This window comes from Dryobates pubescens, chromosome 3 (genome assembly GCF_014839835.1).
Source record: "Dryobates pubescens isolate bDryPub1 chromosome 3, bDryPub1.pri, whole genome shotgun sequence".
Classification (NCBI taxonomy): Eukaryota; Metazoa; Chordata; class Aves; order Piciformes; family Picidae; genus Dryobates; species Dryobates pubescens.
The window spans coordinates 44,571,261-44,643,349 of NC_071614.1; positions in this window are offsets into that span (position 1 = coordinate 44,571,261).

Genomic DNA, 72,089 nt, shown 5'->3' on the forward strand with positions numbered 1-72,089 from the left:
CAAAGCACTGTTGAAAGAGTTCATGATCTCCAGTGACTGGGCCATAACATGACTGATGTAGCGTAGTATCAACAAAAGCAGAGCACATGCAGAAAACTCACCCTAGCTGTACTTCAGCATAGATTAGGCCTAAATGTAACATTCAGCAAAGAGAGCTTGGAGGCCTCTGCAAATTTCATGTAAAGTCCATTAAAGAGGCAACTAACACATTAAGCATAAATTGCCAAAGCAGCAGGAAGAAATCTAAGGCATTGGTACAGCGCTCCTCAATGAAACTACAACTCCATGGTAGTGTGTTTTCCAGCCACCTAATTCCAAAAGGATTGAGCTGAACTAGAAAGCATGCTTAAGATGAGGAAAGATGGGAAACAGCTTCCACAGAAGTGGGAAAATGAGCAGATGGGAAGTTTTCAGGGTGGAAAGGGATGACAGCAGCAGGAGGTACAGTAAAAGTCTGTCAGATCATGATTGACATAACACAAATAGAAAGTGGTCATTCACTACTTCTTGCAAAAATTGGAGGGGACTCAATGACACTGTCACAAAGAAGGTTTAAAGCAGCACAAGAAAGTACTTTTTCATACAAAGCATAATGAATTTGTGGAACAGGATGTTGTGAAGGCCAGAACTTATAAATGGCCTGAGAAAGGGATCAAAAACATTTTAGCAGAATAGACCCATGGGTGGCTACTAAACACACTGATCTGGAGGCAGTCTGCTTTGGGAAGTCCATAAAACACAGATTACAAGAAGTGAGGAGGGTACAGCAGGGGAGAGATCATGCTGAACCTCCTCCTTGAGTTTCCTCCACCCGCTTCTCCTCCTGCCTATGCTGGCAGATGGGATATTGGCCCCTATGGCCATTTGGTGTGGCACTGGTCAGGTCCTAGCTCTGCTGGGTCTGCTTGGGGTATGTCTGTTCTTACTCCCCTTTAATTAAAAAGAAAACCAGCAACAAAATACAACCTTAAACAGAAGAGGGGGAAGAAAGAACCCCAGCTCTCTACACACTGTTAGTAGGTATCCTGGTAGTTGTTTTACTTTCTTTAGAGAGGACTTTGTGTTGCAAGTGGCAGGAAGCCATGAACCACAAAAATAAAATAATTCTAACCCTGGTGCTAAGTAAGGAAAACAAAGATGGCTCAGCAATTAGCAGCATTATATATGTTAGTACTAAGTAGCAACAGATGTCAGGACTCAAGCCCTTTGCATTCCTCACAATCCTTTGGAAACCAAAGCCTTTTGACGTTGCTATACATTATTACAGTTATTTTGGGACTGAGAGAACAGCAAGGGCTCTTTTGACTGTTGAAATATGTAGGTTGATAGGACTGGCTGGGTCTTACCTGTGTCTACCTCACCATCCTGCATACTTCTGCTGACTTAACAGGCTAGTGTGTGCTGTAAAAGCCTGCTCTGTAAAGACATGTGCTGGCCATGAGTCATTAGCAAGCATGCAAAGCTAATTGGCAAAATACTCATAAAAGGTTTTGAAGGTGGGTTAATTCATTACACTGTAAACTGTCCCCAGGCTATTGTTAAAAAATGCAGGAGTTTCAAGGGCCAGTATTTTATGATTCATTTTGCCATGCAGTGAAAAACAGACTCTATATCAAACTACATTCATTATAGTTAAGACCACAAAATCTTTATTGGTTTTCCCAACATTCCCTCCTTGTTATATGAATTCATATGGACTGCACATTTCTAACAATTGGCAAGAAGGCATGAAATAAAATTTATTATATTTTCTTACCTTCTTCTCAGTGCACCCTTAAAAACTGCCTGTTCTGGTTGCTTTACCTTCTCCCACCTTGATGCGTTTGAGCTGATAGCATAGGAAATGGAAAACAGATAAATGAAGGGGAACAACTTCATAATCTAAGGTTTGGTTGTTGAATGAATCTGGCTGCTGCATGTGTGCAGGAACTTCAGCTCCAGAAGGATTCTGGTAATGAAACAGTAATTAAGAAGAATTTCCCCTTGTAGCAATGTAGGTAATTTTTTTCTAAATTCAGAGCAGACACATTTTCACTGATTGCTTGTATTTGCAGCTAAGACCAAGGTGCAGCTTCAGGCATCTGCTTAGGCAACTCTTGCAGGCTCATGCATCAGTTTGCTCACACAAGTGATACTCCCCATATGCTTTGCTGGGACCTTTTTCTACTCCTAGCCAAATTCTCCAGCTTATAAAAGAAGATAACAGAGCCTTTGACTGTCTTTGCTTATGCCAGCAATGTCAAATACTTCTATTTTCTTGTAAAAGGTCTGTGGGAGGGAGGCATTACTATCAAGTAGCTTGGTATAATTCTCAATAATGCTGTGTTGAGAAAAAGCTAATAGAGAACCCAGCTGTGACCTCTGTGGGAGCAAAGCCAAGCACTGCTCATCACTGCTACCTTTGTACCCTTCTCTGGGGGTACTCCTTATCTCCTTGTGCTGGCTGGCACTTGGGCTCTCCTTTGAGGCTTAAATGGTACCATTCAGCTGTGTTTTCTCTCTGTTCTAGTATGCTCAGCTCTGCTTGCTTTTGCAAATCAAGAGACTTTCTTCTGTGCTGCACCACGCTCTACTCGGCAAGTTCATATATATATATATATATCTCTAAGAGAACAGTTGTTGGCACTTCCAGCTCAGTTGAGCTAATTTTGGGGTTAAACAGGTTCTAACAGGCTCTAAGCCTATTGCTGTTACTGTGATTAATACACAGCACTGAGCTGCAATGGTCTGCTTGGAGTTTGAGCTCAACTCGGAGTCCAGCCCTGCCTGGCATTGGGACGCTGCTGTCCTGGGCAGAGTCTAAGCATAAGGAGAGAAATGATTCAAGTTGCCAGTGTCTATTGTGCTCCCCCATTAAAACTGTTGGTGACTTTTGCTCTTTCAGTTACTATTTTGCATTTGTGGGGTTTTGAGGTGATGGGCAGAGGAGGAATACTGAACTAATCTCTCACTTAGGCAATAACTGAATTGCCAGTCTTAGTTTTTTCTTACTGAACTCTAAATCTTTCAATGAAACTGAACAATTCTGGAGGCAAATTTTTTTTTTCTTTAATTGAAAAATATCTTCTCTGTCACCAAGAATACCCCAACCATTAACACCAAATCTAGATTCTTGCAGCTAGAAATTAGTCAGTTTGTTCTAGTAGGATTCAGCAATGGATTTATCATAGCATCCTTTGGTTTTGTTTGCATTAACATAAGGTAAAGGGATAAATATCTCAGATCAGATGTTTTGCCTGAGGTTTTCTCTGGGAAAGTGGATTTCTTACATGAGTGTCAAAACTATCATATTTGTTAGGACCAAGAATCTTTCTTAGATTGGTTTTCAACAGAGGCATGCATAGAAGAGGAAAAACTAACCTAGGTGTTTATGGTGCTTGCCTCGGGTAGTTTGCCAGCCTCCACATTTGCTCTATCACACTGGGAACTGACCCCTTCCTACTGATGTGGCTGCAGGCTATGACAATGGGAACGAAGCTAAAAGATGTCACTTGCACCTATGATTTACAATGGGGGCATTTTCCTACCAGGTCACCCACCACACAGGATGTGCCTCTTGCTTTCACTCCTGAAATGATCATCTAATTGCACTGATGGGGACCTCTCATCATTATGCCAGAGTGCATCTGGGTTTTCACAGCTGGTTGGCATTTAGAACAAAGAACTTGGAAATCAGAGTTCAATGATAGTGTTGGAACTGGGTGATCTTTAAAGTCCCTTCCAACCTAAACCATTCTAAGAATTCACTCCATGGTATGTACGGGTAATATAGCTACTTTGTGCCTGAGACCTAACAACTACATTCAAGAGTTTTGGAAAGTAATTTTGTCTTCTTTGGTTTTATTTTATTTTGAATAAGAGCTGTTCCTGTGGCCACTTCACCTGGAAATAGTAGATGAAGAAACTTCATCGACTATCCTTTGTGGCATTTAGCAGTGTCAGTGTTACTAGACGGATGTACCAGCGAGTGAAATGCAAGCAAAGGAGTTGAAAATGAGTGATCAAAATTTTCTAAACTCTCACAGCTATTTGCTTCTAGTGGTGGAGAGATTTTGGAAGTGACAGTGTTAAGTACCAAATTCTTTGTTTTCCCTCTGGTCTTATTATAAACAGGGATATTTGTTTTTAAAAATGGGAATTTATCATCACTTCTTTTTTGGGGTCTTGCCTCTGTAAGGCACACAGATTCTGAGATTGGACAGGACCTTTTAGCCATAATATATGAAGCTCCATTAAGAATATTTTGCATAAATTGAGATTTTTTGCCATTGGCTTGACTGGTGCCAAGATTACACCTTTGCTGCTCCTTGAAGTCATATTTATGTGGCAGTCATCTTGACAAATTCTGCGATACATTGCTCTCCAAGGGGACTCCTGCTACTTCAGCCTGTTGACAAGGCTGTAAATAATCAAAGGGCCTTACTCATCAAGTGTTACTAAGGAAACCTGTCTGTGCAAGTATCACAGTATAACCAAGGTTGGAAGAGACCCCAAGGATCATCAAGTCCAACCTGTCCCAACAGACCTCACAACTAGACCATGGCACCAAGTGCCACGTCCAATCTCCCCTTGAACACCTCCAGGGACGGTGACTCCACCACCTCCCTGGGCAGCCCATTCCAATGACGAATGACTCGCTCGGTGAAGAACTTTTTCCTCACCTCGAGTCTAAACCTCCCCTGGCACAGCTTGAGATTGTGTCCCCTTGTTCTGGTGCTGGTTGCCTGGGAGAAGAGACCAACCCCTTCCTGGCTACAACCACCTTTCAGGTAGTTGTAGAGGGCAATGAGGTCACCCCTGATCCTTCTCTTCTCCAGGCTAAACAATCCCAGCTCCAGTGTTCCTCTAGTCCCGACTCAATTCAGAGCAGTCAGGAATGGGCAACAGCAAAACATTAATCAAACTCCTGTGACTCTTCTTCACTGAGCGAGTCATTCGTCATTGGAATGGGCTGCCCAGGGAGGTGGTGGAGTCACCGTCCCTGGAGGTGTTCAAGGGTCTCTTCCAACCTTAGTTATACTGTGATACTGTGATACTGTGACTCTCAAAAGAAATGTTGAGTAGAGACTGCAGAAATATCTCCATGGGAAACTGTCAACATTTCTATTTAACATATTGTGTCAACATTTGGCATCTGGGAGTCAACTGGTGAAATGTTTGGAAAAAAAAACAGGAAAATGCAATTTTTTGGGGTGTTGGGAAGATACATCTATGTGGATATATGCATATGAAATATATACACAGCTTTCTGTCTAAAATATGCATAGCCAGCTATGTGTGTATGTGTGTAAGTTTTCAGCTAGCACCACTTTGGGGCCAGTCACTTTGGGGGGCAGATTTCTTTCTTTGTTTAATAAAACTCTTTTTGAAAAATGCCCTCACCTAGCTAGAAGCTGGATATCCAAAAGCTGTTCTGGACTGGCTATGGGATGGGACATCACTGTTGGTTGTTTCAGATGACAGCATCATTACCTGAGCTACTTGAATTCACCAGTGCGCTACCCCCCCACTTCAGCAGCTGCTGAGTCCCGTGCAAGTGTTTAGGCATAGAGCTTGGCACCATGGCCATCCATGGTAAATTCTGTTGAAGTCCATTGACATCAACGAACCTGGATTTCACCCCCAGTCCTTGGAGGCTTTTTAAAGCTGTGCAAATACACTGTATATCTCGTAATCAAAACCTCCCCTACTGAGTTTGTTTACTTTTACACTGTGCATGATATTAAAACACAAACTCTTTATATTCCTGCTTCTGTCCTGAGCCCAGTGGAAAGATCTCCCTTCTCCTGTTTTCACTGAAATTCATCAAGCTTGGTGGAAGTACCCTGCTGAAAGTTACTCATGTAGATTTTTTCCTACAGTAAACTCAAAGGGATAAGACATCTCACAATTGGATTTTATAACCTTATGGAATAACAAAGCCTGGCTGAAAAGCCGCTGACTTTTTTTCTAGGGGAGGCTGAGTTGCTAGGAGATCTGTAGCACTCCCCTCTGACAGCCAAACCCTGCAACTCAAAGCAGGGAAAACTGTCATAAATCGCTGCAATCAAGAGACACTGCTATCTAGCTGCGTGCTGATGGCCCAGCCATCACCTGTGGAGCCAACAGATCACCAGCAAAGGTGACATAATCACTACTATGAAGGCAACCTACAATGAATCCAGGTGCCCTGTGTGACCTTGGACAAGGTGCCTACTTTCTTTGCCTTTGCTTCCACATCTAGAAGATGAAGCTAGTAACACTGGTTTGCTCATTGTGCTTATTTAAATGATGAACACCTCCAGGCAGAGGCAATCTCTTATGGCATGCCTACACAATGTCTAATAGAAGGCCCTTGTCTCAGCTCTACCTCTGGTACTACATAAAGGCAAACAGTAGAGCTTGGCAGAGTGCAGATTTCAAACAAGAAATCTAGTACCGAATAGTTCCCATTCTCTCCTGCTTTTGGCACTCGGCCTTATTTAAGATGACTTTGGTTTGGTTTTAAAGAAGATACAAGACCAAATACTGAGGGCCCTCTATCTCCATTTCCCATTACAGTTTACATTACATTCACTGGCAGTCTGTCTCAGAAGTGTCCCAGGATTTCCACTTAAAATTTCTAAATGGCCATGTGGCAGAAAGGAAGAAAGCATGAACTCTATCTGCTCCTGGAGCTGCAGCTGCAATCAGAAGCTTTATGATGAAGTTCAGCTGGAGAGCAAAGAGAGGAGGAAAAGAACCAACACAAAACAAAACAAGGGAATGCCATCAAAGTCTTTCAAAGACACAAATTCATTTTACCTTTGTCAATGACTGTGGTTTTCAAGGATCAAGATCAAAGTGATGACCGTGGGCAGAGCTATGACAAATGCCGAGATGAGTCTGTTAAACCCTAGCATTAGTGCTACAGTTAGACTGGTGTCTAGACTAGCAGTGGGTACTCATGCCAGGTTTGGTAAACACGGCAGCACAGTGCTTGCATCAGAGCTGTAGCAAGGAGAGTGAGGCATCCAAATTGCAGAGGGGAGGGAACAATCGTAATTCAGCAGAGTGGAACTGGGAAAAGGAAGTTTAGGGAAAAATAAAGCAACTAATTAAACAAACCACACCCCAAAAAAAACCCCTAAAAACAAACAAACAAAACCACAAAAAACCCCCAAACAAACAAAACAAAACAAACACACAAACAACCAGGAAAAAACCAAACGAACCAGCAAATAAACCCAACCCCAAACCCCCCACTGCCGTATTATTGCAGTACAGGGAGTACAGGGAAGGCAGCTGAGAAGATGCATCCCCCTCTTCTGGTTTTTGCATCGTGATTAATGTGAGCAAGAAAGCTTAGATAACTGGCAGAAAGTAGTGCCAAATTCTTATCAATATAGATGAGATGGCTTCATATTCCTCCAGCCCTTTCATGTGGAAATCAGACTGCATTTGATGAGGCCAAGCCCACGTTTGAAATAGCTCAGCTGGGATGTGTGTGTGGTTAAGGTTCAGGTGTCTGCACAGAGAATCACTACAGCTGGATGGAAAAGGGGAGACCTTTCCTGAGGGCAGAGAGAGGCTTCAGCTTCCTCACTTTTCCCCTTCCTCATGAGTAGGACGGAAAGCCCTTGCTCTGCAGGATAAATGCGTGCTGAAGTCTGAGCTGATGGACTGTGCAAGGAGGCAAGGTGGTTTTTGGCTGGTGAGGGGCTCTGGCCTGCAGGGTCTCCACATTCATCTAGCCACCTCTTGAATGGACCCTTAGAAATAACACCCTGTCATGTCGCAAAGGAGGGGGGTGGATAAATGAGGAGAGTGCACATACACTTAGAGCAGTTCATGTTAGCACACTTGAAGCCAGCCCTGCTCTCACACTGTTGCCCTGGGGTACATGCTTGCTCCAGGGCTGCAGGCTTGGACAGAAGAGAAAGGAGCCATGGCATCACTCTGTGCATATGGCATTCTGTGCCTGGCTGAGTCTGGGCACTCCTGGCATGAGAATGTCGCACAGAATGGTCACAAAGATAACAAACTCTAGGAAAATTTTGTGCTGCTGGACAGCCACCATCGCCAGAGTCTCTAGGAAAAAAACCTAGCTGGTTTCAGATACACGCAGGGGCTTGCATTGCCCATTGCCAGGAATACAGCATAGTACTTGCTAGAAGCAATTAGCCAAGATTCAGACTGGTCATACGCTATTCTCAGCTCTGCTACTGACTCACCTGCATGGCCTCGGGCAAGCTTGCATATTTGAGCCTTAGTTTACCCAGTGGTAATAGCAGAGATAGTAACAGTCTCTCAGAGTGGTACGAGAATTAAATTAAGTATTTGGAAAACTGTTTGTGCCTTGACGTCTTTGTGCCTTTATTTACCCATCAGTAATATCAGAGATAATAACTGTCTCATGGAGAGGTGCAAGGAATAATTAATTGTTTGAAAAGCAGTTTGAGATCTTTGGATGAAAGGTTCTGTGTGAGTAAAACATATCATTAGAAACATCTTCTGGGCCTCTGTGAAGTTAAAATAAATCTGGAGTTCCTTAGTCATTCAAATAATTAAACCATAAATACTGTTTATTTTAAACATCCCTTTAAAAACTAATCTAATCTAGGCAGTGGTACCAGCCAAAGAATGAAAAATACTTCAGATTCAGGAGGCCTATCAATTTGAAGAGCTTGATTCATAATTGCTTTTTGATGTCTATCGATGGAAAGTGAGAGCAATTGTATTTACAAACGCCTGCAAAAGCATGGGGCAGCTGGGAGGACACCCACAGTTCCTCTGCAGGGTTTCAGCCTGCACATTCACACGGATGCACCAGCTGTACACTGCACCACACAGGGTTTCTCACACTAGCCAAGCAGATGATCCTATTTGACTTGTTAACCAACAGGGAGGTGTAGACTAGCCCATCCTAAAGGCATGTCAAAGCCAGCCTTGCCCCCTCCAAAACATGGGTGCAATGAAACAGAATTACAAGAGCAAGTTCTCCCAGGAATGATGATGAAGGGATGACTTGACCAAAGTCATCAGCCATTGATCCATTCTACCCTTTGCATCTTAGGCAGCGTGTGCTACTTTGCTCTCTTAAAACTCAGCAGCAACTGTGTATCATGAACATGCCCTGCCTGCTTTGCCCAGGTCCAGAGAGACAGAAGCTCCACAGCAGTACTGACACTGGATAGGAACAGTAGGAGAATCGATGGAGTCTACATTTAAAATCATCTGTTATTCAGCGGTCTATATGCCAAAGGTGGAAAGCCCTCTCAGTGACTTTCCTGGGGACTTACTCTGTATCGGAGCACAAAATAAAAGCTGGTGGCCTGTGTTTTTGTCTCCTTTCCCTGTTTTTTGTACATGCTTTTGTTTTAGCAAGCACACAAGAGTAAAAAAGAGGTTTGCAGAATCAAGGTCCTGGTTTTTAATTCAGCAGGACCTCTTTAAACTCTACCTGCTGCTGGGAACATGTTAACATAACTATTTGCTGTGCTGAACACCTAAACCAACATTCCATCTGAGCCTTCCACTGGCTCAAAGGGCCTCGTCTCAGCCTTTTCGTGGCCTCCCATTCCTCTCTGTGCATAGATTTTGCAGCAACCTGTGTGGGAACATGAGGAGGAAGAAAGGATGTAATTGCCCTCCTGAGCTCCAGTGCTTTCATTAGTTAAATGTCCATGCTAGTCCAGCTTCTACTGAATTTTCATCAGACAAAAAGAGGCCTTTAGGGCCATTTGAAAGTAACCATCAGATAAAAGCAATTGTCATCCTCTTTATGCAGCAGGCAAGGAAGCAGACACAGGTAGACTGGTCACACAGGAAGGAGAGGAGGGACCTGGTGACTCAGAGCGTTTGACTCCCAGCTGTCAGCTTTAGACGCCATTCCAGCCAAGTATAAAAGCACGTGGTTATCTCTGAACTCATGAATAATCCCATTGACTTAAGCCATAAACTTCGGCATCAGGGCCTTAACCACCTGACTATGCTCGCCAAGAGTGGATAAACAGGACTGTAGGTCTGGATGGGCTCCAGATATTCTTTTTAACAGAGGAACAGCAGCAAATGGTAGTTTCCCTGGTGCAGGTTTCTGTCTGAGAGAACCACCAATGTGAAAGAAAAGGTGGCTTGGTCCTCAAAATGAAGAGTCCCTTGGGAATGATGAAACCCCTGTGCCCAGCCCCAGAAGCCTTCTGCTGGACATGAGTGGACTCAGTGACCTCCCTCATAATCACTCTGCTGGATGCATGTGAGGGGCTACTTATCTAACTTCAGTGGTGTTGACCTTGATGGTGATTCCCCAGAGCACTATGTTCAGATGTTGTGATCCCAGTCTCTATGCTTTGCTGGAGGGTAACCAGGTGCCCCTGGGAGGAGAAAGGGGCATTTACATATATGATGATACCAACTGCCCTCTCCTGACTGGGATTTATTGAGTTCTTTATCCGTTTGCATATATAGAATCGGGAAATGACCTGGTTGTGAAGGAGTCTCACCCACAAGCAGAGATGTCCCTCAAAACTTTGTGCTCCAGATCAGAGTACAATTTATTGCCCCACAGCTACTTTTGACCTTACATTTCTAGCAAAGGGATAAGAGACCAAGAGAAAAAAAGAAAGAAGCTATGTTCCTGTTGTTGATGGGAGAATGAATGATGCAACCTGAATTATACATGGGGTTACCTACCAGATGGTCGGAGCAGCATCTCTCCCTTCTATTATGCAAAGTAACAGTTTCACAAACAAAGTAGAAGGGACTAGAGATACCAGAGCATTTGGGAAACACCTCCTGTAGCTGATTGAAAAGCATGTTTTACTTCTAGCTGGTAACATGGGATTTTAGCTGGATGCCTGTCATCTGGTGTCACCACTGCCTCTGTAAGGGAGCAAAAAGACTGTGAACCCATCCAGAAGAAGAGCAGTAATTTATTAACAGCAGGGTTTAGCTTTTGCAAACTGAGACAGAAGGTGGTGGTTGACATAAACTTGGACAAAACCCTTTTTGCTTCTCTTCACTTAAGAGAAGCTTTCAGTTTGGCCCTTTGTAGCTCTCAGATGGCATAAAGGTAGACGTGTGTGAGCTAAACGAACTGATCGCTCTTGCCTAATATGTCCAAATATTCTTACCAGTCTACATCCATTTGCTGCCTCATGTCATTATGCCATGTTGATATGAAAACTGAAGGTGTGAATGGAAAGCTAGTTCTGCTGGTTTTAATTTATGACAGTCCAGATATTGACACAATGCTCCCTCGCGAGTCTGGGGCTCAGTGTGTGCTGAAGCAATGCTGGGCCAGGTTTCTGGGACTGAGGCTTCCATGAAGCCTCCACTACTGGCTATCTGGAAGTCTCTCAATCTGGAGTCTGCTTGCAGCTCAGATTATCCATCCTGAGGGTGAGGATAAGAATACTTTCTCCGCTTTGTGAGTGTACAGTAATTTTGCACAATAGTCCTGGTCCATGAGCAGAGCTCCTCAGCACAGCATTGACACCTATTAAGATCATGTACATTAACATTTCTCCTGCTACACTGGCCCCCTTCATGGCCACTGTGCAAACCCACTGACAGTTGGGTTTCATGGGCTTAATTCCACTGATGATGGCATTGATCCATGCATAAAATAACCAGGCCACTCATGGCTTTGATTTGTGCATTATGTGATCATCCACAGCCTGTAGAAAGGCTCTCATACCCCCACGTAATTACTTATCAGAAATATGAAAGATACAACTTCCACTGGAGTAGTGGAAGATATAAAAATATGTCAGACTTCCCTTATGGCTTTTTGATAATTGAAATGTAACTGATAAGATCACAGGTGGCTCTTGTCACTCAGACGGGGTGGGCTATCAGCTCTTGGGCTGGTTTCTGAAGCAGTTCACTCTGTGATAAGTTCTTTAAGAATAAGTGGCCAATACTGGGTCAAATTCAGCCATCTTTCACTTGGCTGCACATTCTCCTAGCACAGATGCTGAACCTTAGAATCCACATTTCATTTTCCCCTCTTTCATTTTTCTCTAGGAACACAAGGAGAGACAAATCCAGGAGAGGGCAGAAGGGATGGAGGGCCCTGGAACACTGCTCAGGGACTTAGCAGTCTGACTCCTGCTCCAAGCCTTTCCTTCAGTCTACTGCCTGACACAATTATGTCATAGCTTACCCGTCATTCTAATATAGGTAAATACAACATTCATTCTATAGCATTTACAAACCAACAGGTAGAAAGTGTTATGTTGGAGCTAGGCAATATTGCTTCTTGTAACAGGCTACAGCAAATTTGAATTCAATCCATAACACTTCTCAGGACATATTCCAAAATTCAAGGCATGGGAAAACGAAGGGTTTCCAAACAAAGCATGGAAAAACCCCAATAAATATTGGATCAAACCCTCTCTTTCAGGCTACACCCAAAGAGCAAGTGAGACTATAATGGACAAATCCTGCTCTGGCAGCAGGCTGATCAGCCAGGGCACTGTTTGCCACATCGCAGCGTGCTTGACACCACACATAATAACTGCAGAAAAAGGCTGAGGAGGATAAGACAGTTCCTAGCACTGTACCTTTGCCCATGACAGTAATGCCAGCCAATTGCTAGCATCTTGCTCTCTGGCCAAAGCAGATGGAGACAGCTGTCTGAAGCTGGGACCTGGGAAAATGGGGATAACATCAGGAAAAAATAAAAACATCTTACATACCTACTACTCCCATCTCATCTCACTCTGAGGAGATGCCTGCTTGCATGGACTGAGTCAGTGCCTGGTATTGTGGTCCTTGGGCACTCTGCAGAGCTACTGCATGTTTGCAGACTTGGGGCTGTCGGCACATCTTGTCCTACCTTCTTCATGCTAGGACTTCACAGCCAATGCTGCCAACCAGCAGCATAGCTATTTCCACCCTGTTTTGGTCTACCTGCATGTGTAAACAAATATGCAGCCTCCCCTGTGGGTCAGCAGGTCAGGATGGAGCAACAGCACCTACTGGGGAATATTTGCTAGCTCCTTCCTGGATTTTTATTGGATCTGAGGTTACCACAAAGTTTCTGCTTGGATCTGGGCTTTGATTCTCTGCTCCACAGTTCTATCCCAGGCTGGCTAGGGTAGAACCATTCCCTCAGAGACCACAACTGACAGCTCTCAGAGAGAGGGAGAAATGGGACAATGGTTGTGTTCTGAGGGTGGGGAGAGGGAAAGGCTCTTTGGGACCACTGTCTGCACCAGGGTGTTTCTGGGCCGCTGAGGGTGATCAGGAATCATCTTATATCCTCCTTCCCAAGATTGCTAACTCCATCTGGGGAGACTGCCACTCTTGGTTCTTCCATTGCTTTCTTCCACAACTTTCACATTCCTAGTTCTTCCCAACCAGCTGTGCCATCTCAGCTCTACCCCAACCTCCACACCACTCCCCAGGCAAGTCTTGGCCCTTTAGCTATGGTGTGGCAAAACTCAGATTTGCCTATGTGGCTGAGAAATGTTGTCTCTTCATAAAAATGCCAGCCCATCTGCAGCGAATGAGCGGCAGCTAGACCACACTGAGGCCTTTGTTTTCCTTCAAGATACTCATGGAAAGTCCTATGCAGATGAGTGACACTGTGAGAGACAGGGCTGGCTCCCCAGGAGGAGGAAAATCAAATAGGTCAAATAGTCACTCTGATTTCCATCAGCTGTGAGGCTGGCCAGGTGACAGTTAGGTAGGCCTGCCATTTTCCACAGATGGCTTACCTGCTTGTAACTGTAATAAACATGGATGCTTGATGCCTGCAGTGCCAGAACAGATACGTTCTCTTCCTTGCCTGCTTCACTGGTGTGATGGCCTCATCTCTGCAAAGTAAGCACATGAAGAGAAGCTGAAGTTGCCAACTAGGAATCTGGTTTGTATTCATGCTGAGAGCTGGCCAAAGGAGAAAACATCCATCTCAATTTTTTTATTTTGTTTAAATTTTTTTAATATATTTTTTAGATGTCAACATTTGGCTTCATCTCTGACTATGTTCAAACACAATCTGTCAGCTCCCATCAAGAAAAACAAGAGGGAGAATAGCCTAGTCTTTAAAAGTCAGTGCTGCCATGGCTAGGAAATGAATGAAGAACATGTTAAAAACAAGTTTAATCTGAACCCATGGCTTGAACACTAATCTACACCCTGTAACCAAATGTTGTGGGGTTCCTTTTCCTCTTCATGTACATAGAAATTCTGGACAGATGATCAGAAACTGAAATGCACTTACAAGTAATAATAATCTTCCTGCCATAATTAAAGCTTAATTGTAGAACTTCCACATTCAGATGTGTGTGTTTTTTGCTTGGGGAAATTCATGGCAGGGTGTAAAGATTTTACCTATCTCAGCTTTGGATGGTTTCATTATTAGCAGGCTACAAACTAATTTAGTGGATGATGCAAAAATGACTGCCAATAAAATATTTACACAGATTCTTCATTCTGTGTGAAACATCTTTTTTATACATGTATACACTATAAATAATAGGAATGATGGTCATATTTTATACTATAGGGATGTAAACACTGGTCCCAACAGCAGTGGCAAATGAACCACTCGCATTTTTTCTGATTGCATAATTTGCCTAGAGGATGGATACATAATTACACTATAATTAAGTGTAATAAAGAGAGAAAATGATTTGAGAAGGAAAAATTATCACAGCCTCAACCACATCATCCAGAAGCTCTCTTCTAATTAAGTTATTTTATTAAACAAAATGTTTTCAAGGTGGGTTCCCTTTGAAAATGTATATTATAGCCCATGTAAAGCAATTTACTCTATAAGTAAAACATGGCTTGTGTATGGACAGATGGTATCTGATGGGACTCATGAAATACACAGCCACTGGTGCTGGGTCCCTCACACCCCTGATCCAAGAAGGAGATCCTGAATGCTGCTCCAGGAAATTGCAGTAGCAAATAGAGCAACCTGCACTGCACTGAAGCTTTTTATGTGTTACTTGGGGGTTTGTTTGTTTGTTTGTTTGTTTTCTAGTTTAAAAGGATAAATTCTCCCTTTAAATTACCTGACAGGTAATTCTGATGTTGTCATTCTCTAATGATAGAGGCAAAGGGGGAAAAAAGAAGTAGCTCCAGCTAGCCGAAACAGCTCATGCTATTTGGGGTTGAGAGAGTCTTAAAATATTATTCCATCTCAAATGCTTTTACCCTCACTAATTGTGCTCAGTGCTTGGTAGGATGTGGACATGGAGTTATCATTGATGTTACTGTGGCTGGAGAAATCCAAAACACTGGTTCACAAACTATAGGATTCAGGAAGACCATGTAACATGGCAAAGGCCATCGGGCATGCTCCAGTTCACCCCTCTTAGAAGTACAGTTTAATTTTTAAATGCCTGCTGCCAGTTACTAAGGGACCACAAGAGCTATTAGAGAAGCCTTGAAAAACATGATTCTGAAGTTAGCTATAGCTCCTGCTTCCCTTCCCCATAAAAAGCCAAAAACATTCAACCTTATGTTTCAGCCATAAGATTTCTGTGTATGTCTGCCTCATTTCCACATTTCTCTTCCTCTTGTATCTTTAGGTCTGTCTATTGTGTGCACAGCTTATTGGGTAACAGAGACAGCAGTGTAGTGGTCTAGAGGAGTTTTCTCTTGTTTAGACTTTTATGTTCTCAAATATTTGCAGATCTTTGAACCACAAAATGTTGTAGGTTTTTGATGAACTTATTGATGTGTGTGGTTACTGCTTGCAGGGTGCCCCAGGCAGGACACTACATAATCATGGATCCATACACAGCTGATGATTACTTCAGTTTCTCTCCTAATCCCATGCATTTTCAGTCATATAGTGACCTGATTTCAACTGGGAGCTTCCATGAAAAATCACATGGCCATCACAGACACTGTAAACTCAAGCCAAAGAGTAATTTTCAAATGCTTGGCAAATGCTAGACCACAGAAACTCAGCGTGTCGTTAGGATTCCACTTGGTCCCATCATCATGGGTGGGAAAGAGGAAGGAGGATTATCCGTAGACCTCAAAGTGTTTTACAAAGGGAGGCAAATGCTTCTGTTCCCATTTATTGGATGGGGCAACAGCAAGTTGAGACTTGCCAAAGTCACCCAATTAATCAGCCAGAAAACTGCCATTGAAACCCATATTCTGGTCTAAACAGGTTCTCAGATTTCCCTCATCGCTGTAATATCTGAGTACCCTCCAGTAGTGCATGAGGAGAATTTGGGCATGTCTACACTGGTTGAGGCAAACAGCTTTCTGTCAATCCAGCCCCCTTCTCAGCCAGCTGGACAAAAGCCACCTCCAGGTGGAAGCTGTGTAGCCATGTTTACGCTGTCCTAGGCCCCAGATGTATGAACCTCATCACAAGTTGAGGTGAAAGCTTAACCCATCACCACTCTAAGTCAGTTCTGTGGCTTCCAGGGCATAGTTTGCTGATGTGGCATGAACAAAGAAGGTGCAAGACTGTCTCTGAGAAAAATAAACCTACCTTTACTCTGAACCCAGTTTCATCATCTGTAGTGCCCCTCAGAATATTTCCTTATGTTTCAGTTCTTACAGAGACAGGGCACAAGCATGTTTGTTATCTGGTTACAGCCTCATGGCTCCTTTGAGCAAAGATCTGGAAGATGACAATCTGAATAGGGATATTTGAATACACTGTCATAAAGAAATAACATTTCCAAAACATATTTCATAAATCAGGGAAAATGAAAGAGAAGGCATTTATTTCAACTCAATTTCTACTTGTCATGAGAAAGAGCGCTGAAATTTGGTAACTTAACGACCTGAAGGAAGAGCAGCTGTTATTACAGGGCATTGTACTGGCAAAGCTCCTATATATCACAATAGTTCTCTCCAGACTTCTCTTCCCATCCAAGGGATGAGGAAACATCAGTGCATTTAGCCCAAACTTCTTGGCAGGCAGCATCACTTCCTCATGAGAGGCAGGGAGCTGACAGAGTGATGGGAAGGCTGTCCTTTGTAGCAGCTACAAAAGCCCTGTGTGACCCAGTAAGTATGACACAGAGGTGAAGAAAAGAATCCTGCTCCAAGGAAGCTAAAAGTCACAAGATGCCCTCAGAGCTTGTCCTGGACTACTCACACTCCTGGGTTTAGAAATCCTTTGAGCATTGCTAAGTTCATATGAACCACTCCTAGCTCTGGAAGTCCCCATGCTTTGAATGGTTAAAGGCTGGAAAAGTACAGTGTGGTTGTGTCCAGCTCTACTCACACTGCGTTCCTCCCCAGGTGCCTACTCCCACCGTCTGACAGCAGCAGGCCATTGGGCAAGATGGGCTTTGATCCAGAGCAGCACAGTTGCTCTGGTGCTCTTGCTTGTTTCTGGATCCCAATCCTTGCTGGCAGAGATCTAGCAGCTTCACCACATCGTCACCCTTTGCCTGTGGAAAACAGGGCAGTGCATAGGCAGCAGCATTTCTTTGTAGCTTTTCACTTCCTGGACTTTTGGCAAAGCTCTGACCAGTGAACATAAGCCTCATGCTTATGCAGGAAGGACACAGGCACTGCTTGGAAAAAAATGGACCTGGTTAACTTGGCTATGATCATCCAGGAAGTTTGTGGCAGAGCTGCAAATAAAATCCAGACATTTTTCTTTTGGGCCTGTTGTCTTCATAACAACACTGTTCTTCCTCTGGGCATCTGGGCTTGTTGTAGTATCGGGATGTGCTGCTCAGCATGACTTCTTAAAGGAAAAGAGTGAGGGGAAAGCCACACTTTAATTCTTTGGAGAAAATGACACCACCTACATAGGAAAACCCCATGGCTTTTTGCAATTATTGCCATGCGTGTGCGTCGTTCCCTCCCTCTGTGATCTTTACCACTTCCTCACCATATGTAAAAGGCCTGATCCTGCTGAAAATAGTCAGGGCTCCAGAAATGCCACTCAGATGATGTTGATTTACCTCCACAAAGGATGTGGCCCAATGCTTTTGGCCAGATTTCTCTGCAATCAACTAGTCACATCCCTCTCTCCTCCCCCCAGAAAGCTGGGGTAAGTTGTACGTGACAATAACGTTGCTCTACTTTACCTGGCCCACCCAGGGAACAGCTATTTCTGGGCAGACATGGAAAACCCAAGCCTTGTCCCTTTAATCTAACATCTTCTGCGTGTTGCTAAGGCTAATGTTTAATTTGGAAAAAACAACCTGGAAATAGCATTAAAGGAAGCAGAGGATTTGAACAGCACTATATATTTAAGATAGTCCTTCTGGAAGACACTGTATTTAAAAAGTGACCCTTTAACCATGAGGTTTATGAAAACTCTAGAGCCATCCCAAGCTTCCTGTGAGATAAGGCTTGTAATTTGGAGCTGAGTAATGGAGTATAAACTCAATTGGCTTTGTATTAAGAGGCAATGTGTAATCATCTGGCTGTATCACATTGCCCCCACTCCAGAGAAGTTTGGGGCTATTTGTGCTGGAATTAAGATTAAAAGCAACATGATGAGGTAGCTCATCCTCTGTACCTGACACAAGAGTGATGTCTCAGGTTGAAAATCCCCCTGGGGCTTTGGAATAAAAAAAAGAGAGCATTGATGGACCTCTGTCTCCTACACTTGCGCAACTGTTGATTTAAGATGTAAGCCTAAAGCTTGGAAGTGTTTAGAAGGGCAGCTGTTGAGCTGTGTAGGGCGGAGGTGGACATCACAACCTCTTCTTGACTGAAGTGACATAAACTCAGGACTATTTTAACAAGGAAATCTCATTCCGTCATATTCACTCAACATATTTCTACTAAAGGGATGGCAAAAACAGAGGGAGAAGCACCGGAGTTCCTGTCGTGTTTCTAATGCCAGGCATAAATATCTGTGTAGGAGCCTTTCAGGCCTCTTTGCACTCCCAGAGCAAGGACCAGATCCAGATCTGGCCTGGGTTTTTTAATTTTCTTCCAATTTGTTGGCGAGAAATCTGACAGGCAGGCAGATGTGTCTGCCTTGATCTTTGGTGTGGATCTCCTGTTGCACTCTCCTCTGTTTTTCCAAGCCTCAATAGGGGAAAGTGAAATGCTGTCCAGAAACATTAATCACAGCATCTCAGATCTGTAAATTCTCAAGAGTTTGCCTCCTGGAGCACTGGAAGGCTTTGACCCATTTTCAAAAGTGGGTATAAAGCATATATACATAAGGAGAGCACACATACTTGGAGCATCTGCAAAAACATATGGTAGTTTCACATCCCACTAACCAGCTTCCTGGATTGAATATATATAAGTGCAGGCTTTGTGAGAGCTAGCAGTTTTTGAATGCTGGGTTTCTGACTCTCATCCCTTAACCGCAGTCCTTCCTTGACTTTGTGAAAGATACCATTTCCCTCTTAATTTGGCAAGCTATTGCACAGAGTCTTTCTGGATAATTATTCTTGTATTGCCTTTTTTTTTTTTCTTTTGGTGAATCTTCTGTCAGGCTTCCCTGGAAATCTCTTACCCAGCTTTCCATTGCACACAGAGGTGTTGTGTTATCTCCGCTTAATTCTGAATGGCAAAGAGCAACTGTTTCCAGAATCAGTGACGACACTTCAGACGTCCTGGGATTTTGCTGAGATGCTGATCTACAGTGCTCATTGCATATTTTTCTATCTAAATCTTTTGTTTAATGAAAGGCTCTTTTGACAAAGTACTCATTTTCCTTAAATATGCCCTTTTGAAGTAGAACATCTAAAGCTTTTGGCTGTTGGTTCTGACACAGATATATTTTTTCCTGTGTTATCTACATTTTCCTTGCAAACATACCCACCTATCTGTATGGTTTCCACTTCAGCAACCACACATGATTCCAACACGCCTTCTGCTACTGCCTCCAAAGCAAGAAAGCCTGAAGCATGGGTTTAAGCAAAGGCATGTATATATGGAGAGATCCTCCTGCATCTTTATGTGCCCATGTCTACATCACTCATGTTGTAGAATACATAGAATACATACATAGAATAAACCAGGTTGGAAGAGACCTTCAAGATCATCGCGTCCAACCCAACAACCAATCCAACACCACCCAAACAACTAACCCATGGCACCAAGCACCCCATCAAGTCTTCTCCTGAAAACCTCCAGTGATGGCGACTCCACCACCTCCCCAGGCAGCCCATTCCAATGGGCAATCACTCTCTCTGTATAGAACTTTTTCCTAACATCCAACCTGAACCTCCCCTGGCACAGCCTGAGACTGTGTCCTCTTGTTCTGGTACTGGCCGCCTGGGAGAAGAGACCAACATCCGTCTGTCTACAACCTCCCTTCAGCTAGTTGTAGAGAGTAATAAGGTCACCCCTGAGTCTCCTCTTCTCCAGGCTAAGCAACCCCAGCTCCCTCAGCCTCTCCTCGTAGGGCTTATGTTCCAAGCCCCTCACCAACTTTGTTGCCCTTCTCTGGACTCGTTCCAGCAAGTCAACCTCCTTCCTAAACTGAGGGGCCCAGAACTGGACACAGGACTCGAGGTGCAGCCTAACCAGTGCAGTGTACAGGGGCAGAATGACCTCCCTGCTCCTGCTGGCCACACTGTTCCTGATGCAGGCCAGGATGCCATTGGCCCTCTTAGCTGCCTGGGCACACTGCAGGCTCATGTTCAGTCTACCATCAACCAGCACCCCCAGGTCCCTCTCTGCCTGGCTGCTCTCCAGCCACTCTGACCCCAGCCTGTAGCTCTGCATGGGGTTGTTGTGGCCAATGTGCATTATTTTAAACCCTTGGAAACTCTCAGAGATGGGGATCCCAAAGCCTCTCTTTGCCACCAGTTCCAGCATCTGCCTCTTTTTTATGGACAGAGCTTTACTACTCTTACCTCCTCCATTTCACTAAAAAAAAACAAACAAGAAGCCAACATTTCTATTCCCTATGGAAAAAGACCCAATGACCACTCTACCCTTTTACCATAACCCTTTCAGGTACTGTCTTTACATGTGAAGTTTCTCATAGCTGTCCTCAGTCTTTTCTAGACTAAACAAATCCAATAAAAAATATATATTCCTTACAGAGTGTGTTTTCTGAAACCTCTTATCAGTCCTGTTGCTCTCCTGCAGACTCCCTCCTATGTTTACAGTCTTGCAGTACAGCGTGCAGACTTGGGACTGTCTAGCACCAGACTGACCTCCACACAGTGTTCTTAATGCCTCTTCCAACAGCAAGTCACAGCATGACATGGTACACTAGGATTTGAGCTTCTCCTCTCCTAGCTCCTATACCACATTGCCAGTGCTTGGTTCCTTATGTATATTTTAATTATGCACTCTCTTTTCCATATAAGATTATTTCTAAAGATCCTCTTCCCCTGTAGAACTGAGGGTCTCACAGCCTATTTTGTTGTTTTAATCTATTGTAAGAGCCTTGTCTGCTCTACCATACAAACTATTAACAGAGATTTAAATGAACTGTGAGCAGCAGTCTTCTGTTGATGGTCCTCTCACTCTGACAGTAAATCACACATGCCTAATCGTCAGGAATATTCTTCCAATCAATGGTTGAAAAATAGCAATTATGAGGGCATTGAGTCCATCATCAGTAAATTTGCAGATGACACCAAGCTGGGGGCAGGAGTTGATCTGCTGGAGGGTAGAGAGGCTTTGCAGAGGGGCCCTGACAGGCTGGACAGATGGGCAGAGTCCAACGGCATGAGATTGAACACATCCAAGTGCCGGGTTCTGCACATTGGCCACAACAACCCCATGCAGAGCTACAGGCTGGGGTCAGAGTGGCTGGAGAGCAGCCGGGTGGAGAGGGACCTGGGGGGTACCGGTCGATGGTAGGCTGAACATGAGCCTGCAGTGTGCCCAGGCAGCCAGGAGGGCCAATGGCATCATGGCCTGCATCAGGAACAGTGTGGCCAGCAGGAGCAGGGAGGTCATTCTGCCCCTGTACACTGCACTGGCCAGGCCACACCTTGAGTACTGTGTCCATTTCTGGGCTCCTCAGTTTAGGAAAGATGTTGACTTGCTGGAACGAGTCCAGAGAAGGGCAACAAAGTTGGTGAGGGGCTTGGAACACAAGCCCTGTGAGGAGAGACTGAGGGAGCTGGGGTTGCTCAGCCTGGAAAAGAGGAGACTCAGGGGTGACCTTATTGCTCTCTACAACTACCTGAAGGGAGATTGTAGACAGGCAGAGGTTGGTCTGCGCCAGGGGAGGTTTAGGCTGGAGGTTAGGAGGAAGTTTTACACAGAGAGAGTGATTGCCCATTGGAATGGGCTCCCTGAGTAGGTGGTGGAGTCACCATCACTGGAGGTGTTCAGGAGGAGACTTGATGGTGTGCTTGGTTGCATGGTTTAGTTGATTAGGTGGTGTTGGATGATAGGTTGGACACGATGATCTTGAAGGTCTCTTCCAACCTGATCTATTCTATTCTATTCTATTCTATTCTATTCTATTCTATTCTATTCTATTCTATTCTATTCTATTCTATTCCATTCCATTCCATTCCATTCCATTCCATTCCATTCCATTCCATTCCATTCCTGTCAGATAGGTGTAATTTCTGATACTGACAGCTGTCCAAAGAAATTGAAGCCAAGAGTGATACCAGTGAATAATAAGAAAATACCTACTCATAACCTGTAGTGAGAAACAGGTTTGAGTACCAAGCCCTGAAACTACTCTCTCTCTCTCTTTTTTTTTTTTTAGGACAGTAGTGAAGCTGGATTATTCATAGCTCTGAAAGCAGGATGGGCACATCAGTATGCCCCTACAGCCAAGATGATGAGCTAATCAACTTCATATTGTTAGAAGAGTCCCCACCCACGCTTTCACACAAAGGACTGATTAGCTCACAAGTATGCAAAACTCTGGGAGGATGCCATCTTTCATCGCTACCAGAAGATGTTTAATATACGTTCAGTTGCCAACAACTAAGTGTTTGTGTGTGTGTGTACACACACGCGCAGCCACTTGCTCTGCTCACGGGAGCTGCACGCTGCGCTGCGCCATTCGCCCTGCCAGGGCAGAGCCCAGCACTAGGCACGGCCTCGCCGCGTGCGAACAGCTGCTCTGTGAGGCCCTGCCCTCCTGGGTGACAGCAGCACAGCAGCTACCACCATCGCAGCCCAAAGGGAGTAGATTTTAATGTGCTTGTTCTGCTTCCAGTGGCAGCAGCTGTGACAGAAACAGTTACAGAAGGTATCTGCATGGAGAGCGAGGGGGTGAGCCTACAGTGAATGGCGTACTTCCACCACTCTTCAATGCCTGGTACAAGAAAGCCACTCCACCATCCATGTCACTGATGTAAATAGCGAGTCTGACTGAGTGCACCAAAACATGCTCTTCCCATGTGCCAAAGGTGCTCCATAGAGGAAGATCAAATAAAAAGCAGATCTGTCAGTGCTCTTACTGCTTAGACTGGTTGGTGTGATTCCAGCTCCAAACCAGGAGTGACGATGTGAACTAGGAGCTTAGCACCTCCTCTCATCACCACCCCGTAAGATGCATATGGGCACAGCACTTTCCTCAGTGAATGCTGGGTTTACATTGCTTTCAATGTAACCTCTATGAAAAGTGCTGCATGGCCAAAAAGGAAACAAGCAGGGTGGGAGGAACTGGGAAGAAAAGTCCTTTGAAGGAACTCTCTCTTCCTCTGGTAGTGAAGCTGTGCCATTCAGAGGAATACACGTACCTCATGAGGCTGTACGTTGTTTGTGAACCCCCCAAAATATATTTGTCTCCTTTCAATGCCCATCAGCAGTTCTCAAAGTGCATCACCCTAGAATGATGTCTTATTGTCACAGATTTACACTGCTATGAGGAAAGTCAGTAATACATTTGCTGTCTTCCAGTAATGTACCTTATCTCATGTACATAGGTAGTAAATGTCTTCTTGCTGTCTTTTTCTGCTCTTCTTGCTTTTCCCATGCTTCATGCTTATGATTTGCAGCATGTCAGGAATGCTCTCTGCTAGTTTAACAGAAATCCAGAAAAGAATATGAACAAAAAAGTCTTGCACTGAAATGTGCTTTTGACAGATATATAATAATAAATGGTTATCAATATGTTTTCTGACTATAGTGTGTACATGGTTAAAGGCACAGTAGTGTATCACAAAAACATGCTTGTAGACAGAAAGTTTCCTTTTATCTTGCTTATAGAGGGAGACATCAGCTATTGGAGTATAGAGGATTTTTCCTTCTGTGCCACCTGTATTCTATGGCGTGGAGATGCTGAGGGTGTGCTGCCTGCCCCTCTGCTTCCTGGGAATGTGTATGATTAGGGCTGGCTCATGATGACCAAATCAAGCCCCTAGGAACTGAGTGTAAATTGATTCTCTACAGCTCATGGTAACAAATTGCTCCAGAATAACTTTGGTCTGTTGCTGACAAAAGTAACTGTCTAAATCCCAAATGATTACATCCCTGGAGAGCTTTGCTGGCTTCAGAGAAGCAGTTACAGTTATATCAGCTGGGCTCCAAGCCCTTCACCCAGTAGGAGCGCCAAGTACCAGCACAACCATAACTGTTCCTTCAGAACAACTCTGACCCCTTCATCCCTGGTTGCTCCCCTGGCTTCCTCTGCACAGTGCTTGTACTTACTGCAGAGTGGTTTTACTTTAGAGAAGTCTTTGCACCAAATGACTTTGTCCTAATCAACTGCACTACTTTCGTTGTCACCAACACAAACATTCCCTTCAGATCAACATACTGGCTGGGCCAGAAATCACACAATTGATGTTTTGGTTTCCACTGCTTTATCTAAATCCAGTTACTGCTCAAAATGAGACTAAGTCAACAGACTTAATTGAATGAGAAGGCTGTGAGACAGCCTAGAGATTTGTGGCTGTGTATGTCCGTGCATGAGTTAATCACTAAGCAAACACTTCTCCACAAACAGAACTGGGCTGAGCAGGATCATTTCTTCTGTGGCCTGGAAGCTCCTGACATGCTGGGGTTGCATGAGACATTGTTAGGGCTGGCAGGAGGATTTAAATAGCATTGCAAACAATGTACCACCATGGAGAAAAGCTGGGGGTGGACAATGGAGCAGGCCATGAACAAACACTTCTGCTTGCTGCCTAGATTAGGAGATACCAGAGACCTTCTACTAGTGGCCAAAAATAATTGCTCCCCTGTAATTATTGCTATCCAGATACACAAAATAGCCCTGCTGGCACCCAACAGATGGGTGCAGTGAATTGCTTGATATCCTCATTTCTGAGGAGGCAGCTGCCAAACTCTGGCTGTCCCCAGCTCTTACAGACATCAGAAGTTTTTCCTGGCTGTACACCATGGAATTCCTCCTGGTTCTGCAGTTCACAAGAGAAAGGTATGAATGAAATATGTGTGAATGGCCACACTGGGTCAGATCACTGCTCCACTTCATCTGTCTTCTTGTCTTCAATGAGGGCCATGAGCAGACTCTTAGGAAAGACCATTAAAACCTGTGTAGGCTCATAGCCAGAACCTAGTCCCTCCTGTGACAGCTTGAGGAACTTAAAAGCACAAAGCTTCTCCAGAGCTGCAGGAGTAAAAGGAAAGATTTGTGCCTCTTCTCTTTTGAAGACCTGCTTGATTCAGAGCTACCTGGTGTAGCTCTATTTAGGTAGGCTGCAGCGGAAATGCTCAGGTTCATGCCAATGGTTTGTCTTGGTCTTTGCAAGAAAGGAGGCTGAAACTGCAAACATCCTAAAATAGTCATTAAATATCTTCTAATACAAGATGACTCACATACTTTCCTGGCTTGTAGGACCCCACCAGAGGGTGGAGAATCTGAATCAGATTCTTCAGTAGGCAGTGACAGCCCTATGTACATCTAACGGCAACTTTGCCATGAGCAGTACAAAGACATAGACTCAACATTTTAACTTGGGGTTTGAACAAGATTTTGGCTGGAAAAACTCACCCCATGCTCCAGAGAGACACCACACCCTGCACAGGCCACCCACTTGTCACTACATGCTAGCTTGGAATCAGGACATCTGAGTGTAAAAATGCAACTGTGGTGGTATCCCCTAAACAACTGAAACTACACTCAGTGAGATTCTCCCTCCTGAAAGGAGACCACAGATGCTGCTATTATGTTTGCAACCCATGTGACAGTTCTTCCCCTTGGCATGCCATGCTTGCAGGCAGGACAAGTTCTTGAGCACAGCCAGGAAAGATGGGAGAGATGTTTAGCTTTGTGAACAGGTGCTGTGCGGCCAGTGTGCTATGCAATGTCTAAAGGGACTGCTGATAGAATAGAGTAGAGTAGAATAGAATAGAATAGAATAGAATAGACCAGGTTGGAAGAGACCTTCAAGATCATCGTGTCCAACCTATCATCCAACACCACCTAATCAACTAAACCATGCAACCAAGCATCCTGTCAAGCCTCACCCTGAACACCCCCAGCAACAGCGACCCCACCACCTCCTCAGGCAGCCCATTCCAATGGGCAATCACTCTCTCTGTGTAAAACTTCCTCCTAACCTCCAGCCTAACCCTCCCCTGGCGCAGCCTGAGACTGTGTCCTCTTGTTCTGGTACTGGTTGCCTGGGAGAGGAGACCAACCTCTGCCTGTCTACAATCTCCCTTCAGGTAGTTGTAGAGAGCAATAAGGTCACCCCTGAGTCTCCTCTCCTCCAGGCTAAGCAACCCCAGCTCCCTCAGTCTCTCCTCACAGGGCTTGTGCTCCAAGCCCCTCACCAACTTTTTTGCCCGTCTCTGGACACGCTCCAGCAAGTCAACATCCTTCCTAAACTGAGGAGCCCAGGCTTCAGGATGTGACATATTTTGCTCCTTTAACAAGTGCTGAATATGTAAAGGCTTCTTTCCCAGCTCCTGTCTCTGTCTTGAAAGCTGGGGAAGAGTCATGTGTCTGATTATCTTCAGGTGCTATCCACTTTATTGATTATCTGAGTGGGATGCACAAATACTGGCAGCAAATGCCAGTAGAGACTGAATGAAGCTCGCTCCCTTTTGGGAAAAGCTGAAATAAAACCACCATATGAATGGGTCATTGAAAACAGTCTGGAATATGTTCCCTATAGTCATTCTGAAAGTTCAAGGGTGGGGGGGAAAACAAGGCCAAACAAAAGCACCATCTCTGGTCACTAAACTTCTAATATCTGAAAGCGCTTTAAAAAACACACACACTTTTTTTCATGCAGTCATGGAAAAACACACTCAGCTTCTGACTCAATGGTTTTGGTTTTCCAGTGAGTCCCTTCCAGGTTCCACATGCCATCTCAGAGTCACATCTGCTGGGTGAGCTTTGAGCTAACGAACTTTAGAAGAGCTCTCTGTGATTTTGCCACATCCAGTTTCAAGTATTAGCTTGCTGGAAGTGCAGTGGAGAGGGAGGAGGGAGGGAAGTGGTGTGAGCTTTGCCAACACACCTGCGCAAGCTCTGGGCTCTCCTGGACACTCTGCACTAATGATGTATAACCTGGAGAGCCTGGCAACACACACGCTGAAGACTATAACAGGCAGACTGTGCATGCCTCTGATTTCTAATTTCTTAAAACAAGTAATAAACTGCCCCCCTCCTCCAACCTTGTGCTGTAGGTAAATGCTTAGGATGGAAACTGAGATGTGTTCAGCTGGGCAGAGCTTCTACCAAGGCAAGGAACAAATGACAATTTAATTACAGTATTTTAGGTCTATGTAATTCCTCTTCTAAAGCAAAAGGGACGAAAAAAGCTAAAAGAAAGACAGAGTTCATTTCAGTCCCAATGTTCTGCTAATTTTTCTTTTGACTATTAGAGATGCAGCTGGAACCTATTTCTAATCCACTTTCAAATTTGCCTGAATTAAAATCCCAGATCACTGCTGTGTTTTCAAGTTGAAGTGTGCATAGTAGCCAAGGTTTATATTACAATTTCTGGACTTATGAAATGATGAGCTCCAGTAGAGGAAAGTGTGTTGTATGCCCAAGTCCTGGGGGGGGGGAAAGAAAGGGCGAGATCAGTGTTACTTGGAATTAGAGCTCACTTGTAGAATAAATAGCCTTGAAGTTAATACATGGCTATATACATTCTACATGTGATTACATCCACTGGAACTGGTTGGTATGGAAGAGCAAAGGCTACCATGGTGGAGAGGTAGGAATAGGAAGTGCTATTTGATTATAAAGCTTGAATGTTTTTGAACTATCATCTGAAACTTAAAAGCTCCCTCCATTACTTTGGGGCTTATTTTAATAAGAAATTAACTTTTTGACTGAAATAGCACAGCAAGACTGCCCTTACTTTGAAATACTTGAGCTTTCTCTACTGCTACCTGAATCCCTGTCTAAAAGCTGACATTTCTCCTCTGGTACTCTGTTAATCATAGAATCATAGAATTATAGAACAGTCTAGGTTGGAATGGACCTCCAAAGGTCATCTAGACCAATCCCCTCTGCAGTAAGGAAGGGCATCCTCAACTAGATGTCTAAATTCAATAGCACACAGTCTTGTTAGGCTTTGCCCCCTGGAAAACACCGTAAATCACATGGAGTTGTGATTCCCCGTGTTCTCTGGGGCTTTCATATCTGCCATGTGAATTCCCAGCCGCTGCCAGGTGAAGTCAGACAACCAGCCAGTATTTATGGAAAATGAGCGGACAAATCATTTCCAATAGTGGGACACAATTATGATATAATTGCAGCAGCTTAGGTTGACATCCAAGAGGACAGATACGAGCCAAAAACTGGAATAATGTCTCCACCCATCTGCCACCCAAACGTAAATTAAGCCAGCATGGTTAAAAAGAGGCGAGAAGGCAGGACTCGGGCATTTTCCTTCAGCTGTGTTACGGCATAGTTGCCAAGTTGCCACACAACCTTCCTGCCAGGCAATTTATCCAGCTGTAAACTGCCCCTTAGCTTGCAAAAAAGTTTAGCAGCTTCTTTCAATAGCAGCTTCTTTTCACATAGGGCTAGAAGTGCATTATCGTCAGAAAGAGAGAGAGGTTGTAATTTGGAGATTGGGTGTTGTAGTGTCACAACTTGAATCTGTTAAGTACCTAAAATCCAGCTCTGTCTGAGCTGTGACTGACACTGCTGTGAGAGTGTACACATTACTGCCAGCCTGGACAATAGAATAGCTGCAGAGGGAGGTTAAGCTGTATATTAGGAAAAAATTATTCACCAAAAAGTTTGTGAGGCACTGAAACAGGCTGCCCAGAGAAGTGGTGGAGCCACTGATGGATATGATTTAGTGGTCACTTGGTAGTTCTAGGCTGACAGAATTGATGATCTGAGAGGTCTCTTCCAACCAAAACAATTCAATGATTCTATGAATACAGCTAGAGGTGGATGAGACTGTTAGCTTTTTCCAAAAGACTGGGGAGTGGGTCCTCTGCTGCTGGGTGATCAAAAATCCACAGATGGACTGTGAGGAGCTTGCTATGATGACAAGGGAAACCAGGTTAAGCCTTCAGTTGAAATAAATGGGTATAATGGCCCTAACGCTGAGCAAAACCTGCTTTTAGAGCAGTGTCCCACAGGAGAAAGACAAAGGTTTTTTCTTTCAACGATACTAGAAACAAACCCAATCCACTGTGAGGATTTCCCTCATTAACAGAGAAAGAGAACAGTGCTATCCACGTTTGAGAAAGGGTGGTCCTGAGAAGAGCCTTGAAAATACCCTTATAACTTCCTTCCTTGCCTCTCCTCAAACTAGCCTAAATTCAACTATTCCCCAAATTACAATTCCAGTACATACATGACCTTGAATGAAACAGCATCTGCTGTTTGTTGATCCATCTTTGTGTACAATAGTCAATCCATTCCTCCTGATACCATCACCAGGAGAAAATAGTTGCTGCTCATCTTGAAGTTCTCACTCCAAAACAGAAGACCACTCAGGAGCTTAGCCTGAGTATGGCCTGTGTCTGCATCTCTGGATATCATAAACCACTCAAGCAGGCTTGCTAAAAGGAGGAAGCTCTTGTGGAGGCTGGAAGATTTGTCCTGCAAACACTGTCATCTGTGCTGTGAGGATGAATAAAGGCCCATGTGAGCTCCTGGTCTCCTAAAGCTGTATGAAATCCCATTTCCTTTCTACTTGTGCTAAATGTAAAAATGGGAACAAAGACACACATCTAAGTAAACACAAAAGCACAGACAGCTGAAGGGGAGTGATGCCCTAGTGCAGGTTGTGCACCAACTAGCATAGAGAGACATTTTCTATTTGCAGTCCTCCACATCCTTGCCACATCATGTGGAGGAGAATGTGAGTGAGAGACGCTCTTAGACAACATTGGTTTTAGAAATGTCTCACGATTGCAGAAACACCTGCTTTACATTTGCTGGTCCACAACAAAATTCCTCCCTGGTCAACAGTTCTCAGCAAGCCTTGTTTCTCCCTTCTCTGTGGATGACTCAAATCACCGGTTTCTAGACCCTGGGCCACCATGAGCTCACACCTGAATTTCACTGTGTAGGAGGGGGAATACACAAGGCAGAGGGGTACTTCTGCGCACAATCATGCCAAAATGTTGGCTAGAGGACCAAAACCACATGAGACTGCTTACCATCAGGTGGGGGAAGTGGGGCAGGAAGGTCAGCCAGGCCAAATGGACACATCTGTAAGACCCATCTGTTTTCACCATGAAAACCTCACAGCCCACACCTGTCACGCACCACTCCAGTCACCACAAGTTATTACTCTTGGTCTCCACTGCTTCCTGTGAAGATGTAATGGGTCTGAGACAGTGTCCAGTGAAACCAAAGAGAACCTTTCCATTAACTCAATGGGCTCTGGATCTGGCCCAACATCTGTTTGTCCCTCTCTGTACACAGCACAGCCAATTTATTCTTTGTCCATTCCCGGGCCTCTCTCTCCAGTAGTGTCCATATTTTTCCTACTTATGGTTGTCATTAGCCACACTAAGCACCACCTTCAGAAAGAGACCATCCACTCCCCTTCAACATCCAATCCTCTGATGTGGCACAGCTATGAGTGCTGCCCCAACCCCTTCTCATTTCAGCAACATAACTCTCTCTCTCCTTGTTCAGGTTTTCAGGCCATTCCTTCAAGCCTCCAAGTCCATCCTGCTCTTCTCCTCACATCAAGGATAGAGTTGGTCATACTTTCCCCTATATTGTGACCTTGGTCAAAAAATCTATGCAAAAACATTTAAGACACATGAAGAGCATTGGTTGATAACAGCCAGGGCAATGACTTCCCTAGCGATCCAGAGTACAAGGGGCAACAGCCAACAGGCAGCTCCATGGTCTTATGTTGTGGTGCAGAGCTAGAGTAAGAGACCCAGCAATAATTCTCCAAACTTGCTGTATAAAATCACAGAACCATAGAATATATCAAGGGACCCATAAGGATCATTGAGTCCAGCTCCTTGCTCCTCACAGAACTATCTAAAACTAAACCATATGAATAAGAGCATTATCCAGATGCTCCTTAAACACTGACCTGGTGCTGTGACCACTTCTATGGGGTTCGTTCCCCATCATCCTCATATCTCAGGAGTGAATATATACCTCATGTCAGATGACAGCACTTCAATTCCCAACAGCTCTCACAAAATTAATGACTTGGACTCTGATGGGACTAGGCATAGGTCTTCTTTGGGTTCCACAGTGACAGTAATAGCAATGATCTATGAGACACCATCCATTTATTGAGTGATACATAATACTAATTTCTTCATGACTTTGCTGAGCCCTTAGGGGCTTTTTTTCACCTCCTACACAGAGATTGCCATCCTGTGAAATTCATGTCATTGCTAAACAGAGCAATAACCTTTGCTGAGAAGCCAGGAGGCTTCTTAGAGCAGAAAAACAAGTCTCCAGTGTTAAATCTATAGATTCCCTCAGACATAGAGCTGTAGCCTGACTTTGGGCACTGGCATTGTGTAAGCAAGAATCTCATGCAAAAATACCCCCTTGACATACCTTGAAATCACATGGGTTTGAAAATGCAGGCGTGATGCCTGAGGCCAGTACTGCGGACTGGCAGGCTGCTGGCACTGTGCATAGGCACATCAGCATGTCAGGTAGTTACTCATCCCTGCATATTTCCCTGATAAAATCTAGATTGCCTAAAGCTGGTATTTTCACTCCAGTTTCCTTATCAAGGTATTTACTACCTCCTGTCTGTGCCTTGTAGTCTGAGGCTGTTAAACGCTCCCTTACTCTCAAGCATGTAGGAACTGATGTACAGGACGGGATTTCTAACCCCACTGGAACACACAGTGGGTGGCTGCTGGCCTGGGCTTGATAGTATCTCACCCTGTTTGTACCTGGGATGTTCCTCTTTTGATCCTCACACTGTCTTTCTGCAGCTGGCGGGCTCCTTCCTGTGTTTTGGGTTTGTTTGTTGTGTTGTTTTCTGGTAGTCTTCGATTGTATTTTAGAAGCTGTTGTCTCCTGTGTAGCTGACGTACAGCTGCATGAAAAGAAGGATATTTTGGGATGAAGTTATCTCAGGGATGACAGAAATGAATATAGCACCTCAGTATATGAGTGTAGCATCTTTCCTCCTCTCAAATAAAAACCAGCTATCGCTTTAAATACTAACATTAAGATAGGCTTGTGATTACAAACACAAGTTGCCCTTGGAAACTTTGAGTAGCCATTTCTAAGAGCACCCCAAACATATTTCCCACCCACTGCTGATATCAATCATGTATTTTAGCCAATGGCTCTCACACCCTCCTCTTCCCACAAGAGAGAACATCACTCTGAGCCCTGCGCAGGTTGTCTCCTTGGTGGCTCTGCTCTTTCCCTCCAAGCCCAACAACAGGGGAATGAAACATAGTATCTTAAAAATTATTAGAGGAAACCTAAGCAACAGATCTGTTTCCGTTTGTTTTCACAAATATGGTAAATAATATTTAATCAGTTTAAGAATATTATTTGTGGAGACTGATCAGTTGGGTCCACATCGCATTGTGGGAGGGTGTAGTTTATTTTAGGACTGTCCTCAGCCATTCCTGTGAGCATTACACTACAGGAATATAGCTTGGTGTTAATCAGTCAGGAAGCTTTTTTGGCCAAATTCAAAGAGAATGAAATGAAATACAATTTGATTCCAGACATGTCACCAAATTATTTCAGTTTAAAAAACCCCCAACAATGTAGAGATTGTCAGACTTCATATAAAAGGATTTTCCTCTAACGTTTCTACTCCATTGTTTTTTTAAACTGCTTTTTAGGATGTAGGAAAATAAAGTCAGAACCTACCACACAGGGCAGATTTCTAAATAATTTGAAATGTCTGTCTTGACATAAGCTGGCTGAAGAAAGAGTGATCTCCCCAGCTGCTTTTCCTGAAGAAAGTGCCCAGCTGTTCCTGGCCTGGGTAAACCTGTTTAAATCCCATCACTACACCACCCCATACACACTGTGCTCTTAGGATGCTGGGCTGCACTCAATGGGAGCCAGGAGAACACTCTGAGTGTTTAACTCCTCTGTGCTCCATCTGCTGAAAGAAGTTAGACTTGGATCTAAGGTTATCATCCTCGACAATGTCCATCCTTGCAAGAGCACTCTGAACCCCACCAGCTCAGCAAAGGAGCTCTGTCCATTGGCAGTGGTGAAGGAGAACCAGGCAGGGTTCATGGGGCTGTTTTTTCCTGTTGCTTTGGTTTTTGGATGAGCCAGTACTGAAATCAGAGAGATCACAGTATCACAGTAACTAAGGTTGGAAGAGACCCCAAGGATCATCAAGTCCAACCTGTTCCAACAGACCTCACAACTAGACCATGGCACCAAGTGCCACGTCCAATCTCCCCTTGAACACCTCCAGGGATGGCGACTCCACCACCTCCCTGGGCAGCCCATTCCAATGACGAATGACTCGCTCAGTGAAGAACTTTTTCCTCACCTCGAGTCTAAACCTCCCCTGACACAGCTTGAGACTGTGTCCCCTTGTTGATGACTGCTTATCTGAGGCGGTGATAATTAGGTGACAATTTCAATGAAGACATGATGACGTGGGCTTCAACTGGACCTGGCTGGCTGAGATTGTATCTGACATCCAAGCTATAACCTGCTTTGCATCCTCCTCCTGCTAGTAGCTAGGCTAAGAGTTGCTTGAGATGTGCTTGCTCTTGCTGTGATTTCTCCTTGGACTGTTAGGAGCTGTAATTTTTTGGAGGTGTTGTGCACCTGCTGCAACCTCTTCCTCCATGCCTCACTGCTGTGTGCCCAGAACATGGTGAGGAGCAGTCCTGGGAAGCCTCAGGCAAGAAGCGCAAGGCAGATATTTTGCAAAGTGTTGATCCACAGTTCTGTCCTATCCTGCAACCTCCAAAGACAGTGGACACAAGGAAATGTACAGAAACATGTAGTGTGAGAGAGCAACTCAAAATTACTCCTGTAGTGAAGAAACCACATAATATATTCAAGATGTCAGAGGTTAGCTGTCGTGCATGTGAATCATGCTGCAAATACCTCACCTTTAACTTCACAGTCATAATTAGATTACAGAGTTTTTATTATGGTTTTAAATTCTGTCTTTATAGGTTACTACCCAGCTGTGCACTTAAATCTAGTTTTATCACAGTTTCTGAGCTCATCACATTTAATTTTGCCCCTACAATGCTGGATTAACTTTAAGGGTCACTAAAGTCAGAAGTCACTCACCCTTGCCCTACTAATGGATTCACACTATGGCCCTGAAAAGCGATGTGTACAGTAAACTGTATTTATTGGCATGTGGGAGGGGAAAGGGGCATTGGGGTTGTCTATTTACTCCACTGCTGTGCTTTGCTGTCAGAATATTTGCACAGATTACTGCATCAATGAGATGTTGTTTACCTCTGTCTAACAGCCTGTTGCAATGAGATGTGCTCAGAAGCACTGGTCTGAGGTCTAAAAAGGAGAGTGTTGCAGGCCTACCTGTGAGAAGCAGATGGCTGATTAATGACGTATATGGGCCTGTATCATTTGAGGAACTGATCAACTGTCTCAATTCAGAAATCCAGAAATCATGCCCTGTTGTCCCACTCATTCCTGCCAGAAAGCCCAGAGCTGGTACTTTCTGGATCCTGCCTCTGATATTTGAGGCAGCTTCAGAAAAATGAGAAACCAATTTATTTATTTTTTAATAAAGGTGACCTCTTTCTTGTTCCCTTTCATCCAGAAGGCACACATGAAACCTTACATCTAAACAGCATCCATCCTTAGGTTTTACCTCCATCTCTTTTTCTTTCTTGATGAGCAAAGACTAGATGGGTTGGTGTTAGACACCACTCAAAAACCATGATTTGTTGTACTGAAAAATCCACCATGTATAAGAGCAAATAAAAGTGAAACAATATTCTTTCTATTAGAAAAAAATGGAGACTGGAGTACTGAATGTCCAAGTGATTTATGTGAAGTCATGGGGGGAGTCTGCAAGGGATCTGGGATATAAAACTAGCTCCAGTGGAAAGGTCATTGCCTTTTCTGTAGAATACTTTGAACAGAATTAGAACAGACCTGAGCCGGAGATGGACAGCAGAGTCTTTAATGAAAACTGGAAGGCAAAATTCACCACTTAGTAATTCCATGACAATTTGTGACCTTTGCCATTCAATGACTGGACAGAACACATTTGGAACCGAGCTTAATAATGTTCAGCAATATACACACTTCTCCCAAGGAATGTGTGGTGATTAGGGCAAAGAATTTCACACGGTCACAAAATATCTATCTCAGAGTCCTGGGCTTATAAAATACTCTATTTCCTCCATTAATTGTGTCCACGTGGAGCTGTAACTAAGTAGCTGAAACAAATAAAACCAAAGTAATATTGTTTCCTTTTAAAATATTTCACTTAATTTGTGGAAGAGGTTTGGGCTCATTAAAAATAGACCATCTCCCATGAGGGCTTTTTCCTTTTCTTCTCCAAGCCTTCTAACGAATCCTTAGTAACATGTATCGCAGCCTGCTCCTCCTCAGCACAGCCCTGGCTGGAGCCACTCTCTTGTTTGACTCAGCAGCTCCTGTTGTGTTCGTCAGTGAGGACAGGCAGGGCTCGTCTGGCTAGGTCTCTGTGTCTTCTGGCGTGTCATTGCTCTGATGAACAGTTGAGGTTGTTGACTAAAATTTCCTCCTTCCACCTCCACATTCTTAGGAAACTTCACTTCTTGCTCCCACATAAAGATTTGGCTATCATCATCTATGTTTCTTTGTGGAAATGACAAGATGATCACTGTGACCAAAAGTGCAAGCAATGCTTAGACCTCAGCTAGAGCCTACATAGCTACTGCGCAGGCATGTGGCTGCTTCTGGCAGATCTTAGTCCATTTCCTCTTCCAAAGTAAGCTATGAATCACTTACCAGTGACATGCAAACCCACTGTGTCATCATCCGACCATGACAATTCCTTCCCCCAAGCTAATACCAGTCACAGACCAGGAGACAAAGCAGGGGGGTTGGAACTAGATGATCCTTGTGGTCCCTTCCAACCCTGACTGATACTATGATACAAGACAGGGGTAAGGAGTAAGAGGGAGCAAGGACATTCATTAGGTTGTAAGAAAAACCTCCAGAAGAGATCATATTATTCCACAGCTTCCTTTCCTGTTTAACTTTTTTTTTGACCTTTATCACACTATCTTTTCCTCTTAACTCCACTCTTCCGAAAGAAAGGTGTCTGCAGCCATGACTCTCTAAACATAAAGGAGAGAAGATCTAGTAGTTCCATGCAATCCCTTGCAAACTCTACCATTGCTGGTGTGCTCTGACCAGGAAAGTGCTTGTGCTGCAGTGTGATTGTGACAATGCCAAGATCCAAGGGTGGAGGCCCAATATGCAGGTGGCCCAATATGCAGGTGTTCATGGAAGTTACAGAAAACTCAGAACAGAAGTTGAGACCATGACCTCTGTGCTGGTATGTTTCACAAGGTAGTAATGTCCTGCTGGCACTCAATAGCCTTCCTCTCTCCCCCACTACTGATGTGGCCCAAATATCAACCAAGTATCTCAGATAGATGTCACGATATGTATTATGCTTCAGCTCTGTTTTATGAAGATCTTTCCATAAATTTGGATCCCATGATCCCTCTCTGAGGTTTTTCTCTCTTCCAAGCTCAGCTGTGCTGTAGAAGAATTCATGACAATGTTACTAGGCAACAGCCAAACTATTCATGAGGGCACCCCAGACAAAGGATATAGAGGAGTTCTATATAGATATCTATATAGATAAAGATATAGAGAGGCTTTCCAAGTGCTGGGTCACTCCAGTTCTTCTCACTGTCTTTGTTCTCCTTCTAGGGGGGAAGTCACATCTGGAAAATTACTAGTGTCCTGTTGTTCCCTATGGACACCACTGGGAACTGGGATATGGTCTTGTAAACTGTCATTAGATCTGCAAAGTAAAGCCTCATTAGGACCTCTCCCAAGACCTTTAAAACACATTTCTCTAACTGCTATAATTATATTCAAATTCTTTCATTTTTGTAATAACAACATCCACATTTTCTTCCTTTTTTCTGATCATGTTCTCCAACTTTGGACATGAAAACTCTCCTGCCACCCAAAAAAAAATAAAAATAAGAAGAGTAAACAACTCTGTTCTGAATTAGCTGAAGCTGAAGCATGGGGCTTTCAAGAGCCTACTTCCCCTCCCCCCCTTAGAGACAATAGCCAGGATCAAGGCTGTTCTGACGCTGTACAGATGTAGGGTGAAGGCAGTCTTTGCCCTCAACAGACTGAAATATATATGACCAATTCAGACACAAAACAGAGTGAAAGACATTGGTGAGACACCAGAACCCAGCTCAGTTAATCTTGCGTTGCTGCCATTCCACCACTGCCTCTCTGAATAATTTGAATTATTCTTTCTGCAGCCTCTGCTGATCATCAACATGGCTGTACCAAACACCTCTTCTTAATGCAAGGCACAAAGCACAGAACCACCACCATCCAGCCTCAGGAAACACATATTCCCAGCAACTGCCTGTGATGGCAGTGAGGTTTTGCCCCAAAACTTGTCCCCACCATAAGAGCCATGGGAGAACTTGAGTGGGATGAAGATTTCTGCTCCGAGTATATTTATTCTGGGTATAATGTTCTGCTCCAGGCACCTCCAGTCCCAGGTGCCTTCAAAAGAGCTAATTCAGGATCACCCCAGCCTGTAAGAGCCAAAGGGGAAAGCTAGACCTGCTGACTCTGCAAGGACCAGTTTAGGTGCTGGGGAAAAGGACCTAACCACAGCAGGATAACCTGGCACATCTAAGTCATCATAGTATCACAGTATCACCAAGGTTGGAAGAGACCTGGAGGATCATCGAGTCCAACCTGTCACCACAGACCTCATGACTAGACCATGGCACCAAGTGCCACATCCAATCTCATCTTGAACACCGCCAGGGATGGTGACTCCACCACCTCCCTGGGCAGCCCATTCCTGGGCAGCCCATTCCATTGACAAATGATTCTCTGTGAAGAACTTTCTCCTCACCTCGAGCCTAAACTTCCCCTGGTGCAGCTTGAGACTGTGTCCCCTTGTTCTGGTGCTGGTTGCCTAGGAGAAGAGACCAACCCCTTCCTGGCTACCACCACCTTTCAGGTAGTTGTAGAGGGCAATGAGGTCACCCCTGAGGCTCCTCTTCCCCAGACTAAACAATCCCAGCTCCCTCAGCCTCTCCTCATAGGGCTTGTGCTCAAGGCCTCTCCCCAGCCTTGTTGCCCTTCTCTGGACACGTTCAAGTGTCTCGATGTCCTTCTTAAACTGAGGGGCCCAGAACTGGACACAGTACTCAAGGTGCGGCCTAACCAATGCATCCTAGCGTCCTCTGAGGGATAACTGGCAAAATCTGTATAGCCATACTGTTCATATCAGATCTGTAAAGAAACATGATGTTATTAAACATTTAAAACATTATGATTGTAACAGAACATCTCACTTGGATGTAGAAACTCAGGGGAGACCTTATTGCTGTCTACAGCTACCTGAAGGGAGGTTGTAGCCAGGTGGGGATTGGTTTCTTCTTTTGGGGATGACGGAGATTGGAGTCAATACAGCTGACCAATATGATCGGGTATTGATCCTTTATTGTTCCAGTATTGCAGGCCTATGGCACAGGCCTATGCTGAGAGTATAGCACAGTAAAGCAAGGAAGAAGAGGGGACAGGAAAGGCAGAAGTGCGTAGCAAGGGAACTGTTACAACTTATATAAACTCGGAGTGCCTTGTTGGCATGGACTCATTGGTTCCCTATGAGTGACCACACATCACACTATTATAGATTGTTGGTCCAACTACTGATGACATGTGAGGTTTGTTGATGCAGGTGCATGTCCTGTTGTCCCAAGATAACTTGCTGGATTTATATCTACCAGTGCCTTGCTTAGTTACATGCTGCAAGACAGCACTGTTTGGTGCACTGATAGCTGGCTCTGCACTTATGCTGAGCATGGCAGGCTCTAGGCCTGCACTGCCAGATTGCTCACACTGCTCGTCGCTGGCATTGCCACATCTTCTCCCAGGCAACCAGCCCCAGAACAAGAGGACACAGTCTCAAGCTGCACCAGGGGAGGTTTAGGCTGGATATTAGGAAGAAGTTCTTCATAGAAAGAGTGATTTGTCATTGGAATGGGCTGCCCAGGGAGGTGGTGGAGTCACCATCACTGGAGGTGTTTAGGAAGAGACTGAATGGGGTGCTTGGTGCCATGGTTTAGTTGATTAGATGGTGTCGGATGATAGGTTGGACTTGATGATCTCAAAGGTCTCTTCCAACCTGGTTAATTCTATTCTATTCTAACTAGAGAGATAAAAATACCCAGCAGCAGTTCACTCCACAATGCACATGCAGGTCACATAAGTCTATACAGGCATTTTCTGGATCATGTTTATCTATGTGTCATAAATGGAGACACAGACATAAGAACACTTGGTTTTAAGGACTGAATCACTTGGCTTTGATAAGATTTTATCTAAATAAAAACTGAACTGATTGACATCTCACATTTCTTGGGTTTAATGAGCTCATAACTGCACATTAATTGGTTTAATTACCAGAACATAATATTACAGGTATGTAATGTAGACCTGTAATATAGTTTATACATTATCTTATATAAGCTGTACATACTAAAGTGCATCATGTAGTAGAACCCAGTTTTTCATGGTACTTATTACTAGGATTATCAGTAATGAAAATTCAGCAACATGAATAGAAATTTCCTTTAAGTAATGTCTTCAGGACTCAACCTTCCATGAGCTTCTAGGAACAACATACACTGGAAGAAAATGTGACGCTTGTGAAATATGAAATTATTTAGTAGGCTGGGGTGGGATTTGGCTTCAGTAAACTCAGGGTCTAAGTTCCTCCAGGATGTTTAGGTACCTAACTCCCATTTCAAATTTCCATGTTTGCTTCAGCAATACAATTTTTCCTCTAGCTTGTTCCAAGGCTGGCTCAGCACTTGCAGCATTTTCTCAGTCTATTAATCATTTGCCTTTTGGAAATTACTATTAATTGTTGCCCTTGTTTTCCTAATAGAATTGTTTAGATCTCTCTGGTGACACAATTAGCACCTGGGAGAAACACTGTAGTGTGCAACTGCATGTTTAATTACCTTTCCATTGTGAGCAGAGATGCCATGTGCCAAGGCAGTTATTACACCTGACAAGAACAACATATTTACAGTGGGTGTTTATACAGGATAATTCCTTATAAAAATACATTGACAGAAAGTGCTCCACCTGCCTTCATGTTCCCTATTGCAATTGCTCATTAGTACCATCCATGATTCTAATAAAATTGTGCAGAAAACGATCCTATCAATTAAAGCATCTTCTGGCATAACCACTGCTCCGTGCCTACCTATGCCTAGTTTCCCTGCTGCTGACTCTTATCCCAGGAAGGGTGTTCATCAACCACCGTCTTGCTGATTTGATCCCCATTGCTTCACTTGGTTTTACACCAAGCCCTCCATTCAGCTAAGCACACAGGCTGGACAGATGGGCAGAATCCAATGGCATGAGATTGAACACATCCAAGTGCCGGGTTCTGCACATTGGCCACAACAACCCCATGCAGAGCTACAGGCTGGGGTCAGAGTGGCTGGAGAGCAGTCAGGCAGAGAGGGACCTGGGGGTGCTGGTTGACAGTAGACTGAACATGAGCCTGCAGTGTGCCCAGGCAGCGAAGAGGGCCAATGGCATCCTGGCCTGCATCAGGAACAGTGTGGCCAGCAGGAGCAGGGAGGTCATTGTGCCCCTGTACACTGCACTGGTTAGGCCGCACCTCGAGTACTGTGTCCAGTTCTGGGCCCCTCAGTTTAGGAAGGAGGTTGACTTGCTGGAACGAGTCCAGAGAAGAGCAACAAAGTTGGTGAGGGGTTTGGAACATAAGCCCTACGAGGAGAGGCTGAGGGAGCTGGGGTTGCTTAGCCTGGAGAAGAGGAGACTCAGGGGTGACCTTATTACTCTCTACAACTACCTGAAGGGAGGTTGTAGACAGACGGATGTTGGTCTCTTCTCCCAGGCGGCCAGTACCAGAACAAGAGGACACAGTCTCAGGCTGTGCCAGGGGAGGTTCAGGCTGGATGTTAGGAAAAAGTTCAATACAGAAAGAGTGATTGCCCATTGGAATGGGCTGCCTGGGGAGGTGGTGGAGTCGCCATCACTGGAGGTTTTCAGGAGAAGACTTGATGGGGTGCTTGGTGCCGTGGGTTAGTTGTTTGGGTGGTGTTGGATTGGTTGATGGGTTGGACGCGATGATCTTGGAGGTCTCTTCCAACCTGGTTTATTCTATGTATTCTATGTATTCTATGTATTCGTTTGCCTCTGCTCAGAAACACACTCCACTAGTTCTGCTGATTCAGGATTTAAAGCTATACTCAGGTTTGTGGTAAAGTTCTCACTAATTTAATTGGTTAATAGGGCTGACCATAAGCATAGTTTGAAGCCAAGTGCCATCCGATTCACTTTCCCAGTCACACTGGTTAAAATGCAGTTGTGAGTATACTCTGCTTTTGGACAACATTATTCTGCACGACACTGCACACATTTGCAGTTGTTCTAAATTTTCTGTGTATTTGTCAAGCTAAGCAATGGTGTTTACATTGCTTGAATAAATACAACTTGATTCTTCAAACTGAAACAGAGTGGAACCACTTTGCAGATCCGGTCTCTGGGAATTGTGATGGGGACTGGAAAGAACAGCAGTGAAAACCCAGCCATCAATCTCAGAATAGTCAAGTTCAAAGGGTTACTTTGCTCTGTGCAAGATGCTTTGGGCTTATATCTAGGTATGTAAGGATACAAACAGAAGTCTAATGGTATTGCCAAAAGAACATTACTCACCCCTGGGGAGGTTGTCTCTTCTGCCAAAGAGCTTCTGCATGGCTCAGCTCAAGTTGCAAAACCTCCGTGTTCTTCTGTTTCTCATCTGTTTACAAGAGAGATAATTACAGAGGTGCTAAGAGGATAAATGTAGTAGAGGTGCTCAAAAAAGGGCTTGTAAGATAGATGAGGCATGACTAGTTACTTGTCTCAAGGCATGCCTGAGCTCTGCAGCAACACAGACAGGGCTTCAGGCCAAATGAAAAATCAGCTGTGATGTCTCAGTGGCCAGTGGACTTAATGAGGGCTCTAAGGATACAGACTTATCCTCTCCAGGTTTGCTTCAGATTGTCTGTCAAGAGATGTTGGACTTTGAAAGTTCCTTGGGACTTTTCAATAATCAAAAAATCATCCGAGTATCCATAGAGGACCACTTTAAAAAGCAGATTTCTGGTGTCCCTCTGAGCAACTACGAACACCACTGTATCACATGGAGGGTAAAAAAAAATCACTCGCTCTCCTCTTTCCCAACTCCTTCAAGAAAGACTAGCTTAAAATATGGAGGAGAATTCCTGCTGGAAGGTGCTGCTCACTCATCCTATCTTGCTGGGCTGTCTTCAGTGGTAAAACGCTGCCACATGTTGCTTAGTTGTACTACAGCATTTATGTTAAATCAGTCCAGAACAGTGGGGGAACCCATCCTGCCAATCCAACAAGTTGTGGCTACACAGAAGGAAACAGGATCTTAAGAGAAAGGATGTCTATGTGATGAGCTATGGCCTTTTTCCTTTGGTGCCAGCTAGGTGGTGTGTGTTACAGATTAACTTGTGGGCATAGGTAATGAAAACTTGTGGAGGGGTAGCAAGAAACCCACATGCACATGCCTTCTGGCAGACAAGGCATTCAGACTGCTCCTTTTAGAACTAACTATTAACAACAAACATAAACAAAAAGGGGAAACAAATTGAGGTTAAATTTGAACGCATCTTCCAGTGTAAAAAATGGACCATTGGTCTGAAATAAAATAAGAGGAAGAAATGTGGAAAAAGTCAAGACTTTTTTACCCTTGTGAAATCATGAGATTCTTCTACAGAGACAGAGAAGAAATATTTATTCCCAGAGAAATGCAATGGTGCCACTGTGAAACAAAGTAAGTGGTCAGCACACTATGTCTATGCATCTCCAGCATTATCCAGGATTTCAGAAAATGTTCTTAAACCTGTTCCCAAAGGACCTGGGATCCCCTGGCCACGAGGATCACCTACCCTCAGAGGTATCTCTCTCTGGCAATCCCCTTCCTTCTCCTCCTGTGTTTGGAGACGAGCTGGAAGGTGGCTGTGACTGACCACAGTGCCTGTACCTCCCAGGCAAATACTCTATGGAAATATTTATTCTTGTCAGGTTTCCCATGGGAGCTGAAGAGATGCCTCACTGGATCAGCACATGTTATTTTCACTAGTAACAATGACAATAATGATAACAATAGCAACAATAACAATAGGCAGGGGGAGAAATAATACTGTAACTTCCTTCCACCCTTGAGGTCTCTGTGTGTTCAGAGAGCAACGATTCCACAGGGCACTTGATTCTGCTTTCTCTGAAGCAGTAGGTAAATAGAAATACTTGGCAAAATTTATGAATAAACATCTCTATGTATGGTTCTATAGGCTAAATAGAAGAAACACACAACTTTCTTTAATGCTGTTCTGCTGAAGAGATTCACTTAAAAGCAGATTCCTTTTTGACTGCACTTCACTTTGAAAGGAAAACATCCAGAAAGAGAAAAATGCTAAGAGCACTGCAATTTCAAAATTTAGAGTGTGAAGTATTTTTCACCTTCAAGTTTTCATGTAGATCTCCATGGAAAACTGTGAAAAGGAGGAAGAGAGACCACAGACTCAGGCTCACTTTTGGGGAGAAAAGGTGGAGAAGATTTCTTTTTTTTTTTTTTTTCTGGACTTATTCCTAAATGTCTAAGACAAATTCTGGAATTGCTTCTTGTCAGGGCATTCCATATGGAGTATTGCTTTACATGTCTGTCTCCATTACCACCATCACTGTAGGAGTCACACATCTCCTAGTATACTAATACTTGAAGAGCCCATGACCCACAGTTGTAGAAACTGAGGCAAGGAACAAGTAGGTGATTTTTATAATGTAGCAGAAAGCATCACTGACAGCACTAGGTGAAGAGTTGTGTATTGTGAGTCTGTAACCTGCAGCTTTGTGAAAAAAAAATCCCCTTTTTTATTCTGAGTCACCCTGTGTAATGACAAGGAGTCTTTTGTGGCTGGCAGTCAAGGAGATGGCTGTTGGCTCAAACTCTTGCACTCCCATTAAAGAGGCAGCAAGAGGGGATCAGAGCACTAATTCCAGTGAGAACACATGTCCTACATTGGCCCATCTGCAAAATAATCATTCTCTGTGTCATCTGGGCCAAAGGCTGATTCTGGGATTTGCTACATGGCTAAGTTCCCTCCCTGTGGCAGCCAGAGCAAGCGTGGTGACAGTTATGGGAAAGGAAATTGAAATGTTTTGGGGAGTTATGGCATGGAGAGTGACATCTGTGGCAATGGGCTCATTAAGTGAAGGAGCTGGTGTTATACATATTGCAACAAGGTCATATTTTCAGAAAACTAGGACTTGCCAGCAAAATTAATTAAATCAGCCAGGCCTGTGATTTGGTTTGATTGCTTCTAAATGAATCTTTAATCTAAGGTCTTTTCAAGGTCATCACAACTGGCTTGCATGAATCCTGGTCCGTAATACTCATCTGGTGCAAGGTGGAATGAATCCATTTAATTCAAGGGAGCTTTGCCAGTTCACATTAGCCTGTGGTTATTTTTAAGGGTAGGTCATTTAAAAACACATAAGTACTTACTTCCAGATATGCTTTTTTTGAATAAAGCAAATACATTTGAAACCTACCAGGATACCAGAGCATTCAGTCTTTCATTTTTCAGGCCATAGGACAAGTATCCTCTACCTCGAATCATGCTGTAATGCAGGAGACCCAAGGATACAAATTGCATTGAGGTTTCCATGGAGTTTTCCCCAGTCCCATCTTTTGCCAAGAGATATCCAGCATGGTGCTAGGCTGGTCACTGTGCTTAACACTGGTGGCAGTCAAACGCACCACCAGGAGAGAAACTGGTGAGGAGTGCAGGAGGCATTGCTCACTTGCAGCCTCCAGAGCCTCCCACATTCCAGTCCTTCTTTAGCATCACTGAGGTCTCACCAGCTTCATCCAGGCCTACTCCACTGAGTACGCTCTCTTGAAATAAACAGGGCCATTTCACATTACACCAAACGAGGATCTGGCTGTGGGGTTCAGTCAAACCCAGGTGTGATAGCCCTGAGAAAGAACTTGGATCAAAGATGTAGAATACATAGAATACATAGAATACATAGAATAAACCAGGTTGGAAGAGACCTTCAAGATGACCGCGTCCAACCCATCAACCAATCAAACACCACCCAAACAAAAAGCAGAAGAAGCAAAAAGATCTAGAAGCAAAAAACCCTTGAACAAACCCTGAGCCTTATCTCAGCATTTAATACTAGACAGCCTTAGCTTCCAGAACCCCAGATAGCTCCTCTCCAGATTGAATTTTGCAGCTTTAAGGAGGAGGACCAATCATGATTTGCCTTACCGCTGGGCTGGGCAGAATAGTGCCCTCATGCAAGAGGGATTACAGATTTTGTGAATTACTTTTGATTCCTCATTTTTAGTGGTAATTCCTCTTCACATGTTGTAATTTCCAGCCATAATGAAATGCTTCACTCTTAGTCCCACAGCCCTGTATCCGTGACAATATTCCCCACCCATGGGAAAATTCATAAGGTGATGAGTGAATACATTGCCCCAGGAAGAGAGAGGATATTCATAAATTTAAGGAGGAAAAGTTGTGATTACCTGAATTGAACACAGTTCATTAGGTCAGAGGAAGCAGCAGCAGAAGCAGCAGCAGCTGACTGAAAGAATACATAGAATAGAATAAGAGAAAGAACACTCACTAGCAATGGTTTGTAGAGAAACAAGGAATTACTTAAAGACCAGCAAGCTCTTTCACTGCCTTTTAGGCTGTCTCCAAGCAAGACTGAGACCTCTGGGTATTTTCTGAATATAAAGAGAACGAATGATACCACTTAAAAGAAGTACTGAGTAGGAGAAATACCTATTTTGCTCTATAATTTTTGTTTGGCATTTTTTAACATCCTTTGTGCCTGAATAATTGTCTCCCTTAGCAGAAATGGTGCACATAATGCATGGCAGAAGCAAAGAAAACTGTATTAAAAGCTATAATTACTGCTGTTTAACAATTAGTAGTTCTATTTGAAGGTGTTTTGACTAAGATTTATGGCATGTTTTCTAATTTTTAATTATGGGGAAGAAACTTAGCCTTGAGTATTTCTCCTCTAAAAAATTTAAAATAATATACACTTTTGGTTTATAGAGAGGGATGCAAAACTAGGAAAAAACAGAGAAGAAGAAGAAGAAAAGGATACATTTTTAAATGTGTGTAAGCAAGGTTTAAAGGAATAATTAAATTTATCATAATCAATAAAATGTGTGAGTCAAGTTTATTGAAGTGGCTATTTCCCATTGCATAATTTCCCTGGGGAGCTTTAGTTTTTAATTCAAAACCAAACCAAAACAAAAAAAAACACTCCAAACCCCTGAGCACTTACTGTAAAAATGCCAGCATATGTGTGAGGTTAAAAAAAGCACGAGCCTACACCCAGGAATCAAAGAGGGGCTTACCACTGCTTTGACACTTGTAGTAAAAACTGAACATTTTCTAGAACCATAATCAAATCTTAACTGCCATGGGGGACTCCTTCAGCAGTTCACAGTAATTCTAATAAGATGTAGAGCCTTTCACCTTTAGGTCACTAGTTCAAACTCACTTTGGCTTGGTTAGTAAGCAGAAGGTAAATCCTGAGTCCAGTGAAATGACAGATCATCCAGACTTGGGCAGAAGTGGGAAAGGGTTTTCCCATCCACCCCATGTCATCCATGCTTCCCCTGGGATTGACATGGCCAACTCCTCTGGTGACTCAGCTCATCTCCCTTAGCCTCAGATCCTCCCTTTTGGAAAAGGGATGGGAAACCTTTCTTCTTGCTGCCTTTCCTCCATTTCAACTGGAACCTCCCCAGATGCCCAACAGCACCTAGCACCAGAGACTCTGGTCTTGCCATGGGTTTTTTTCAGTGCTTCTGTAACACCCCTCCCAAGAAAACATGAATAGCAAAATCATTTCTGTCCCACTTCCATGTATACAGTTCCTCTTAATTAATTGGTTCATTTACTTGAGCACTGCTTGGAAAACAGACTGATTGAACATGTAATTGAAACTAACAGGCCCCCACCCTGCTGCCCTAGGCTGCATAACAAACAGCTCTGCCAGTAATGGCAGTGTTTGAAAACTGAAGCCCAGTCCTTGCCTCAGCACTTTGCCTGACTTCAGGTAGAGCTTCTTGCACCGCTCTGAGCAGCTTGTACATGAAATCACAACTCCAGCTGAGGCCCCCAGCACTGCTGACAGACCCAAAGCATCTTAAGTTTTGTGGCAAGACCCTCACACATCCACTGTTACACCAATGCCTGGATGGGTCCTGGCTCTACTGCATCTTCCTTGAGGAAGTCATGAACATTTTTGTTTCAATGTGTGAGAACTTCAAAAGACATCTACGTGATCCAACCAGCCTGAAGACAGATTACCACCAACATGGACTGTCTCCTCTCTCCCTCAAACATGAGTCCTCTTTCTCACATGTGTTGGGACGACTGGGAAGATGCCTTATGAGACCCAGTTACAGTATGCAGCCTTGTTGTTTTGGCTGCCATGATACACATGCTGCTGTGTATGTGTGCGAGCAAATAATCTGAGACCTTAATTGTGTTTCATATCAATACAGCTGAGAAGTTGAGGAACAATTAATCCATTGTCTTCTAAATATCTTGGTTAATGTTTCCCCCTTGGATTAATCTGTACCAGTGTATTCCTTCTCAGCTCACCACAAGCTAGCAGTACCAATTTCCCTATGTGGCAGCTTCAGTGACTGCTGTTTACTTGGAAGCTCATGGGTTTGATATATAGGTGGTAGCCACAAATCAATACTTTCCAGATGTAGTGTCTTCACATATTCAAACAATGAGCCAAGAACACTAAGCTGGCCACTTTTTCTCTTACCTCTGAATGTCTTTCAGAGATAATGTAAACACAATTTCTTGGGGTGATGACCAGAACTCCTAAGATGTTTCAAAGGAAAGTGGCAGCATGAGGATAGATGGTTGATTTGTCATGTGAAGCCAAGACCTTATATGGCCAAGAAAGAAGAGCAGAATACAGAATTAAAAAGAAGTATTTGGACTAATCATTAGCAGATTACCTTCCCAGCCTGCTCAGGTCAGGGGCATGTATGCTGGCCTTGGTCCCTGAGCTCAGGTGAGTTGTGCTTGGCACAGGTTCCAAAGAGAGGCTCCCCAAAAGATCTCCAAAGGCTCATCTGGAGTATTTCAAAGCAACGAAAAGAGTTTGCTGAGGGTGGTTACAGTGGACAAGGATCACTAGAATACCTCAATCTCCTTGCCTAGATGTCATCTAGAATTTTTTCTTGAGCAGGGAAGTTGTTATCTAGCTCAGAAAAGACGACCAAGATTGGCCCTGTGTGTGCCTTTCTTCCAAGTCAGACCTTCAGTGGTGGCATTACTCCTGTGATCTCAGTTTGCATTATAGTCACATTACTGCTGAGGACTGAGACAAAAATGGCATTTGAGGGCTGCAGAAACAAGTGGGCAGAATAGATTTGGAGTTGGTGTAACTTTTACTGTTACCATCTTTTCTCAAAGTTGACAACAGGTCACACTGAAAGCTTTGGTGAAGTGGAACAGTTACAGTGAGTGGTGTGGCAGTGATTTATACCACTTCAGAGCGCTGGCCAAGTAGTGTAACTTATTTCTTGGCCAACTTACATCACTTTTTCTTCCCTTATTGCATTTTCTTTGGCATTTTCTTCTTTGCATGTACTCATTTTCTTCCACAGAAATTTAACATGACCTAGACAGTTGAGCTACCAGGATATGGATTTTCTATCCAGTAGTTGAAGGGAGGAACCTTCTTACACATGTTTATCTACTTAAAAACACCGTCAAACATGAGCTATGTGGCCTTACATTGGAGGAGGGCAAGAGAGAGCTCAAGTAACCCTGTCTGAATTTGAAATCAGTTCAAGCCCAGAACACTGTTTCTGTGAAGGTTTTTCCTTTATTCTCTTCAATGATGCTATTAACTAGAGGATTAATAGTTATTATAATTGTCATAATCTTCATTGAACACAAAAACTCAAGCTCATAATCTAATGATAGGAAACTAAACATCATTTTAGAAGGATTTCAAAGCAACAACAGTAATAAACAGCCCCAAGATCTAGTCTGCAGGCAGAACAAACATCTGCTAAAAAAGTATGATGATTCCCCCACCCACCACCCTGAAATTTAGGGATTTGTGGAACATAGGCCTTGCCTAAAGTTGCTTGGCAGAAATCCTCATGTTAAGTTCTCATTTAATGAAATCATGTGGTAGTAAATCAAACACAGAAACAGGAGTAAGTAAATCTACCACATCCTTTGAAAAAAGTATGGTTTGGCTTTGTCATCTCAAGTTGCCTGGGTAATGGATTATCTGCATTTGCCAATTAAAAAGTGATTATCTAGCAGTCACCCACCTTTTGCATAATTTCCTAATTTTCAGTCTCAAAGCTCAGCTGAGAGCCAGCATAAAATGGGCAGGTCACTCCCATAAAGAGCTCCTCAAAATAGCACTAAGCTGCCACATCTTCTCAAAGTAGGTACAAATTGCTCCAGATGCAAAAATCTGAGCCCTCTCACAATGCGTTCATCTCTGAGTGTTATATGAAATGCGGCCAATGAATGTCATAGCACGAGGGAAAATGGAAGAACATCGACATCACTGACAAGCTGACAATCCCTTCCAACCCAATGCAATACATGAAGGAGTTGTGGTTCTTTGGCCTAGAGAAAACAAGGTTCTGGGAGTACCTGAAAGGGGGGAGGGACTGTTTACAAGTACATGCAGCACTAGTTTAGAGGGCAATGGTTTCAAACTACAGAAGGGTAGATTTAGATTGGACATTAGGAAGAAGTTCTGTACTATGAGGGTGGTGGGATGCTGGAACAGGTTGCTTAGGAGGTGATGGAGGCCCCATCCCTGGAGACATTCAAGGTCAAGCTTGATTGGGTTCTGAGCAACCTGATCTGGTTGGGGATGTCTCTGCTTACTGCAGGAAGCTTGGACTAGATGACCTTTAGAGGTCCCTTCCAACCCAGTGCATTCTATGATCATTATACAAAGAGTAAAAGGCTGTCTTGATCCCATAACTAGTGAAGTTAACAGAAGTCTTTATACAGATCCACCCTACATGGTTTTCTTTATGTCTATGGTGCACCCACCTGGTTTAGAGCAAGGGAGAGTACTGGGCAAAGTTTGGTTTCTGATAACCTCATTACAACTTGGTCAACAACTATGAGAACTAAAGGGCTTTCTCATAGGAAGAGCTTGTGAACCTTTTTCTTTTGAAACTTCCTACAGAAAATATGCTGAATCAAGCATTTACAGACAATAGGGCAACTTGATGAGAACAAGATATCAGCATCTGCAACAGGTTGCAGTGCTTAACAAGAACCAAATGCAATTTTTCCACTCAATAGCAAAGCCTGTGCAAAAAAAGCTTCCCCAATGACCATGATATGAGTGCTCATGAATGACATTGACTTTACACAAACTCCTGTGGACTTTGGTAAAACCAATGCATGAACACATCCACAGTGAGCTTCCTTGAGCTAACCAGCTTCCCAGCTACCTGAAGCATCACTGATGGAGAGAAGCAGTAGTGGCTGCTGAGCCCTACCCAGGGGGAGGAGAGCAGTGTGCTCCTAGTGTTGTATTTGCTTTCTCTATGGCCCAATTTCCAGAGGTAAAGAATGATATGAACAACAGACAAGTGATGTTAATGTTGGGGGTTTTTTTCAGGGGGAACCTTTCACCTGTTAATGACATAGCTGAATTTAAAAAAAAATTGTAATTATTTTCATTTACTAGAAATCAAAAAGGGGGGGTATAGTGGGGAGGGGGTGTAGTGGGCAGAAAATAATCTGACCTGTTACAGAATGTGCCCTGTGTACAAGCTTCCACAAATTCCTGTGCCCAGTCAGACTGGATACTCCAGGATCAGGACTGAGGCTTCACAAGCTCCATTTATCGCTTTTCAGAGCAGGGAAGGGATGAACTTGGACTAAACCTTCCAAGGAAGCCTTCTTTTATTCCTCCTGCTCTCACAGCAGGAATTGGTTCATCCATCAGATGGGCTGCAAGGAAAAGCTGTGTAACTTTACCCGTGTAGAGTTTTGGAGCACTGCACACAAAGAGCATTACATTTTATAGCTCCTGTAGAATACTAGGGGATACCAATTTTACAGGTGCATTCTAAAAACTGCAGTCCCTAATATCAGAATGCCATTAAAAATAATGCACTCCTTATGCCCAGGCAGTTAATTTAATATTAAATCAATAAAACATTTACTAGGGCTGGTAAGGGACCTGGTTGCTGACAGCAGACTCAGCTCACAGCAACAAATGTCTCCTCATCCTTTGCAGACAGCTTCTGGCTTACTGTAGAAGATGTCTTTGGTCCTGACAAATAGCCTCCCTAAGCCTTAATGAGTGCAGAAATTCAAAACACTCATGGGATATTTATTAGCAAGAAAACACAGCAGCCTTTTGGGATATTTGGACTGACAACAGCAATTATCTGTGGGCTAAGTTCAGCCCGGTTTGTGCAGGGAATGCAGAATTACTCTTTTGGTTACACAGAGATTGTAGCTCTTTAAAATTGGTTTCATCTTTGGGATATAGAGACTGTTGTGACAGCTCTTTCCTATGATGGGTCTTCACTGGTGGAGTCATTTTAATCTCCACGAGGTATCCAACAAAATACTGAGATGGTGGAGGTCACTGGGATGGGATCCATCACCATCCTACCTGCTGCTTAGCATGAACAAACCACCTGGCACATCAGCCTTCCTCTTCCACAGTCTCTTCCAAATTACTGAAGCAGAAAATACAGGATTTTGCCAGCACATCTGAGAGGCTGTGTGCTAAGGGGTAAGATTAGGAAACTATGTTGTTATTTGGAGTTTTCTTTCAATTTTGTAAAAGAATAGAGATCAACTCTTTATGAAGAATCTGAGAACTGATGTAGAGCTTTTATAGCAACTGCAAACAAACTCCTCACACAGATCAAATTAAAAAAAAAAAAAGAGAGAAAATGGAAAAAACAAAAAGGACCAAGAAGAAAAATTGACCAATCTCACACAGAGTGGCAATTTAGCACTTCTGTACAAAGAATTGACATTTCTGAGTTAGATAGATAACTTCTATCCAAATGGTATTGTGTGGGTAGTCCAATTATCTGAAAAAACTCTGCACAAGTTGCTTCCTGGAGTTGTTCTCAGAAGTTCAGCTCTGCCCTGAGCTGACAGAACTCCAGAGACCCATGACTGAGGACCTTCACTCAAAACAGCGTGTTTGGTACGCTGACTTCTGTGAGAATAGCAGCATATAGTGGTTTAGGCATATTCCTTCCCAAAACACTTGCAGCAGGCTTGCCTCCTCCAGGAGCAAGGACACAGGTAGCTGGTGAAGAGATAGCTGGTGGAGGAGTCTGGTCCAGGCAGGCACATCCTGGACAAGGTGCTTCTTGTGCTTTCCCTAAACCCTAACTACCTGGGACAAGTCCAGGCCTGGTCCAGCTCTGACTTGTTCTGACACTGCTGACGTTATTTGTGCAATGAGCCTCTATGCTGCACTTACAGGAACACTTTAGCTGTAACCCACAAAGCCAAGCCCAGTCAGAATTAATATTGAATTCAATCCCTAGTAGCTTCCCTTAGACACCAGCATTCCAGCACATGTAATATGATGAAAACAAATTTCATGCCATGAAAGAAGAAATATGGGTGAGGTCTGGGAGCATAGTTAGGATGTGGTTTTCATAAGCACTCAATGCTGGCTTAACTCTGCTCCTATTACAGTCAAGTGTAAGAGCTCCATTGACTTCAACGGGAGCGGAATTAGGCCAGCACTGAGTGGTTTTGAAAATCCCACCCTTGGCTTTTTTATAATGCAGAAAATAAGAAACACACACAAACCTTCAGAGGGTAACTGGCCCATTAAAATGCATATAATTTTTTTTATTTTAGCCACCATTTTTAATTTGAAGATTTGTGGCGCTGATAGATATGGCCTGACAATGGCTGGGGAATGCTGAGTGAGACAGCAGTGAAGTCAGAGCCGACTAAAAGCAATGTGCCAACAATGTTCTCAGTTAAAAAAAAATAAAAATCTTTTCAAAACCCAAGTGTGTTTGTAGAGATTTCGCTTTTTAGGGTAAAGAAGAACTTCCTGTTAGAAAGATTAAGTCTCCTGGCCCCATCTAACAGCTCACCTTTACGTTCTTGTGTTCATCCTGGCCTGGAAAATAGACAAGTCTCTTCATTTCCCCTCTGCCTTTGGAATAAACTCCACAAAAGCTGTACAGCAAAATGTGGACTACAGTTTTTTTAACCATTAGCCTTTGACAAAGAGGTGTCAATGTCCTAGCTGGCCATCATGGTTCTGTTGGTACCAGAGGTAGAAGATGGGGATATGGTGTGGTCCAGAGCTGAAGGGGCAGGATTCACTGCCTCAGTCTGGAATGCGTTATTCACCTGCCCGTGTACCAGAAGAGGAAGAGTAAGAGTAAGAACTGTTTAAAGAGTGTAAAATCCCAATCTGTTCCCTGAAGGGGAGCTTTGGAGCACATTGCCATTTCCTCAGAAGGTCTCAATAGGAAGCAGAAGGTGGCTTCCAAAGGGTCTGCACCCCTGGGTCAACCCTGGGGGTCACACAAGCCTTTGCTTATCATTGAGTGCGTGGGGACATGGCATGCCTTTGGCATGGCAGTGAGTCAAGAATGACTCATGAAGAGAACAGACTCGGTCTCAGACACTCAGGAAGCTCAAAAAGATGAAGAGAACAACCAGGACTTGACAGAACTTTAGTTGTGCAAGAGGAGAGGCAGCTGGATTTATTCCATGGTACAAACGGAGCAAACCATAGGGGCAATACAGTATTGCAGGGCTTTGCCATCATCAGTGGGGACAAAGGGATACAGCCACTGACCTGTTGCTTTCTAACCCCACGTGCTCCAGCTCCAGCTGACTGTAGGACTTCTCCACTTGTCTTGAATGGAAGCACCAGAACAAGGGGACACAGTCTCAAGCTGCACCAGGGGAGGTTTGGACTCGAGGTGAGGAGAAAGTTCTTCACCGAGTGAGTCGTTCGTCATTGGAATGGGCTGCCCTGGGAGGTGGTGGAGTCACCATCCCTGGAGATGTTCAAGAGGAGATTGGACGTGGCACTTGGTGCCACGGTCTAGTCATGAGGTCTTTGGTGACAGGTTGGACTCGATGATCCTTGAGGTCTCTTCCAACCTTAGTTATACTGTGATACTGTGAAAATGCAGTCAGCTTAATACTGATGCTGTTGGCAGAGTATTTATCAAGCCATTGTATCAGGTACGGATATAAATAACACATGTCCTTTGGAGCAATACAGTTAGCTCTTTCATCACTCCCAAATCACTGCTCATCTCTCTCTGCCCTGCCCTGGGCCTAGACATGTTGATCAGAAGCATTTTGCTGATGCCCTGGCATCTGTTCAGCTCACTGCTGTACACTCCTGTTGTCAAAGCATCAGGCCCCTTCCATGTAAAGCCTTACAAAGACCCTTCACACTATGTTCTTGCCATAATGGGGCTCCACAGGTCAAGCCCAACCACTCATGGTCAGACTCAGATAACAACAGCTCTGCAGAGATCAGGTCTAGTCTCTGCTCCCATCATTGCACAGGCATTTAGTGTGAAAATCATCATCATGCAGAAGCCACTAACAGTGCTGGGTGCAGGGTCTAGAGCTCTGGGGGAGACATGAGCACTCTTACCTAGGTTTGGGCTCCCCATTCAACTCTGAAAGCATGGTGGACATTTCTCAGCCCCCTACTGAAACTACCCATGACGAGGAGACTAAGGAGCCTAGCCAAGGTCCCTAGCATCCACAACCCAAGCAGGCTCTTCATCTGCCACATGAGATATGATCCCTGGAGACGTCAGGCTATGGGGCAAAGGATGCTTTTATCAAATATCTATGCCACAGCAGATACAGGAGACTCTTTGCCAGGTTCTTTCACTCCCTGTGCTATTTGCACAGATGTTTTGTCCAAGGCTTGTCATCAACTTGGGGAGGGGGAAGTTGAAAAAAAAAGAAAAAAAAAATTAAAAAATGACTGAACAAGTTGAAGAAATTGCAAACAGTAAATCTGGTGCTTGCTAGGCCGAGCCCAATAAGTTGCTGAGGTTGTACTTTTCAGATTCAGTTTTAGGCTCTTGTAAATTTTCGGTTATTTTTAACCCACCTTTCTGAGTGAGCCTAGGAATGAGAAAGTAATCGTTTCATCAGCTCAGGCTGTATAAATCTCCTTGGGGTTTATTATTTGCTGTTTCATTTTACTGGCACAAGAGCTCCTATGAAAGTACAATAACCTACTCGTTGATTTACAACCTGGAAGCAGGCGCTCGCTGAAAAACTGAGCGCACAGCACCTGAGGAAAAGTTCACTGAGTTAATTGAAAAGCTTCAGGAAACTGGAATTCCTTGCAGTGACACCGTCACATGCGTCAGTCACCAGATGTAACTCCAATTTTCTGCTTTCATAGTAAGAATTCAATTGATATCCCCAGATATAAAAATCTGCAGCCAGAATAGCAGCACATTTATCATGAGCAGGTTTAAACCTTAAAAGAGAGCTGCACGCATACCTCAGCAGGGATTTAGTAAGTGTTGTGGGTGCTTTTTCCCCCTTTATAGGAGCGTGCTTTTGTGCATACACCTATACACATGGACACACGGACATATATATCCCCAAAGGAAGTCTAAGATTAGAAAAAGGATGTTATCCCTGGAGAGTTACTCCCATACCCTCAGTTAAACATTGCTGTCCTCATTCCTTTTTTGTCTGTTTTCTTCTTCCACTAACCCCCCCAATCTCCATCTTTCACACGCAGACTTTTCCTGCAATCCCGACCCATGCCGTTGCTTGTCAGGTAAAAGGGGATATTCTGTAAGTGGGTGGTTGCCACTGATTGGGAGCACAAACATACTGCAAGCAGCATACTCCTTTATATGAACACTTATCTACATACACCACAGAGACGACACAGCCCATTTATTGCCTTTTGGACATCTACATGTTGCAATCCTACCACAAAAGTGTGGTCAAAATAGCATGGTAGGAAAATACTGGGCATTATTAGTATACCTGTTTTCTTGAAGCTATAGAGGGAAATACAGCCAGATCCTTCTGATCAGAAAGTCTTGTTCCTATGGGCTGTGGGAAGGAGGGTGCTGGTTGCAGCTGTCATTGGGGAGCCTGGTCACAGGTCTCCACATGCTCCCTCCCTGGAGAAGAAATGTAGGAAATAAAAAAATCTCCAAATTCTCTTCATGAAGGAAACATGGGGAATGGCTTTTTTGGTTTTTTTTGGTCCAGACATAGAGACTTCCAACTCAGGTAGGTTTCACACTACCTTTAGCAGGGCTTCTATTTTGTCAGAGTGGGACTCATCGTGCAGTGTTGAAAAAAATGCAAAATCCTCACTTTTATGCCCCAGTTTTGAGATCTCCTACGGATGCTAGTATGTATCATCCCTGACAACAATGCCACGTTGCTTCCTATACATAAGAAACAGGCTCTGCATCATCCTTTGGTAAGAGCTTATCTCAGTCTATAATCTCAGTGGTATACAAGGTCCCCAACAGGGATAAAATTGTGCTCATAAAGCTGGCAGGCTCTTGTCCAACATAAACATTCCCATGGAGATTTTACATACATTAGGGTGAAAACATACCTTTTGTTGTGTTCTAACCAGTTTTAGGCAATGTCTGAGTTTATATACTCAGACTGTATGGACTTGGTTTAAGAATTCTGTTTTCAAAAAGCACAGCCCTGCTCCTCAATAGAATAGAATAGAATAGAATAGAATAGAATAGAATAGAATAGAATAAACCAGGTTGGAAGAGACCTTCGAGATCATCGTTTCCAACCTATCATCCAACACTACCCAATCAACTAAACCATACAACCAAGCATCCTGTCAATGAAGCACAAGTGACCATTTTTGTCCCTTGCATAGCTGAAATCTGCAATTCCTGTCCAGATGCAAACCACAAAACACAAAGAAGTTAGCATCCTCACTGCAACTTTAAATTTCATCTATTTCTGCATTCAACAATCTTCTTATGGCACTCACACACATGCACATAATCACACATCCATATATCCAATTTACAATCAAAATAGCTATTAGAATAACATTGTCACCTAAATGGGAGCAAACCTGAAAACTCATGATCCCTTCTGCAAAGGCAGATGACCGGTAATGCTCTTCCTCTGAAGCCAGTTCTGCAGTCCTTGTTTTCTACACTCCTGTTGGTGACCCCAGCAGGAATCATTTCCTGGTGTCACCCAGCAAACAGCAAGGTACAGATCCCGATTTCCATGTATTATTTTGTAACTGAGAGCTATCAGGATTTGTTCTGGACCACAGAGAATCCTTGCAGCTGAACTCTTAACTGAAACCCCCTGCCAAGAGCACCAGTCTCAGGCACCACTGCAGGCTTGTGCCATGGCTTCATGGGAGACCACTTGTCCAGAATTTACATAGAATACATAGAATAAACCAGGTTGGAAGAAACCTTCAAGATCATCGCGTCCAACCCATCAACCAATCCAACACCACCTAAACAACTAACCCATGGCACCAAGCACCCCATCAAGTCTTCTGAAAACCTCCAATGATGGCAACTTCACCACCTCCCCAGGCAGCCCATTCCAATGGGCAATCACTCTCTCTGTATAGAACTTTTTCCTAACATCAATTTGGGACAACAATTTGGGACCAGCAGTAGCACAGTGCAACCATAGCACCCTCTGCACACCTCCTGTAATGTGCTCTGAGTCTATGCCAAGCTAAGGTGTTAAAAAAAAAAAGTAAAAATCATAGCAGCTTCATTATGTCAGCTAACCTTTGTCCTTGTTTAACAGTCTTGTCTCTGTTAGTGGAACACATTGAGTTCAGGACTAAAACAGCTCAAGTATAAGAAACCAAATTACTTCTTATATTTGTTAGACTTTTGATACAGGATAATTTCTCCCAGTAAACGTGCTCTGAAGCCAGTTGTGAGTAACACAATAGTATAAAAAGTGGAAATTGGCCCCCTATTCAGCCCTGCCAGAGGAATCATAGAATAACCCAGGTTGGAAGCCACCTCAAAAGATCATCTGCTCCAGCCTTTTGACCAAGAACAGGAACAACAATACAGGCTGCACATCTCACTTCTGGTCATGAGGGTTTGGCGAGAAACATCAGCCTGCTGCTGGTTATAGGGAGACTTCTCACATCATCTGTCACATGTGAGCTGGGAAGGCCTTTTCCTACAGCTGCCGAAGAGCTAAATCTAAGTTTTCAATGTGCGTTCCAATGTATGTTTGTACTTTATGCAAAGTGTCCCTCTCTCACCTGAGAACCTCTGTTTTTTTTGTTTTTGAACTATTTGTCCAAGTCTCACCAATGTTAACTTTTTATCACGGAATTGTTAGGGTTGGAAGGGACCTCAAGGATCATCTAGTTCCAACCCCCCTGCCATGGGCAGGGACACCTCACACTACATCAGGTTGCTCAGAGCCACATCCAGCCTGGCCTTAAAAACATCCAGGGATGAGGCTTCTACCACCTCCCTGGGCAATCTGTTCCTGTGTCTTACCACCCTCATGGTGAAGAACTTCTTCCTAACATCTAATCTGGATGCAAATAGGTGTGATTTTGGAGGATATCTTGCAGGAATGACTGATCTCTGGGAGCAGACTAACAAAGTAATCCTGTGGAGCGGTGAGCACCCATAACTGCACTCCACAAGAAAAGACGGTCCACTGAGTCAGTACAAAGTACTCTCATATTAACCTGCCTCTGAAGTTTAGGTAAACTTCCTGATCACTTAGACTTTCAATTTATTTTTAGGGAACTATTTCCAGTAAGTGGTTCAAGATGGATTCCAGATTAACTGGAGGCTCGGGAATAAAAAGATGGTCACAGGAAAGCTGGGTTCAATTCTTGCCTCTGCCACAGACTTCCTGTATAAATCTGGATGCACTGCACTGGTGGGGGGTGGGTTGAGGGATATTCACCCATCTAACTCAAAACATCTAATTTCAATGTCTATAATAAGACCTCAGTCTTCCATTATAGCCAGTGGAATGAGCTGGGGTGATACAGAACACTTCCAGAAGTGGTGCACTCATTGGCCATATAGGGAGAACAGGCTCCTAATTTAAGAGCATATATCAGACTTCTAAATCACTTCTGCCCTTCTGACATCCTTAGGGCTCAGTTTCTCACCCATGAAATATGTTCCGGATTAGCAATCTGAAGAAAGTGGTACCCAAACTGACTTTGAGCACCAGTCAAACTGGCTCAGGAAAGATACAGGAGACACATCAGGCAACACCACGTTTCTGATTTAAAATTTGTCATTGGGCTTTTGTCTACTTTCTGATTAAAAAACACCAACCAACCAACACCAAACCAACCTGAGTCAAACAGCAAAAACCAGAAAATGTTTCAAGCACATTTTAATAAATTTACTTCCCTTCCCTTTCCCCCTTTTTACTCTGTCCTGATAGTTGTCCCTGAAATCTTTAGAATGCAGGCAACGGCAAAAGTACTTCTGGTGACACTTGCCCAAATGCTGTCACAAAATTTCTGAGCTTCATGAACCATCCCCCCAAACCAAACATCTTTCCCACTGGTGTTTTTGAAAGGAAAAACATAGTCTGCGTATGCTACTAAAGCCAATTAAAATCCTTTAAATCGAATATTCTTCACCAGATATACTCTGCAAGGACAAATTCTTTTGGTTGACCTTTTATTATGAATGACTGAAAATATTGCTCTCTATGAAATTATTTGGGAAGATTGTGCAATGCCCAAGAATAGAGAACAAGAACACGGACAAGCATCTAGAATTGTAAAATGCAAGGCTTCACATATATCAGATTCAGCTCTGAACAATAAACATGTTGTGCATTCCTGGGGCTTTTTGTGTGTGTCTGTGTGGTGGTTGTTTTTTTTTTTAGGATTGTAAACTTTCCCTTCCCAACGTCCCATTTGGGATTAGCAGTATATGGGTATCTGAAGACTGTGCTACTGAGCAGCTACTCAGAGTCCTGCAGTGATAAATTAAACCAGAGGAAATGGATCATTTCTGCTATCAGGGTCACTGTTGTCAACTTCTACCAGGGCAATTGACTTGTCAAGTTGTCTCTGAAAACCCAAGCTCACATTTCATTGCCTTTCACGTTTTTTTTCAGAATTGTATACAAGGGTCTCTGAGCTTGTCTTTCACCCCGTGCTTAAGGAAATTCCAGACACCAATCCTCCTCATAAATTGCATAGGAATAGATGAGGCCAGTTCCAGCATGAGACTTTCTTACTGGAGCAACTGTGTGGGAATATTAAATAAAAGAAAAGATACAATAGGGATGTGCATATGAACAGATGGGGATTTGCTTGTGTGTCATTGTCAGACACAAGCAAGATCTTAAATGGTGAAAGGTCATTTGGAAAAGCCGCAGGACTCCTCTAAGCATCAAGAACTGGAGAAAAACAAAGCTCCGGCACTGAGGATCACTGCATTCTTTTGATAACAAATCCACCTGCTAGAGAACTAAAACAATAATCACATGCAGCCCAAACCCACTAATAACATTTCTTACTTCTCCCTCCCCCCAATTTATGTAACATACACCTATAAATATATAAGGTAAGTAGAAACCAAACGAAGATCAGGACTGCATAATAGTATTCACGCAGCAGAAGAGAGAACCTCCATTTTAATCAGCTTCAAGGCTAGAAGAAATAGGTACTGCCAGAGAGGAGATGTGAAACCATTTCAAGCACATCGCTGTAATGCTTGGGTCACTCTGCTACCCAAATTAGAGTTTCAGTTTTCCAAAATTGCTTTGGAATGTTGCAGAAACTCAAGCAATCACTTAAGGGAAATGTCACTATTACTAAAAATGTTCCTGCTCCAAACCCAAAATTGGTCTATGGTCAACTACAAGATTTCTTTTGTTGTTAAAGATTTCTTTTGGTGGTCATGTTGCTGCTGCTGCAATTAAATTTAGAAGTTTCTATTACAATGTTAACATCCTTGGTTTCATTACTGATTAAATAAGTAGTTCAATTCCAGCCTTCCCAGCCCCAACTGTTCTGCATCCATTTTTCCATGGAAGACCTCAGTTTCAACGAAAATCATTTCTAGAGGAAAAACTCTCTGTTGGAAAATAATGACCAACTTTATAATTATGGTTGAAAATCCAAACCCACCCAGATGTACCGTAAGCCCTCGTTATCTCTGGGATGTCTGAGTTTTTGTGGTGTCCTCCTATACAGCCATGGCACTTTGAGAAGGTGAAGCAAGAAGATGTGTAGGGAGTTTCTTTGCATGGTTCCACAAGAATGCCCTTTCCCTCCACCCCCAACAAGATACTTTTCCTCACAATTCCATGCTCTTTACCACCTCACCCCTGGTTTACCCTCTTGTCATTTCCTCTTGCCCTCTTCCCGCCATATCACATTTCCAGTACAAAATCCGCAGATCCACAACTGTTTAAAAAGCAGCTCAAACTTCCAACTTATAAACATCGCTTCCTCTGTCTCCCGAATTTATTTTAATAGCTGATATTTGAGCCCAGGGGATTGTTTTAACTAACACTGTATAGTCAGAAGGAATCACTTTCCTCCAGGCTACCTCTAGGTCAATAGCATAAGGCAAGACCCCCTCACATTTCATTACCCAGGGATCAGATCCCCTTTCCCAATCCATCACTCTGAAGCTTGTTCCTCCTATTCCTCTCAGATTTGCCTGTATGATTCATGTGGTGCCAAATCAACAGTATATTTGCTTTTTTCTCAGTTCATTGTTTTTATTTGCTTACATGTTCCCTGTCGTAGTTCAACTCATAAATCAAGGCTAGTTTATTTTTCACAAACCCGTTGAAAGTTTGAGCCAGTTTCCACTGTTATGAAAGACACCCAATACTACACGTCCTTTAACAGGTGGAAAATGTCTTAAGAGGCTGTTTGGATGGGAATGATTTTCTAGCTTAAAGACAAAGTAGTATTTATTTATGATCTAATCTAATTCCAAAAAAAGGTAACAGTTCCCTGCACCAAATTATCCCCTTATGATACTATCCCACTAACATATGGTTTTATTATTTAAATTAAAAAAAAAAGTAATGTTGAAACCATTTCTAGCTATTAAAGTTGTGTAGCTGATTACAGTGAAACAATGTTCCTGAGATACTTTAACAGACCATTTTCCCTTACAAAGACCAGTGTCTGTCCTAGCTAAACTTGGCATTATAAAAGCAAGCAAACAAAACCCAAACACACTCCCCCTTCCATCTCCTTTGCTTAACCTTTACTTTTTTCAGTTCAGACTAAAAAGCTGTTAATGTACCAGGTTTATCTGTGGAACAAAACCACCCCTTTTCTGGTAACCTAGATTGAAGAAAAAGAAATTGCAGTGAAGAATCCCCAGCTCTGAGTTTTGTGTGCATTCCCAAGATCAAAACTTGTCTCAGCCAGCCAAGACTGGCTGTTGTTCATCTGTGCCACCTGGCCAGGCACAATAGTAGAAGAGAGGAACCTGCCTATATCCCACTTCTCTCTCACTCCCCAAAATATCTATTGGAAGGAAAACTGCTGCTGTGCTATAGCACCGATATAGGCTGGGGCAGTGACTGGCTTGAGAGCAGCCCCGAAGAAAAGGATTTGGGGGTGATGGTGGATGAGAAGCTCAACATGAGCCACCAATGTGCACTTGCAACCCAGAATGCCAATCACCTCCTGGGCTGCATCAAGAGAAGCATAGCCAGCAGGTCAAGGGAGATGATTCTCCCACTCTACTCCACTCTGGTGAGACCACACCTGGAGTGCTGCACCCAGTTTTGGAGCCCCTATTACAAGAAGGATGTGGACATACTGGAATGTGTCCACAGAAGGGCCTTGAGGATGATCAGAAGGCTGGAGCACCTCTCCTATGAAGACAGATTGAGACAGTTGGGGCTATTCAGTCTGGAGAAGAGAAGGCTCTGAGGAGACCTTATTGTGGCCTTCCAGTATCTTAAGGGAGCCTACAAGAAAGCTGGTGAGGGACTTTTTAGGGCATCAGGTAATGATAGGACTAGGGGGAATGGAACAAAAATAGAAATGGGTAGATTCAGGTTGGATGTTAGAAAGAAATTCTTCACTATGAGGGTGGTGAGACACCGGAACAGGTTGCCCAGGGAGGTGGTAGAAGCCCCATCCCTGGATGTTTTTAAGGCCAGGCTGGATGTGGCTCTGAGGAGCCTGATCTAGTGTGAGGTGTCACTGCCTGTGGCAGGGGGGTTGGAACTAGATGATCCTTGAAGTCGCTTCCAACCCTAACAATTCTGTGAGTGACAGGTCTTCCCCCATCCCGATGACTGGGCAGGGTGGTTTTCCACTCCTTCCATCTTCACACTACAATGGATGTGATCTCTGAAACCATCTGGTGCCTCTTCCTCTCCCTGGCTGACTTCAGCTTCCTGCTGTCAGCCAAGTAGACTGCTTCAAGCCTTTTTATTCCTCTAATGTTTCTTCCCTGACTGTCTGACATTAGCCATGGTGGGGGCTTCTTCTGGATTAGGACACTAAGGATGTTCACTGGCAGTTTGGATGACAACCATGTACTGCAAGTCAACAGCTTCAGTGTCCACAGAGCAGGAAAGAAACAGAGCAAAGCAGGTTGTTGTCCTGGGTTCTCCCACTTGCAGCTGCAGCTCCTTTCCCTTCAGAGAAGTGATCTACACTTCTTCCTTACCTTGCACCAGAAACAGACCCTTGAAGCACTGTGCATGCTATGACAGCAGGCTTAAGACAGCAAAGACCTATCCCACTAGGATGAGACAAAGTCTGCCAGAGCAGACTCAAAGCAGCAAGTCCAGAAGTCAGAAGCTTGAGCTGTTGCTGACTTCAAGCCAACGTCGTATTGTTGGATTTAAACAAGTAATGTTGCAAGACAACTTTGAACATGCTGAGAATCATTTTTCACCAACCATAAAATGTTTAATGCATCGAAAATAGTACCTAGTGTGAGTTCTGATGACAACCTTGGCAAATTTGTGTGCTGTGAAAGTTAACAAAAATTATTTTAGAATAACTGAAAGATTTCATTTCTGTAATGTTTCATTAGGATTTGGACATATAACCATTTCCCAACACTTTTATGACAATGAGAACGATTCTATATGGCATACTGTTTTAGATAACATTTATTTTAAAAAATACCAGAAGTACTTGGTGTGATAGTTTTGAGCTTTGCCACTTTGTTTTTAGTTCAGATGAAAAATTGACCAAAACTGACCCTATCTTACAATATATTTTGGATTCAACACATCGGCATTTTCCAAACACAACACATTTACCTTGAAAAAAAGGTCAACAAACTTGGACAGTCACTATGAACTTGTGCTCTCTGCTTGCTCCCTTCCAGCTCTGAGATCATTAAGGTTGGATCCAATAATAGGTTTCTTCAAGCCAAGAATCCCTTTGTCTCACTTGCAAGCTGCCATCTTGTAGAAAACCCACTTGCAAGTCTTCTGCTTAGCGGAGTTATCAGCCTAGCCCTGTCATTCAAGGCTTTACAAAAGTCCCTGATTTGATCTGCTGCAAAGCCATTAGAAATACTTCCTTCTTCCTAACCACTGATAAAGTTTTGATGAAGATCAGCTCTAATTTCAGTTGAATATTCACAAAGTCATGTAAATTCATGCCATTCAATAAAAATGACAAGAAACAAAATGGGAAATTACGAGAGCAGGTTAAAAGCCATCATCCATTTCCTTCTCAAAAACACAACACTCATTCTTTGATATATTTTCATAGGATTGGTTCCTAAATTGGTCATTGTACTAATCCTGGTCAATAGACGAATGAGAGGTAGGGAGGGCCCACACCCAATTAGACAAGGGTATTTAGCAATGAGAGCAGATAGCCAGGCACCAAGGAGTCACTGCCATAGACCAGTAAATTCACATTGATACAAGCCCAAGGAGATGTTTTCTGGGCAGCACACAGTGGTCAAATACACTAAGTCAAGCCTTGTGCTTCAATGTCTAATAGAATTCTGTAGGCCAGAAATACAGATTGTCCAGATAGATGTTTCTTAGCATTTAAAAAAATGTATCATTTACTTCTACTTTCTGTTTGCCAGAGAAAGAAGCTAACTCTCCTGACAAGCCTTAATTGGGCAAGTTAGAATAGCTGGGAAAAAAAGCCAACACATGTTCAGGCACCAAAGCCTTTTTCTGTGTGGGTCTGTGTCCACCCAGTCTGTTCCAGCTGTACAAGTTGACCTAACAAACAATATTACCTCTACCTGTGAGTCTTGTTTGCCTTACACCCATACAAAGCCCAGGCTACTCCAGCACCACTTAGACATTCCTGGCACAGAAAGATTTTAAGCTTGGTTTTTACCTCTGGAAGCAACAATGTATTGGAGACAAGTTTTAAAAGCAGGTACTTGCCTTCTATGACTTAAATCCAATTCAGAGCAGAGCTAGAAAGATTCAGATTTTTGTACACTCATCTAAAAGAGTGGATTCTTTTCTACAGCTTAAGAGAAACACCACAGGTTGCTACTGGTGGATGAGTTCTTGGGTTGAAGAATTCCTGCTTGCTGTCATGAAGGAGAGAGGTTTGTTGCAATGAATGCAGACCCATGATTAATTAATTTCCTCCAGCTTCTGAGCAATTTTTGAATTGTTCCTGAAATTTTTTAAACTGATTTGCAGCCTATAGGGAGAAAAAGACGCAAGGGTTTTGAATATGAGCCCTGCCTTTCATTACATTTCTGAGCATTAATTGCTCATTGTCTGTAATTGGAAACATAAAGTGCATTCGTACTTGAGTCATGTGCAGACAGCTGCCCTGATGTGATTCGATATACAATAAACCAGCAGCATGTTGCTGTGGATTTGCTTGTTTTAATGAAGTTAACGTACATGGGCTTTGAAATACATAGAAATATCTCTAATGGACCCTTTGGAATGAAGAGGTTATTTAAATTTCTGCTTTGAGAACATTTTTCCTCTTTGGAGGTGTGCTTATTAAGGCAACTACCTGAGCTCACGTAAGCATCCCCAAGATCTCACCCTTCTAGTCTGAAGTAAAAGTCTCAGGTAATATTTTGCCTTTTCTATTTCAAGGCAGCCCCCAGAATTCCCATAGAAAGAAAGAAAAATAAAGAAAGATAAATGGGTGTCTCTAAAATACAGACTTTTCCACTTCAGGCTTATCTCTAGTTCCGAGTCTGGGTAAATGCAAAAAGGTGCAGTGCAACCACATGGTTTTATTGGCTTGACAGCAATTTCCCAGGTTATAACTTGCCTTTAGGAAATGTGGCTAAGAAAGTCAGGAACAGTTCATTAACTTCCCTATTGCTCTCAGCAAGCAGAAAAGAAATGGTTCCCACAAACAGCAGGAAAGAGGAATGATTCCTCACTTTTTACATAGGTTCAGTTTGAAGGAGACTCCTATTTGGCTAAAAATCTTGCTCTTGATTTCACAGTGAGAACTATTCATGAAGCTTACAGCTAAACAAAACTTTTCCAGTACTTTCCAAGGGAGTCAAATGCAAACAAGTCATTGTGAGTCAACCCTTCTAGAGAGAAGTAGGTGAAGAAAAGCTTTCACAAAGAGCATTGGTGAAGGGAAATTGAATCCTTGGAAGGATCCTGGACATGTTTGAAAACTTTTCACACAGGGTGAGGCATTCAAGAGCCTGCAAACCATCTCTGTTAAGTTCAGGGAAACATTCCAGGTCAGGTTGGATGGGCCTCTCAGCAACTTTGTCTAGTTGGGGATGTCCCTGATTACTGCAGAAGGATTGGACTAGATGAGCTTTAAAGGCACCTTCCAGCTTGGGAGATTCTATGATTTTGCCTGAAGCTGCATAGGAAAAGCACAGCTCATTTCTTCTGCTAGCTGATCCATGAGACTGCAAACACGGGTAAGAAAGCTTGAGTGGGGAAGCTGCATCCCAACCCACACAGCTATTCAGAAAATAAACATCTGCCTGCAGCACAGCTCCCTCATGCAGAAAGGCAGAGCTTCCATCCCTGTTATCCACTCAGTGATAGAAGCTTAAATGTTACTGTTATCAACCAGTCTGGAAGAAGGAAGAGGTGCTCTGGTGGGTGCTGGCACTGGGGTACAGCAGGTGATAGAGAAAATGTAAGATACCAAATTCCTGATTCTGGGCCATGCATGACAGCTGCACCACAGCAATAAAGCAAGAGAACATGAAGTAATTAACGCTTCTAGGGACAGTTGTGTTTATTTGAAATCTCAAGGCAGCCTTTTAAATGAAGAAATAAACTCCTCCATATCCAACTGCCTGTAGACCTCAGCCTGAAAGTGTCCTGGGGGAAACTGATCATTAAAACAGAGACCACATAGTAAAAGCTGAAACAAATGAGACACTATCTTTGTTTCTAATGCTAAATTCATTGAAAGGATTTCTGTCACTTGCAGGAACATTACTTTTGCTAGGTAGTGTACAGAAGAACAGCAACAGGCTGCCCCTCTTGTGAGCCATTCAATCATTGCAAGGAATATAGGAATACATGCATGAAATGTCCACTTAAGATTCCCCTTTCTTTAAAAAAGGAATAAATAATAATTTTGTGCCCTATACTCTGTTGTGGTTGCTACTTTAGATGCAGAGAGAGGTTTTGCTTTTTTTGGTTGGTTGTCTTTTTGTTTGTTTGCTTGCTTGCTGAGTAATAAACAAAAACAGGCATGCTGTGAGAAAAGTGATTCCCCAATAGAAAAATGCCCATTTATGTCATCCCACAGTTATTTCAAGCACCATAGTTGAGGTTGATCCCTCTGAGGCATGTACAAATTGCAAATACACACAAATAATAATGCTCATACTTTTGGAAAATGTGAAGCCCTTTGTTTTGAAAAGGTTGTTCCTATTATTTGTGGCTTGCAACTGTCATCATTATTCAAGCCTTGTCTTCTTTCATGATTGTTCTGCAGCTACCGGGTGCTTGAGAACTTCCCCAAAATTAATATACTTCAAAGAACCAGACATTTTGTATATAGCTTAATTACAGCCTATATAATTAAGTTTTAAAATGATAAAAACTCTTCTGTGCCATAAGTATACTCAGACTCTGGCTCACAGACAAGCTACTACATATCATCCAACAGAGTGAAGGGCCAAGACATTCCATTTCATTAATTGTTTCCTCCAAATCTGAAATGCAATTACATATTTTCCATAGACCTTTGACATTTTCACACTGTGGCTTGGAATCTGATCATACCCTGAAGTAAACTGCCTGGCTGGTCACAGACTTAGAAGGAGAAAGGGAAAAAAAAAAAAATTGCTAGTGAGGTATACTTGGCCTTTTTCAAACTGCAGAGAAGAGGAGCAAGCTGCACTGGTCTGGGTCAGGTTTCATTACCAGAACCTTGAAAGGAATGAGGAGGAAACGACGAGCTGAACTCTTATCTCAAGTAATCACTCTTGGAACAGTCAGAAAAGGCACTGGAAGAGAGGAGTGTCTGAAGCAGCCATGGATGGTTCACATATAAACCAAAAGGATTTTTCATCCTAAAGGGTTTTTTTTCAGTTTGAGACTTTTCATGTTTTTGGACTCTTTTTTTTTTAGCACAAAACCCAGCCTGGATGAACAGGTAGATCTGACCATATAGATGTAATGATGCAGCACTTGGTTGCTCCAAGAAACATCCCATAAGGTGGGTGCTGCTAGAAACTGGCATCAGGGGACTGAAGCTGTCATTCTCATTCAGGGTGGGCATGTCCTTGGTATGTAAGAAGTCACTGTGATTTTAGTAATGAATAACTCTTTACTAATGAGTGAACCATGAACAAACTCATTGCTTGAGAATTCACTGACTTGCATCAGTGGGCCCAGCCAACCATTAGCACCATTCAGATGAACATCATGCAGACATGTATACACACACAGGCAGTACACTGTTAGCAAACAGCTAGTAGTTTTACTTCCAACAGCACATTATGCTGTGGTGCAATCAGCCTGAAACTTCTGCAAATGCTCCGTTCCCATTAAAATACAATTTTTAACATAACACCATGTGAGTTTTTTTAATCTCAAAATGCTTTTTGTGCATTGCTTTGGATGCCTCAGTTCCTAGACAAAACATAATTCTTCAAAACATTGCTCTGTTTCCCCTTAGTTTTGTGAACGGGAGAGCAGCACCTTATTAGAAACAAAATCGATGAGCCTCTGTGAATCATTACTTGGAAGCTGGAAAGGAAAAAAGAAATTTGGCAAGCCTTTAGTCAGTAATCTGTGCTTCTAAAACCTACTATTTGAAAGGGCCAAGTCATTACATTGTGAAAGGTAGTTACTTAGCACGTGCTGTAACTTTTCATAGGGATTTCTAGGCCAAATTTAAAGAGTGCTAATGATTTTGAATGCCAGACTTGAAACTCTACAGCAGGATGAGGTTTTTAACAAGACTCAAAGAACTCCCTTCCCTCCCTTAGGTCATGCCTCCTTGAAAGATCTGGATTTCTGGTGCCTTAAAATTAAAGTACCCCACATCTTCAGTCATGGGAAGTCTTGGCTTGTGTATCCTTTTCAGTGTATAGAGAGTAAACTCTCACTTGAAGCAGTAGGGAAACTCCTGGCATTCACCAAAATATGTTGGCATACTGGAAATGTCATTCATCATTAAGAATAAAAAGAAACCACAACTGCAAGTGCCTTGTTCAGCAGCGTGAGTGTAGACAGGGCCGGGGCACACCAGTTCCTTTCAGACAGCCTAGTTCTGGTACTGGGAGCAATCTTGACATGGAAGCTTGGAGCTAATTTATTCTGCTTCTCAATTACCTCATCTAACTCAGCTATCACTATGGTAAAGTTTGTTGAAAGGTTCTCTGTCAGTGGCTTACACTGAATGCTTTAGAAGATGGCATAACCTGAGGGGTGATGTATGGTAAGGGCCAGTGCCTACTCACTTATTTTTCTCATTCATTTATTGTTTTCATAAATAGTAAAAATGTTTGTGAAGGCAGGCTAGCAATAACATATAATTAATATTAGAACACAATTCTTGGAGCTTGCCAAATATCATAGACAGGTGCTATAGTGGGGAGAGCAAGAAAGACTAACCTGACTCCTCCACTTCCAGTGCTCTGGCTCCCAGCGAGCCTGCAAAGCTGGAGCCCTGCAGTGAAGTGGGCAAGAAAGAAATCCAGATTTTCTGAACCCCCAGGAACCCCAGCACACATCCAGCCAGCCGTTGGCTCCAAGCACCTGAATGATCTCCAGGTCCCTCATCCACCATCTGGTTCTCCAGCAATGCAGCTCCACTGCAATTCGAACCCTTTTTTAACATTTCCCAAAGAAAGGGGAGATGAAAACAAAAGGATCATTTACTTCCTCTAATTGAGAAACAAGATAGGAAGACAGATAAGCCAAGGAATATTGGCACAACTCCATGGACTTCAACTGATCCTAGAAAGCAGGCAAACAAGTGCAGCATAAGGAATATGAGCATTTTACTCTTACTGCCCTGTGACAGTAATACCAGGCTGTTATCTTACATGATTCATCTTGGAATAAAAAAAACCCCAAACACTTTATAAGTGAGGTCAGTACAACAGAAATGAAGTTGCATCAATTTACTTAGAAGGAGCTACCTCAATGCTTTATTCTTTGTCATTCACAATGTGATTTTTTTCTTCACTAAGATAAAAATAATATAGTGTTAGTTGTTGCCAAATATCCACTTTTGAAATTTGGGCCCAGTCATTTTTTGCTAAGCAAACTTGGCACAAGATGAGCGTTGCCTATGGATAGAGTTTATAATGTGGGAAGTCTGCCAGGATCCTATTGCAACCTACTTTGAGGTCTGGTGCTCATCCTACAACAAAGATTAAATAGTCTTCTAACAAGGAAAAAAGAAAAAAACAGCTGATACTATTTTTCTGTTCCCTCCCTAGGATTCTAGGGATTACGGTCTACAGGAGATAAATTTCAATAATGGCATGAGTGAAAATGTGACTTCACCCAAAGCTAGCAGTGATTCTCCAGGCTATGATTATTTATGTGCAACACACATGCAAACACGTATGAATACAGAGCCATCTTTTAATGGTACAGGAGCTCTCTCACTGGTTTGAGGGCATAAAGAAAAATATGTTGCCACAGGAACTTTTTAAAAGAGAGTCAGCAGTCCCAGCGTGAGAAGCAGCTGCTGCACAGTGACACAAAGGAAGGACAGTAATACACAACAGAGCTGACAGGTCACCCGATCAGGGCAGAACAGACCCCTGGAAAAAAAATCCCTTGAGGAACAGACCTGATGAACAACACGTCAAAGGAGTTAGAGAAATTGCAGCAACTCATCTTGGCTTTACACTCTGCTTTGGATCTCCTTGCTGATGAGAGAGACAAAAGTGGAAGCCACAGAACTGCTTTTCCTGGTCACGTCTTGCCTGCAGCATCAGCAAGAGAGGTCTTCAATGTATTCAGTGCTTTCTTCTCTGACAAGGGGAAACTAAAAAGGACCGAAAAAATCCTAAGACATTCCTCCACAGAGAAGAATTACCACTCTGTTAGAGCCTCTGCACAATTCCCACCTTGGCAACTGTGGTAAAGCCTTTAGTACTTTCTGGATGTGACACTGGACACAAAAATGAGCAGGATGGGGATGTTCCTCTGGACCAGCTCTCCACCTTCGCCTC